This window comes from Mytilus edulis, chromosome 11, assembly GCF_963676685.1.
Source record: "Mytilus edulis chromosome 11, xbMytEdul2.2, whole genome shotgun sequence".
Classification (NCBI taxonomy): Eukaryota; Metazoa; Mollusca; class Bivalvia; order Mytilida; family Mytilidae; genus Mytilus; species Mytilus edulis.
Window position 1 is genome coordinate 37190039 of NC_092354.1, and position 72089 is coordinate 37262127.

At 32.5% G+C, this 72089-nt stretch overlaps 2 protein-coding genes and 1 long non-coding RNA gene across 3 annotated transcripts; 2 read left to right on the forward strand and 1 right to left on the reverse strand.

Moving 5' to 3' along the window:
• The first annotated feature begins 13000 nt into the window (after window positions 1–13000).
• On the forward strand, window positions 13001–13390 carry LOC139494227 (heterogeneous nuclear ribonucleoprotein A3-like). Its single transcript, XM_071282397.1, has one exon. It carries the CDS (start codon window positions 13001–13003, stop codon window positions 13388–13390), a length of 390 nt encoding a protein of 129 aa, XP_071138498.1.
• Window positions 13391–35858: 22468 nt separating this feature from the next.
• LOC139494228 (uncharacterized) lies at window positions 35859–45677 on the reverse strand. The gene is made up of 8 exons (XM_071282398.1): window positions 45603–45677; window positions 45257–45467; window positions 44340–44417; window positions 42958–43200; window positions 41417–41626; window positions 40053–40160; window positions 38738–38909; window positions 35859–37844 (listed from the first exon to the last, which is right to left on the reverse strand). The coding sequence occupies exons 1-8, from the start codon at window positions 45675–45677 to the stop codon at window positions 37373–37375; spliced, it is 1569 nt and encodes a 522-aa protein (XP_071138499.1). The 3' UTR covers window positions 35859–37372.
• A 5549-nt stretch (window positions 45678–51226) lies between these two features.
• On the forward strand, window positions 51227–51993 carry LOC139494826 (uncharacterized). Its single transcript, XR_011657173.1, has 2 exons — window positions 51227–51330; window positions 51906–51993. It is a non-coding gene; the product is annotated as an uncharacterized lncRNA (long non-coding RNA).
• Window positions 51994–72089: the final 20096 nt, after the last annotated feature.

The following is a 72089-nucleotide window of genomic DNA, read 5'->3' on the forward strand; positions in this document are numbered from 1 at the left end:
CGCCTTCAGATATTGGCCTGATTTTATGTTTCGTTCCACTCCACTAATTTTTGCCAAAATTACGGGCTTTGAACTTTGATAAATTGTTGAAAATTACAGTTATACATTGTTTTTTTCTAAACGCCTTCAGATATTGGGCTGATTTTTGGTAAGTAAGTTAACCATGATGATTTACAGATCAAGTTTAAGTTTCGATCTGTTAACCAAACTTTGCCGAAATTACAGGATTTGATCTTTGAGAAATTGTGGAAAATCACGTTATGTAGACTTTTTTCTAATATTTTTTTTATTATATATACTTTATTGAAAAGCACTTTACGCCCATATGGACCAATGGCTTAAAACATTATACATAATATACAGTTTACATAAAACAATGAAAATAAACAATGGACACACTTTGAACTATAATTTGTCTTTTTTTTTTAAATCAATATATATATATATATATATAAGAGATTCAAATTATATCAAGGACTCCCTGCCCTCAGTCTTAGTGACTTTTTTAAAAAGGAGCCTAATTTGCAAGTGTCCTGTTTTGTTTCAGGATTGAGAATATGTTTTAATTTATCTATATCATTTAAGTTATTATATTTATTTTCATTTAAAAATTCTTTTCTTAATTGTTCATTTATTTTACATTTAAAAAAGAAATGAAACTCATCATCTAGTACATCACAATGTGTACATAGTCTTAAATCTCTGGGAATTTTCCTGTATCTTCCAGTTTCTATTAATAAGCAGTGGTCACTTATTCGAAATTTAGAAATTAGTTGTCTATATTCAAAGTTTTGAGAAAGTAGGTATGGTTCAAAGTTATAGCTTTTCTTTATTTTTTTAAAAAGTTGGAGTTTGCTATTCTCTTGTAAATTTAATATTTTATCATTATATAAATTTTCATAGGAGTTTTCTAGATTTTGTTTGTATATTAGCCTATTATTTTTATCCTTATTTTGGTTAACAATTTCTTGTATACATTTTCATGAATGACAGAATTATTGATAATATTGAACTTTGTGTTTTCCAATGATTTCATTTTTACAATTTATTGGTCAATCTTAATGTTTCCTTATTTTGTTTGTTTCTCAGATACTTTATGGTACTACTAAACAATATATGCATGTAATCATCATTGATCATCACTTATAGTATTTCCTGGTTTAGATTGTTTCTAAAACATGCAATAGGTTATCTATATAAAAAGCAATTTTACTGCATCAATTTCAATGATTGAAAGATGAACTCATATTTCCAATTTGGTTATTTGACCTTGACCTCAGTTTCTTTAATCATGTTAAGGATGTACTAAGATGAGGTTTTAAAATTTGTGTCAAATGTTTGCACCTTAGTTTTTTTCATACAATACAATGTAAAATATTTTGATCCATAACACCCATTTATTTGTTTTCATATAAGACTTAATAGCTTATGAAATGTTTTTAATCCAAATTTTAGAAGAATCTTGATTTTCTTTCTTTTCTTTTGAGACCCAAATAATATCAATCAGGTAAAAGTCAGAGTTAGCCTTTTCCCACCATATTTCAAATCTTAAATATCTCGAAAAGGAGATCCCTGATCTGTCAATATTTTTAACTAAACTTAATCCTTTAATTGATGCTCTACAAGTTTATAGAATAAATTTTAATTTTGTAATCGGTTAACTTTTACCTATCCTCACCTAAGTAAATCACTGAATAGGTGTGATAGTTGTACTTAAACTTTATATTTAAAACTATTAACATGATATTAAAACATAATATCATTGGTAAGTAAAAAACCTGATGATATTTAAGCATTTACACTCTTCTTTCTTTAAGTACCATTGGTAGATAAATATCATGATGTAACCTAATTAATCACATTATTATTTTTATTTTAAATCTCATTTTAGATTACAATAGTGTGCCATTCACTTAGTTTGATAGCTGCTGTAAGATACAGTACCATCTCCAGTAAGTATTAAACTAGTTTTCAATAAATATTCACTTTATTTTTATTTTTTTTAATCAGAAATGTGAGACGATTGCAAATGAGAATTATATAATATACATATATATTAATAATAGGACACCTAATACATATAATAATGTTTAACAACGAGCAAATCAATACTTCTAGTCAACTATAAGAGACCCCTAAATAACAAGAAATGAGAATAAAAAAACTGTTGTATTCCTGACACAAAGCATTTACTTATGTATGAGATAGTGGAGTAAACTTGGTTTTGCAGCTACTAAAACGAACTAAAAAAAACCACACAGAACTAAAAAGGCTTTATATAAAAGAAAAATATAAAGATCAAAGAATGGAAAACAATTGTGATATTCACACAATATATAACAAAAATTAATGTATGAAAAGATAGTGGACTAGACTTCAATTTACAGCTACCAAAATCTCTCATCAATATGAACTTCACATTAATTCCATTATGATAACAAATTCGTAAAGGTTCCACGGAACACAGTGTTTTGCTTACTTTTGCTGTTAATTTGAGGCTTAATAAAAATGAGGAAAATAAATGATCGCTAAGTCTCTTCGACTAAAGTCGAAGGTTCGGCAAAAATGAATGCTGTTTTTCAATTTTTGACGCTTTTACATATTATGTTTGCTTTTTTACACACTTGTCATGAGTGAAGAAAATATTTGTTAATGAATTTAAACAATGAAAGTTAGTACTTTCCAGTACAATAAAATTTTAACCAGAAGTGCAAAATGCTTGTTAATTTTTGTTTTTCTATTTACAGATTAATATAAATATAAATGCCAATATTTGTTCATCAAATACTATTCAGCACCAAGGTAATAACTATAATATAACTCCAAAATGTCTTATTTATCATGTCTTAATGATGCTACAACCCGATACACAAAATTGAGAATGAAAATGGGGAATGTGTCAAAGAGACAATAATCTCACCGTAGAAAAAAACAGCAGAAGGTTAGAAACAGGTCTTCAACGTAGAGACAAATTCCCGCACCAGGAGGCGTCCTTCATCTGGCTAGTTCAGTGATAATGAACGCCATACTAATTTCAAAATTGTACACAAGAAATTGAAATTAAAATAATACAAGACTAACAAAGGCCAGAGGCTCCTGACTTGGGACAGGCGCAAAAATGCGGCTGGGTTAAACATGTTTGTGAGATCTTAACCCTCCCCCTACACCTCAAGCCAATGTAGAAAAGTAAACCCATAAAAATATGCACATTAAAATTCAGTTCAAGCGAAGTCCGAGTCTGATGTCAGAAGATGTAACCAAAGAAAATAAACAAAATGACAATAATACATAAATAACAACAGACTACTAGCAGTTAATTGACATGCAAGCTCCAGACTTCAATTACACTGACTGAAAGATTACGATTTCATCATATGAACATCAGGCACAATCCTTTCCGTTAGGACTATAATAACATATATAAGAAGAATATAACCCGTGTCATGCCAACAACTGGTTTTTGAATAAATGTGTTTAGTTCCGACGCAAAGACCCTATAACTGAATCATTATTAATTCCAAAATATGCAATTTTTAATGACCTGATAACAGTATCGTAACTATATCCCTTCTTAATAAATCTATTCAACGGTTTTGTTAATTTCTGAGGTGAATAATGACATCTTTGTGCTTTCTAAAGAATATTTCCATAAAAAATTGGATGTGAAATACATGTCTATTTATTTGTCAAAAAAGGCCAATATTTATTTTACAAAAGTATTCTTTTTTCAATTGATAGATACAATTTTACATTATAATAAAATTAAGAATAGAATTGGGGAATGTCTCAAAGAGAGAACAACCCGACTAAATAGCAAAAAACAGCAGAAGGCCAAAAATGGGTTTTCAATACAGCGAGAACATTTGACACCCGGAGACGTACATCAGCAGCTGACCCCTAAAAATCTAGTTCATTGATAATGCAGTCATACTAGCACCTTATTATAAACAATAATTAACAAAGTTGCTTCATTTTGTATGATTAAAATTATTCTCATACATGTTCTTTCAATTTCAGAGTGTGGAAAAGCTGATAAAGAAAAAGAAAAAAAAGAAAAAAATATTAAAAATTGATAAAATAGTTTAGTATGTTTGTGTGTTAATGTTTTTAATTGTGATTTTTATAAAGTGTGTAAACGATAAGACTTTGCTGCATACATACAGCGAGTAAATTGTTCCTCTGGACGAGCTCAACATTTTATGCAATAAGCCTAAACATGTCCGACCGTCTGTTAAAAGTTACAACGGGATGATTCTTAAAAGTATAGTATTGTGTGTATATCTTTTTAAAGGTAACAGATACCAACCTACTATAAACTGCAAAGATGATCAGTAATTCAAGACCTTCAAGGTCAATGTCAGGTCATGATGAAATTTCACCATGACCTTCACATTATACTATGACCTTGACCTTGTGATATTTGAAAGGTCAGGTGGTCCTGAGTTGAATGGTGATAGTCCCATGTCTCTATGACTTCCGGTTCTCAAGTTTGGCATTGGATCATATATTTGATGATTAATTGTGACCTTGGTGAACTTTGAAATTGTACCAATTCTTTTTCTATAATGTTGTCCTTTAACTGTAAATCATTTATCATTTAACAGATTTGAGATATCTATTGTCGTTTAAGACATAATGCAGTTTGAAATTTTGCCAGCGGCGGCATGTATTTCTGAATCAACAACAGCTGACCACTTAAAATGTTTGAGAAATTGAAGAGGTTAATATAGTTATATGTTTGACTAAAATACCAAAAACATTCCATTTAAAAAAAAACAAAAAATTATTTTGAAATTTTCATATTTTGCATTGACTTTGTAAGTTTCATAACTTCTATTTATATCGTTGATATTGCATCATTTTTGGCACTTTGTCAAATGGGGTCATCTGATATATCAAATTGAAGGTCTCAATAAACTCTACTTAAAAATGAAAATTTTAAACCTCTTTTTCATCCCAGGAGGACGGGTGGGGTCATTTAGTGCAAACATTCAAATTTCTCAGATGGTAAGGTTGTCGCATATCAAATGAAAGAACATAAAGCGTACATTTCAAATTTAAAATTGACGTCTCCCAAAAATGGGTTGGATGGGGTCATTGAGTGCAAAATATAAATTTTCTTTTAAGATAGGTTTGTTGTATATTAAATGAAAGGTCATGATGTGTACATTGGAAATATCAAATCCTGACCTCCAAAAATTAGTTGGATAGGGTTATTAAGTGCAAAAATCAAACTTTCTAGAACATAGAGTTGTTGCATATCAAATGAAAGCTCATCTTCTCTATGTTATTTATATCATAATTCCGATCTCAAAAATGTAGGCGGATGAGGTCATTAAGTGTTAAAAGTGGAAAGTTTCAGAAGGTATGCTTGTCGTATATCAAACAAAAGGTCGTACAAGGTACATTACGAAAACATCACTTTTACAGGAAAGACCTTTCAATTGTTTTACAAACAATCGAGATACTAGTTTTTCTTTAATTTCTTGTATGTTTTTATTAAATAGTATTCTTTTAAAGAGTCATTGCATTTAAAGTGATATGCATTGCTCAGAGGTTTGCTTGGTATGAAATATTGTTATTTTCTGAACTTCATTTTTTGCTGATATATGATGTTGGGCTACTGCCACAAACTTGTTCATGTTCTTTACTGTCCTGAAATAATCTAATAATTATTCAACAGTGATTACTTATATGTAATAGAAATTACTTACTAGGTATATCAAAAGGGCAATATGCCAATTATTTATTGCAATATGACCGAAAAGAGCAGATTCCTCCAGGGAAGAAAAGGCGCCAAAGGGGGAGATAATGCCCTTAAAAAAATCTGCCGTACCGATGACAAAAAATAATGTCATTTTTTTTTACCAGGCAATAAGTATGCTTCAAATTGGTGTACACAAATAATCATCTTCTGTTAGATTAGCAAAAGCTGCAGAGTCACTACCATCGGTATATTAATAATTTTTCACATTATACTTTAAATTTGACAACTGTTATAATAATTGTATTTCATGTTACCTTAAATCGGTTATTTGAACAAGATAATTTTCTTATACGTATTGACAATTGTATTATAAGTAAAATTAAACCAACTACGTTTATTGAAAATTTGCAACATTTTTCAACAAATTTTACTACTTTTTGGATAATTCAATCAGAATTTGTGGACGCTGACGAAACAGAATGTAGGATCACTATGTCTCGCTTTTTTGTATTCACTCAAAGGCTCAACAAAAATAATTTTTAAATGTATTTTAGTAAATAGTTTGTTATATTTTTTTTTTAGCAAAAGCAGTGGGAAAAAACGATCTTTCCCATACAGGAAAATTAGATATGGAAAAATAGTAGTGAATGGTCTCCCCCTTGATGTTCTCCCCCTAACACCTATGTCAGATTATGGGGAGAAAAAAAATCAAAATGATTTTACAAATAAAGGAAATTTAGGTAGAAATGCAAGTACAATTAAGACATTTTAACTTTTATATCCATCCTGCATCACCGTCAATGGATGCCCTACCTCATGTAGTTGCTCGGGTAAGATTGCAGATACAGATCTCTTACGACAGTTCCATCTAATATACCGAGCTCAACAACTAGATTGTAAGTATTTATTTTCACAAGTGTTTCTTAAACTAAAAACAACATACGATACGTATTTTAGTGCTCATGAACAATCTTTATTTCGATGTCCACAACAAACGTCAGAAAGTCTTTTCAATCAAATATTGTTGTGAGTCAAATCTGTTGATACAATCTAGAATATCCGTTGCAGTATAACTGAAGGATGTATATTCCCTCACTTTGCAATTATTAGTAACATTTTGGACATTTTAATGTCAATATTTGCAGTATTAACGTTAACAACAAAGAAAAGAAAAGAACGACTGTATTTTGACGCTTTGTTGCCTTTATTTGAAATGAAACAAAAGACATTGGTCAGACTTTTAAACTAGAACAGATACCTGACAACGATGTTAACGACAATGTAGACTTGCATACATTCTGATAAAGAAAGACTTACTTACATCAAGATTCACAAATATGACGATTGTTCGGAAAACTACGTATCTTGGAAGACACATTTAAATGTCAAGTAAATGAAATTAGTGCAACCGCCGATAACAATTCAAACACCAAAGGAAACATCAGTCACGAAGATTGTGTAAAAGTCATCTTGAATTATAATCCTGGTACCTTTGATAACTATTTACACCACTGGGTCGATGCCACTGCTGGTGGACGTTTCGTTCCCGAGGGTATCACCAGCCCAGTAGTCAACACTTCGGTAATTTTGTCATTTTTTTATTAAATTTCCTGTTTACAAAACTTTGATTTTTTGAAAAACTAAGGATTTTCTTCTCCAAGGCATAGATTACCTTAGCCGCATTTGGCACAACTTTTTGGAAATTTGGATCCTCAATGCTCTTCAACTTTTTACTTGTTTGGCTTTATAAAGATTTTGATATGAGCGTCACTGATGAGTCTTATGTAGACGAAACGCGCGTCTGGCGTACTAAATTATAATCCTGGTACCTTTGATAACTATTTACTTGCATATGGATATTACAATGACATTTACCAAACCCTATATTATCGTATTTGCCCCATCAAAGAACACTTCAGGCATGAAGCTGGTATATTTTGAGAGGATAACAATGTATAGAAAAATGTGAAATCACACAAATACTGAACTTAGAGGAAAATCAATACGGGAAGTCCATAATCACATGGCAAAATCAAATAATAAAACGCATCAAAAACGAATGGACAAGAACTGTCATATTCCGGACTTGGTACAGGCATTTTCAAATGTAGAAAATGGTGGATTAAACCTGGTTTTATAGCGCTTGCCACTCTCACTTTGATGACAGTTTCATCATATTCCGTTATAATTACATTGTTGCGTTAACTAAAAAGACACAATAGAAGAGCAACAAATATCGAAACTATTCCTTTGAATGTCCACATGCTAGATAACGTCATTATGCGATTTCACAAGAACAATTGGTGGAAGTAAAAAAAAAATCGCACAAGATATAACTGCTTGCATAGATATCACAGTAGAAACATCCTCCTCTAAAGCTCGAAACTTATGTTAAGACAACATTCAACAAATTACATGTAATTTATTTTGTATTAACAATAGCCAATATCTAGAAGAATTCAATTAAAGTAGTGGCAGTGTTGGTAACGGAAACAGAAATGGAAGTCCCACATCAAAATGGTCTTCGATTATATGTGCCTGCTACCAAACAGAAGACCTTAAGTAGAAGACAGAAAAAAACACCTTCACCAAAAGAAAAGTAAGTGCCCAGTATAATTTCGTTTGATTAATGATAAGTTTTAAAAGGCCAAATCAAGTACGAAGTTGAAGAGCATAGAACCATTTTCACAAAATGGTCCATCTCTTTTCAACCATACTCTTTGCTGCGTCAATACTTTTACAAAATGAACATTTCGTAATACACTAGACTACAGTAGGAGTCATAATCATTACGCTTGTTAAAGAGATTTTACACTAACACTACATACATTTTCGACATAATATGATTTAGAATCAAATTCGGTAACTTTTGAATCGGCACATGCCATACACGATTTTTAACTTGTGGACAACACGCGGAGGTGACACTCCTTTAAGTATTTGCGATAATCGTGTCAATAAACCTTGCATGACAATTACATTTTGTACGTCACACAGGTAAAATAATAAACTTGTCGTTCATGGTATGGAGAGGTGCATTAACACTGTTTTAATGTAAAACGAGACGCTCGGTGTCGCTCAGCTGACTCTACTTAGGTTTTTGAAATCTTAAAAAAAAATATGAATCATATCAGATACTTGAATAATGATTAAGGTCAAATTTGGTTTAATATTGCATTGCATTCTGTGGTTCTCTAAAAGAATATATTTGTATGAATTTCTCATAGGGTCCTATTTTAAACCAAGTGCAATTCTGGCTGCCAGCTTGGGTGGTGGATCTGCAACTAAGTAACAACACTTGGTCAGCACCTCATAAGGAACATTCATTCCATGTTCGATTCCATTCTCTGATTCTCTAATAGAATACATTTGTCAGTCATTCCCAAATTATTAGTTGTTAATTAAAAAACTAGTATGTAAAATTAAAGTTTGGCATTATGTTATTAGTGACATTGAAGCGATTTCTGTAATTTATTTCTTTTTTTTTTTGTTTCGATATTACCGCTTTTCTCCTATTAGTTCAACAGAAAAAAAGGACATTTACAAAAATGTATGCTTCTTTCGAAGGCAAATTGTGGGCGTAAAGGAATGGTGACCCCATTTTTTTATTTCATTTTTCTATTAAGTATAAGATAAAGTTCATTTAAAGAAAAATATAGCGAAATCCTATATTAAATAAAAAAATTGATTTAGACCCGCGAGCCCCCTAACAGGTATTTTATCATAAAGTTGTGCTTTATTATATATTATCTGCAACTGTTTACCCTCAACTATTGTATTTGTATTTATATTGTAATAGTACTTTCTCTGTTGACATGTATTTAGTTTTTGGAGAATAAAATATCCATCTATCTAATAAGAATTAAACTGAATGATACCTCCTGTGTTTTCACTCAAGGACTGCATCCTTGATCTATTAACAATTTTGTTGTATCAATCCGTTCACAACCGAGTAGCAAGATGTAAAGCTGTTTGTCCATTCTATAACAATATAAACATGTTAATGGTGTGTGATAACAAAATCATGAGAGGGGTCAAACAATTTGCCAAAGTGTAACCCTTCTTGGTTGAAAAGCTTGTTCTGGATCATTAATGGGGTATTCGCCCTCTGATGTCGTGCAACAACGCATTTGAACTCGGAACCTTGGTCAATCAGTAGTTTTCAAATCCGCTGCTTACCAGCAACTTTTTCCGAGCTCTTATCGATAATGGTCTCAACTACACAAATCTTGGGTAAAAGTGGTGCTTTATTGAAAAACAATGGTCTGTTTTAACGGTCTCAACCACACACATCTTTGGTATATAAGTGGTGCTTTATTGAAAAACAATGATTTTGTTTTAGCTCACCTGGCCCAAAGAGCCAACTGAGCTTTTCCCATCACTTGGCGTCCGGCGTCCGTCGTCGTTAACTTTTACAAAAATCTTCTCCTCTGAAACTACTGGGCCAAATTAAACCAAACTTTCTGTGAATTATTTGTTCCCAAGTTTTTTAAGTCTGTTTTATTTCAGTAAAATGTCTGAAATATACAATTGCAATTTGGGCTGACTTTTTATATGGAGGAAAAAAAGAGATACAATTTGGCACATTATATTAAACCATGTACAGGGAGACCAGGCACCATTTTATGGTAACGTTTGTCACTACCGATAAAATACACTAAGAACCATGAGCAGACACATGTACGAGGTGACGCGGTTAGGGACAACTTTTTAGGAATTTAGTTTCACATTCATATTAAATATCTGAACTAAAGCTAGGCATAATTATTTAACTAAAATTGATCTTCCGATAAAACTGATACTAAAACTCCGGCTGAAAATTCATTAGAATCGGATGGAAGATGAAATCCTGGATTTTGAGGAGAATGAGATTTTAGATGTATCAAACAACAAAATTTCCATTCGAAAGATATTGAAATCAAATACAAGGAAGACTTAACAGAAGAAAAAAGAAATCAGAGACTACAACTCCTACCATGCCTACTTTTCCAAGCTGTTTGTGCATATTGTGTCTCATTTAAGGAAAATTATTAAATAAAAAAGAAAACAGGCGAAAGTAATTTGACGGCCCTTGCAGATGACAAACATAACAACATTGTTTTAGGTCTTGTCATAATAGACACCATTCAGGATGATAGTCGGGGAAATTTGGACTACCACTTGAAAATGAGGGAATATTGCGGAAAGGATTATTATTCTAGCAAATATAAACGACACACACAAAATGCCCATGCTCCTGGAAATAATACAGAAACTAAACATTTTACAATGTTCTTATGTGATCTATGTGGCAGGGTTTTTAAAACAGCTGGTGGACTTAATATACATTATATGGGCAACATACTCAAGAGTTTAGATATAAGTGCAAATATACATTATATGGGCAACATACTCAAGAGTTTAGATTAAGTGCAAATATACATTATATGGGCAACATACTCAAGAGTTTGGGTTTAAGTGCAAAGTGTGTGACAGAGGCTTTAACACACTCTGGAACTATAGAGGGCATATTACAACACATGAACCAGTTATTAGACACCGATGTGATGTGTGTGACAAGACTTTTGCTTACAAAGAAACATTAAAACAACACATCACATCAGTTAATACTAGTGAGACAAGTAGCAAATAACAATTGTGCAATAAAAACAGCGAAACTCTGTCATTAGGTTACTAGTATCCTGAAAAAGCAGTATATCATCTTTCGTTTACTTGAATGCATTACAGCATTTATATTAAAAAAAAAAGTTGACCAGGGAAATCCACCAATTTTACACGATGAAGTTAACAAAACACATCCAACAACGGTACAATCCAAAATCATTTCATGAAAATTTTAGACAGAAAATAACATAGAATTCAAAGAAAAAACTGATGCACAAACATGTAAAGAGGTTAAAAAATAAAAATATAGATTAAAACCGGCGTCATACATCAGCGCATAGCTCCGACGTACGCCGGGCGTGGTAAAAATCACGAACACGTCAAAAACGCGAGTAATTTTGGATGCATTAACCAGTCAATCACATCTGTATCGTGTGCATAACGAGCTTTAAGGGTGGTTTGGGATTACGAAAAGTGTACTTGATGTCTGTGTCATTTTGGTCTTTTGTGGATAGTTGTCTCATTGGCCAATCATATCACATCTTCTTTTTTATATTAACCGTTTATCGGGCGTTCAAGTAACGTATGCCTGGCGTTTGTCTAACGGAGATGGAATGCACGCTATGGAGAAACAATTCCCGGTCGTATCTTGGACGTACTATGGAACCCGCATACGTTTCAGTTTAAGTCGAACGATCTTGAAGCGAATATAACGTGCCCTAAACGTGTTTCAAACATATCTGTAGCGTTTTCAACGCGCTTGTAAATATGTAGTACGTGCGTGTAGCGTACAGGTATACGCTAGATACACGTTTGAGCTTAATTTACAAATCTTCTCCTTTGAAAAGTGGCCAAATACCTTCAATGGCTGCCATGGTCAAAAATAGATCTTATGAATTTATAGTGGTTTTTTTTATCAAAAAGTCATTCTCTTTTTTTTTTATTTGTGCTTTATAAATTGTCACTTGATCTAATGCGGTATTCTTACATAATTATATAGTTAAAGATATCAGCATACTCATGTTCCGCCATTACTGTGTACAGTAGTAATGCAACTATAATTCTTTGAGAAATGACTGGTGCTGCTGCAGTTACAGTAGAAACAGCTGTTTCAGTTTTATTAGCACCAAGATCCCTAATCAACTTTTTCTGATTTCTTACAGAATGTTCCTGTACTAAGTCAGCCTCAATATCATTGCCTTGTCCTCCTCTCAAATTAACCAAACTGCCTTCTAACACTCTAAAATTGTCAAATGGAGAAAATTTTTTTCATTTTTGGAAGATTTTTTTCCTTTAGATTTTTTCTTTTTCTCTGTTCACTGCCATGTTATACATATAAGGCACAAAATGTGCACCTGAATATAGGTATCTTGTTTTGTAACCCCCATTGACATAATGGTTACATTGGTTACATTGGTTACACTCATACAAACTATCATAAATCATTCATAATTTCCCCAGTCTATTTGTAACTTTCCTTCACCTAATGGTTACACTGGTTACACCCATGCAATCCCCGTTACCATGACAACCCTTTGCATGGAGAAACAGGGGTCAATCTGATTATAATGGTTACATACATGGGAAATCAGGTTACAATGGTTACATACATGGAAAATCAGGTTACAATGGTTACATACCTGGGAAATCAGGTTACAATTGTTACATGCATGGAAAAATCAGGTTACAATGGTTACATGCATGGGGAATCCTGGTTTCAATGGTTACATATACGGGGTATCTGGTTACAATGGTTACATGCATGGGGAATCTGGTTACAATGGTTACATACATGGGAAATCAGGTTACAATGGTTACATGCATGGGAAATCTGGTTACAATGGTTACATACCTGGGAAATCAGGTTACAATGGTTACATGCATGGGGAATCTGGTTTCAATGGTTACATATACGGGGTATCTGGTTACAATGGTTACATGCATGGGGAATCTGTTTACAATGGTTACATACATGGGAAATCAGGTTACAATGGTTACATGCATGGGAAATCTGGTTACAATGGTTACATACATGGGGAATCTGGTTACATGCACGGAGAATCTGGTTTACAATGGTAACATGCATGTGGAATCTGGTTACATTGGGTTACATGTACGGAGAAACTGGTTACAATGGTTACACGCATGGGGAATCTGGTTACAATGGTTACATATACGGGGTATCAGGTTACAATAGAAACATGCATGGGGAAGCTAGTTACAATGGTGAAGGGTAGGAAACCCTAACATATTTTGGGAAGTAGGAACGGCATTTACTTGCAAATGCATCGGAAGTGTGTGTACGGGGATTTCGACAACAGCTAGTTGCAGTCGGAAGATTTTTGACATACAAACGAAGACAGAACGTACCAAGGACCTACAATTTGTTTTTAATCGATTAAAAATGGATGGTAAACGACGAATCTGTTGAATGTTTTTATTTGTTTAAGTAACCTCTCCATTTGACTAATTAACCTTGAACAGAGCATGCGCAATGTACGCCGTTTCAATCTGAATGCGTGCGCAGGTTTCTAAATAGAAATCGGTTACGTGGTAAATCGGTAAAAGTTCCGTAGAAACTCAAATTTCGATAGTAAGTATCCGATCGAGTCTTCAATAATTATTATGACGGCATGAGAGTAACAGCGGATGAATTGTAAATGAAACAACTACATTATTTTGGCAGCTCATTAAAATGTTTTACTGATTCTAACATAGATTAAAATCATTTTGACCATTACAACACAAGATGTTGATAACTATTCTGGGTAGTAGACTTAAAATAACAGATTCCAATGTCGATTCTTCTCATTATGTTACATGTATTATTATTATATGAGATTGACTTTAAACAATTGGTAGAATAATATATGCATGTATAGTGTATTATAACTGCAGATCAAGAATGATTAAATCATAGATCTATACAATAGGCATTATTTATGAATATTTAGGTATTAAAAGTGCTTAAACTTGATACACAAAATTAACAAATATTTTTTTTTATCAATAATGCCGTTAGTTATCTCTTTTGAATTGTTTTTCATTGTCATATTGGGTCCTTTAGGGAACATATATTTATTCTAGTGAGCTCCCCCCAAGCATGCTCGGGGGATGCCTGGAGCCTTTTAGAGAAGCTTCTTCCATTAAGAAGCAATCAAAATCCAATAAATGTCAATCAAAAAGCAAATCAACTGTGAGTTTACTATTAAGAGCTTTTATAAGAGCTTTTATAAGCTCATAAAAAAGCTTGTTATTTATAGTATTAAGTAAACATAAGCTGCATATGAATTGTTTTGAAATTGCAAATGTTCATTTTTACAAAGAATATTTTATGATTCGTACACTCCAAAATGTAATGCTAGTGCACAATCAAGTTATATTTATTACAAAAACAAAGATTTGATAACTAATTCAATAAGTTTAAAATGCGCTTTTATTGTTACATGCAAGTAGAATTTTTTTATAATAGTTTTTATATTCTTTAATCATTTCATGTATATATATACCATTTAATAATGTTTTGATTAGTTATGAAGTAGCAGCTGATTTTACATTTAACACATCTAAACCACATAAGCAATAAAAGTAATTCATCAACTAGCTGCGATGCATACAGGATTGAACTTTGCTTGACCGCAGTAAATGATAGAGATACAATTTAAGTAAACTGTTTACCTAGACATGTATTAATTCATGTCAAAAATTAGCAGACGATGATTTGATCAAAGATCACAACAGGATAAATTTGTAAAAGTTACTTGCAATTAAAAATAGTGTGCAAACGATCTCTACTCTATTTAATACTAATTAAAAGATTGTTATAGTTCTAACAATTTAACTTAACATATGGCCTTCTCGACAATCATACATATAAATAAATAATCATATTAGAATGGAATTAAATTAGGGAAAATGCTAGAAAAAAAATTGTTTGATAACGAAATATTTTAAACATTTCTTATAAGTAGATAATGAAGAAGAAGCAAATACAAATGTAAACTGCAGTATGTGAATTTGATAGAGAGTAGACGTCACCCATAAAAAACAAAATAAACAGCTGCGCCAAGAGCGCATGATACGCCCGTAGTCTTGTGAAAAACCGTAATAAATGTTTTTGGCATAACACGGGGTTGTACAAGATGTCATGCTTAATATATCCAGACTCATTCCTTATTCCAGCTCAATAGGAAGTTTTAAAATATAAGATGTATATGGAAACCAGTCGCAACATAAACGTGTTAAGTTTTAAGCAATAGAGATACGGCACGAAATTTGAAAAAAAACACCCCCTTTTTTACCAAAAAAAATTATGACATACATTAATCCTTTAAATTTGTAGCCAGGACTCATTAAACAGGTATACCCCGGGGTCAATGTGATTATGATATTGTGTATATAACAAGAGTCTTATGATAACATGCCACTTTGTTAATTAGCTTAATTTATACAAAGTTTGAAGGAAATCGATATTGAACAAAGATTGTACAGTAAGTTCACAAATTTTTGGTCAAAACATTTTTACGATTTCCAAGCGGGGGGGTTTTCCCGAACCCCCCCCCCCCCCCCCCCCCCTAAACCCCCCTAAATCCGCTAGTGATACATGTGCCTGTCCCAAGTCAGGAGCCTGTAATTCAGTGGTTGTCGTTTGATGCTGTGTTACATATCATTTGTTTTTCGTTCATATTTTTGTACATTAATTAAGCCGTTAGTTTTCTCATTTGAATTGTTTTACATTTGTCATTTCAGGCCTTTTATAGCTGACTATATATGCGGTATGGGCTTGGCTCATTGTTGAAGGCCGTTCGGTGACCTATAGTTGTTAATTTCTGTGTCATTTGGTCTCTAGTGAAGAGTTGTCTCATTGGCAATTACACCAAATCTTCTTTTTTATACAAACTGCTTTTTATTTTTTTTTTTTTCAATGGTTAATAAAAAACTGATATTCATGTTCATATTCATTGTTTATTTCCAAGATACAATCATAGCATATACATGTTCATTTTTTAACTTCAGCTTTTTCATATCACATGCAGTTCTATAATAATACATGTTGTACAGCTTACCTATATTCTTCACAATTAACTTTTAAACTCCATGTACAAACCATTAGATTAATCAATATATTTCTTGTAAATTTGTATTTGGGTAGCAGGTTGCAAAAACCATTTTTACAACATTTCACCATCAAAATTACTTTTTAATATTCTGTACTCTATAGAGAAGATACAATCTAACCAGTTGTCATTTTAATACATACTGATTATAATTAGTAACACCAAGATATTATGGTTGATGCAAAGTTATATATTTCTAATAATTAAGGGGGTCTTTCAGGAATCTGACCTTATCATATGGTGAAGCATGATAAATGAAGGATATCTGATTACATTTAATGGCTTCTTGGTGTTAAAGATAAAAACATGTGGACAGTGCTTTACATTTTATTAATGGGATAATTTGCCAGTTTTATGACTACTGACCTCAACTGACCTCAACTGATGTTAATGATATTAGTGATAAGAAATGTTTTTTAAATAGGGACATTGAAAAGTTTTACATTATAAACATTTGACAATTTATAAAAAACAATACTGCAAAATCAGAAATTAATGCAATGTTTTTATCATTGTGAAAATTGCAACATCACAAAAAAATAGCAGCATTATTGAAAATTAACATTTTCTGAAATCACTATTTGCTTCAATGTTTGTTGTCAGTAAGAAATTTTCACAAAATTTTATAAATTTATGTTAGTATTTATTTGATATTTATACCCTTGAATCATTTCAAGAGCAGTTCCATCAAATACAATGTATAATGGCATAATAATGCAGACATATAGCAGAGATTTTCACATTCAAACATCAAAAACTACTCTTTTGTGAATTAAAAAAAAAATGACAATTTCACTTTCCTATTTAAAAATGCATTTCATAAAAATGAACATATTTAGTTTATAACATATATTATTGAATAATTACATTACATGTATATTTCAATATAATCCGCTAATTTGATTGGCTAACAGCAATCTAGCGTCATTCTTCATAGCACAATGATGTAACATTCATGATAGCACGTGCGTACACAAAAAAGTGCACAGGCAAATATTAGAAATATTAAATAAAATCGTTTTTTCTCATGATTCTAGCAAAAAATGTAATTATAAGAATTGAATGCTTCTTTTAGTAATTTTATAGGGGTGTAAAAGCCTTGATCGAAGTACATTTTTAGAATGAAGCGCTTCCGCGCTTCATACAAAAGGTACTTCGGTCAACGCTTTTACACCCCAATAAATTTACAAAAAGAAGCATTCAATTCTTAAATAAACAACAAAATCAATTACATATATCTAATAATCTTCTAATAATACCCAACACCTGTAACAATGTACATCTACCACTAAAATCTATCTCCTTCAAATGTACTTGCAAAACTATGAATATTTTAATTTTAAAAAATCTCAAGAATGAATTCAGAATATATATATATATTCAAAGTACTCCAAATGAGTAAAGTGAAACATGCAAATGAAAATAGCACACTACATATATCTTTCTATCTATTAAATGTGGATTTTACTTTTTCAACCAGTTGATGGCTGGTACTGTCACACTGGAAAAGTTCCCTTTTTGAGTATAATTTGTTACTTCATAAAACAATGAAGTAATTCACTTCATAAAACAATGAAGTAATTCAATAACTATTTGATTTGAATTAATTTAGGAAATATGAAAAAAAGAACTCTTTTGAAATGTCTGCAAAAATATTCCTAAACACAAGTTGTTGCACAATGATAAACACCTGAGCAAAAATGTAAACAAAAAATAAAGAATTTTGTTGATATAAACTTCAAAACTACTGAACAATTATGCTACTTTATATTTCTCTAAAAATATCCACATATTCTGAACATGCCTTTATTTTGAACAATATCAAAGGATATTCCATAAATCTTCAGAAAAGACATGCATAAAATAATGAAAGCTAAACAAACAAAAAGTCTACTCAACATTTTATGTACAAAAGAAAAAGCAAAGAAATAATTCACCATCTTCAAAGATGTATGATGAGCTATATTTGATAACTGGCATTTCTTTTACTGTTAACACAGAAATATGTCTCGCCTTTCTGTAATTCTAATAATGCAAATTTTGAAATCAAAATAGCAATACTTTAACATGTAAGTTATTCAAATATTCAAAGTCAATGTACCATTACTGAAGGTACATGGCTTAACAATCCCCATGGAAATGAGATGTATAAAAGATGTGCCAATTCTAATTCAATTGCATACCAAATACCATTGACTTATCATAAGTCCATGCCTTTAAACAAACCTAAACACTTAATAAACTTGTAAACTATGTAAAAGTGTCTAAGTCGATAAACCATGATTATAATCACCATGGAAAAGAGACTTGCAAATGCCAATAAATTTGCATACCTAATATCATTGACTAAACATTAGCGATTCATCTTAAACTGATCTAATCACAAACAAATACATGTGAACTAAGCAAAAGTTTCAAAGTTAATAGACCATGACTGAGCGGGTGAAGCCAAATATTCTCCATGGAAGTGATATGTTCTAATGCTTATACAACTGAATACCAATAAACATTGGCCTACCACTAATGGTTCATCATAAACTGACATAATAACAAACTAATACATGTATCTTAAGCAAACGTTTCAGAGTCAATAGACCATAACTGAGAGGGCAGGGCCAAATAATCTCCATGTAAATGAGATGTGCCAAAGCTAAGACAACTGCGTACCAAATATCATTGACCTATCACTAGTGAATCACCATAAACTAGACCTAATCCCAAACTAATACATTGTTGACACCGCTGCCATAAACAGCATGTGACCTATAGTTGTTAATTTCTATGTCATTTGGTCACTTGTGAAGAGTTGTCTCATTGGCAATTACACCAAATCTTCTTTTTTATATACCTATGTCTTGCTTTTTGACTCCTTCAAGGTGATACAAAAATAAAATATTTTACCTTATGTTCCAACATTTTTACCTTTAAAATCACTATTACATGTACAAGTATCATTAAAAATATCAAAATATTAATGAATCATCCCATCGTTACATGCTTCTTAAATTAAAGAAAGAAGTATATTGGTATATTGGGTTCTTATGCATCAGGTCAAATAAAATACAATGTACCTTTGAACTCATAGGATCAAGAATCTGCCATTACAGATTATTGTGTCTACTAATATTTTGAATAAAATAAAAATCTATAGCTCACTGTTTAAAGTCCTATGGTTACCCAAGTTGATCAAATCCATGCAATGTGTCTCTACTCTAGTTGATAGTTAAGTTGTCTCATTGGAAATCATACCATATATATATATATATCTCATCTCCTTATTTGTTATATATATATATGTGAAAAAAGGAATTTAGAACTGTGAGTCAACTAACTAAAGGATACCCCCCCCCCCCCCCCCCATAGTTAATAAAATAAGTAAGTTCAATTGTCTCTGTTGAAATATTTCAGACCAGAATTATTTTCCTTCATGCACATTCTCAGGTTGTGTCCTTCAACTGTGTAAAGTTTCATTAATATCTATCAAGCTGTTAAGGACGAGTTGTGCTTAAATACAAGGGAACCAATCAGGGAATTTAATAATAATTTTAGTTCAAATTGCTCCAAGTGTTTCAGATCAGATATCAGAAGAGGGGCAGCCAATAAGAGGTTTCAGAAACCTATAAAAATAAGCCAGAACTTTTTCAATATTAATTCTTAAGATTCTTTAAAATACAGACATTGACAATTTTGTTTAAACTTGACCATAAGAATTCAGAGATAAAGCTCATGTTGGAAATTGAAACAAAATGATTACAATAGATCATATGAAACTCTGCCAAGAGGTTAAACAAGCATGAACTAATTAAGAAAAATATTGAACTTTAGATTGGATCTGAAAACACAGTCTTGTTAAGTTTAGCAGTTGTTTTTCTGCATTTCCCATTTATTGCAATCCATATTTTGTCATTGTTCTCCTTAGAATCCATAAATTGTGGAAACTGTAAACGAAGTTGGTTTTCAATAGCATCTAACTTTATGGGGTTAAGTTTTGACCTCTGGACATTATCGTGTATGACCCTTCCTGTGACATTTCTCTCAAATAGTTCGTTATCAGTGAACAAAACAGAAAGTAATTTTACTGCAAATGTAGTTGGAAGGTTACTGTTTCTTTGTAAAATTTTGCAGTACTTATCATAGCTCATCTCAAAATTTGAGTTGCCTATCCTGATATTCTCTGGGTTTATTGTTGATCTTACGACGACTGGTATCTGACAGTTGATATCTAATGTCTTCTCTAGGTGAACTCTATCTCCTCTTGGTGTCACAGGTGTTTGTTTATTACTGCTTTTAACCGTGCTCCTACATTTGATCAGGTTTATTAAATATTGTAAATTTGATTGTACAGTGTCCATAGATATTGAAATATTTGATATTTGTTCAAACGCAATGTTCTGTGCCTCTAGTATGGTTCCATTTTGCTTTTCAATGAAATCAAGCTGTTCAGATAATGTCTGATGTTTTGAAAATTCCTGATCAGGTGGTTGCAATGTTTGACAGGTCAGGTTGGGCATAGGATCTTGAATTATTTCTTGCTCTTTGCTGGTATATGTACATGAATCCATGGATGATTGAAAGAAATTCATATTCTCATATGGTTCTGCTACCACTTGAACATGGTAATCATGGTCAAGTGCAGATTGTGCATGATCTTGTAATCCATAGAAAGATGGATCTTCATCAAAATTTGGAAACAGAGAAATCAAAGGTTTTAGTGGTGTCTTCAAAGTTGTATCACTGCTGTTGCTGACTGATTTGGAGACATTTGTAAAATCCTTCAGTGTGGTGTAAACTTTATCTGTGTCAGTTGTTAGACACGAATTTAGAACAAGTTCTTCTCCTTTATTATTTACATTTTGTTCCTGTGCTGAAATTATCTGTTCAGCAACAACAGTTGTAATTGTATTTTCATCAGTTGTATTACTGCTGTTAATGGCTGATATGGAGACATTTGTAGAATCCTTCAGTGTGGTTTTATTATCCGTGTAAGATGATAGACATGAATTTAGAACAAGTTTTCCACCTTCATTATTCACATTTTGTTCCTGTGCTGAAATTATCTGTTCAGCAAACACAGATGTATTTGTATTTTCTTGAGTTGGACTTAATTGACCGATTTGTCTTTGCTGTTGAGGTATAAAATTTTCACATCCACCGGTTTCACCATTGTTACTTATTTTTAATTTTGACAAAGGTTCATCATCACTATCCGAAGCATTCCCTTCAAGTTCTGCATAATGTTTGTCATGTTTTGACTTTTTTGCAATTGGTTCATTATCAACTTCACCTTCATCATTTGATATCTTTTTCTTAGTTCCTGAAATACAATAAAAAAATAAGTCATTCAATTATTCTTGCAGGAAAAATTAATATCTCCCCCTTGTACTGAGTAGAGTCCCTTGTATATATATACTGAGTTTTTGCAAATAATTTCAAATGTGAAGTAAGTTTTTCCTTCACTATATAAAACATTTAAAATTCAATAGAGCAAGAGACTACTAACAGTATGAAATGCTCTTCTAACAAAATGTTATGTTGATATTCATGTTCACCTTTTTTGCAGTCATGATCAGTTATATTTGCTCATTTGTAGCATATATCTAGGTGAAATGTGTTGCTGTTTTCTCTATTGTAGTGTTTAAGATAATACAATAATGTCAGGATTGACCCCATTTACACATTCAAGACACACAAATAAAAAAGTATTTCAAGATATCAGGGGTATAATTTTACACACCCAACAAGCGTTTTGTCTACAAACATCAATGACATAACATACTTGTTATGGTCCAATATACATGGTATGTATCAGCATATAATTTATAAAAAAAACACAAAGAATTCAATTGTTGATGAAATCAAACAAAGTTTAATTTTGGACCCTTTGGACCTCAATGTGGACCAATTTGAAAATGGGGCCCAAAATTAAAAATCCAAATACACGTTAAGATTCAGCATATCAAAGAACCACAAAAATACAATTTTTTTGTTGAAATCAACAAAATTTAATTTGGACCCAGATTTGGACCAACTTGAAAACTGGGCAAAAATATCAATAAACAGCTGGGCTTAGAGCGCATGATACACCCTTATTGGGCATAGAGAAATTGGAAAAGAAGGCATTAATAATTTCCTTAAATACAAATTGTGAAAAATTGCCTTAATTCAAATGGTTAAAGTACTACTACCCTGAAACAACATGGCCATTTTTTTTTCTAAATTGAAAGGGAGCTTTCTTCTGTCAATCCTAATGATGTGTTATTAAAATGTGGGGAAAGGTTAAAAGGAATTTGAGCTATCCGAAAACTGAAAAATCCCCCCCCCCCTTTTTTAATAAAGTCCCATAAATCCTAAACGCATAAAATGAAATAATAAAAAAAACGAAAGAGAGTTTACATCAATAGACATAAACAATTCACCAAAGTTTCATGGACATTGGTAAAGCGTTTTTGAGTTATTGTCCAAAGTGTTGAAAATCCCCCCCTTTTTCTAATAAAGTCCCATAAATCCCAAACGCATAAAATGAAATTAAAAAAAATACATAATTGTAACAGGATGCTGTTACAAAGTCTCCCAAACAAAGCCCCTGTGATAATAAACCCTGTGGTACTACCCCTATAATTTTCCCCATTATAACTGTCCGATCTCACTTGCTTATAAAGAATTTGATGACAATGAAAATTTGAAATGATTGTGTTTTCTAATGAGTTTTGTTGGGATCTTGACTTCAAAAAAAAAAGGGGGGAGGGTGTGACCCCAGAGACTCCTTATATTTCATTTGATTTGTTTTATTGTCCTATACAAGAATATATATATATGGTTTAGGGGTGGGAATTTCTACCGTTTAAAAGTTCTCAAACAGGAGGGGGTAAGGGTGACCCCCGGGGACTCCCCATATATTTCATTTGATTTGTTTTATTGACCCATACGATAATATATATGGTTTAGGGGTGGGGATCTCAACCGTTTACAAGTTATCAAACAGGAAGGGGTGGGGGTGACCCCGGGGACTCCCCCTATATTTCATTTGATTTGTTTTATTGTCCCCTACAAGAATATATATGGTTTAGGGGTGGGGATCTCAACCGTTTACAAGTTATCAAACAGGAAGGGGTGGGGGTGACCCCCCCTATATTTCATTTGATTTGTTTTATTGTCCCCTACAATAATATATATGGTTTAGGGGTGGGGATCTCAACCGTTTACAATTTATCAAACAGGAAGGGGGTGGGGGGGGGGAATTTATCTCAACCTTCCTTTTGTGGTATGGAACCTTGTGATACAATTTCATGTTATCTTGCTGGTCTACATGTATGTGTTAGATATTCATTGATCTGATGAGTTAAGCGGGTTCTTATATCATGCTGTACTGTTACATCACTGTCCCAGGTTAGGATTTGACTTGCAATCTGCCACATAATATATGTGCCAGTTTCTAGTTATTTATCAGTTTGGTTTTTTTTGTTTTAATTATCTTAAATTGGTTATCATGATTATTTTATGGCCCTTTATAGCTCACTTTGTGGAGTTGGCTTTTGCTTTGGGATGAAGGCTATATGGTTACCTTTAATTGCTTTACATTTGTACATCCTGAGTGGAGAGTTGTTATTTTATCTTTATATAACAAAATTAGCAGGGAATGTAACTTAGCACAGCTGTGTAATCACTGGAAAAGATTTATAGGTCAATATAACATTTGTTTAGGTATTTACCAAAAATGAGTCTATTAATCAGCATAAAATTTGAGCTAAATGAATCTTTTGGGGATTTAAGCTCTGAAATAATGTTAACCTCAGATTCGTTTGATTTTTTAGTAGCTACATAGACAGATCTTTATTCCAAATGGTCAACTTTAATTTCAAGTCATTAATAATCTGATAACATCTTCAAGCCATAATTTTTAAGTGGTGATATTCTAACGGGAAGGATTGTGCCTGATGTTCATATGATGAAATCATAATCTTTCAGTCAGTTTAATAGAAGTCTGGAGCTGGCATGTCAGTTAACTGCTAGTAGTCTGTTGTTATTTATGTATTATTGTCATTTTGTTTATTTTCTTTGGTTACATCTTCTGACAGCAGACTCAGACTTCTCTTGAACTGAATTTTAATTTGCGACAAGGTCTAAAAAATTTTAATATAAGATTTCATATATATTTGGAGCACCAAGATGTCATAAATAATTATTCATTAATTCAAATAAAAGGGTTAGTACAAAATGAAATTCATATATATATATATAAATATATGTTCCCTTTAAATAATATCTCTACAAAACATTAGCTCATACCTCCCCTGCAAATACTTAGAAATTAAACTCTTGAAAAAATATGTAAAGATTCACACTCTTTTAATTTTCAATGTTATACTGGGACAGGACATAATGATAACTTCGTTTAAATAAAAAAGTATTAAATTATAGAACAAATCAAAATCACCATTATGATAATGGTATCATTAATGTTGGACACAATTAGGAACAGGCCAGGTTATAGTTTTGGATAAAATTGATTTAAATGTTGCTATGTGGACATTTTTATCATCTATAAACCTATGTTTGTATTAAATAGAACATTTAATACTAGAACAGAGAGATTCAGGAAAAAATATCCTAAAGAGTAATTAATTATGCAGCAAAGATTCACAATTTTTAATTTGAAAGTTGACAGACACGCATACATATATATATTGGAATTTGTATAAATGCATGTTTAATTGTTTTTAAGAAAAAAGTCGATATGTATTCTTTCTTTTGTTTAAAGGCATTCCCCATAATGCCCATGAAATAATTTGATCTTATAAATCAAGTATTAAAACTAAATATATCTCATTTTTGTATCTCTTAATTTTCATACTTTTTTTTTTAATATTTATTATTTTATATTGTATACTAAATCATAATGCTCTTGTTGTACACATTGTGTGCCTGAGTGTATTTAATAGTAATAAACTACTATTTGTATAATTAAATTGCTGTACAGTTAATCAACAACATATTCTAGGTTACATAATTAGCTAAATAGCCAGAACATTATCCAATTTACAACTTACTGATATATTATTTATTCAAACACTTGTTGATTTTATGCAAATAATGTAATTTATATGATAAGGATAAGTGCTTCTCTCACTGTGTGTTACAGTCTCACACACCACTGATAAAATCAGCAACATACACATTAAGATTACCCAACAAGATAATTTATATTCTAGATTAATTATCAAGATTTAACATAGTAAACTATGTTTTGATCTACAATACTGTTCTGATATTTGAAATTCTGCACAAATGACACTAATTTCTTTCATATTTAATATACAACTATTTATAAATGAATAAACTCATATTGAAAAAGTAATTTTTAAATTTTATCTTCAGCAATTTTAACATAAATTTACTATTTTTAAAGTGTATAATTTTCAAACTTTTTTTGTAAAATAAAATCATATGCATATACTGTGTGAGGATTGCTTTTTGTTTAACAAATTGACAACAGTATTATTATTCATGTCACAAGGTGACAAACCACTAATTAAATCTCTCTTACTCTCTATGTTAAATTAGTCAACTTTAGGCTTTTGTGGCTCTTTCACCTTAAGTTCAAATAAAGTGACAGTCTGTTTTTGTCAAAGCAGTATCTTTTTGTGACTGGTGCTTAAAAAACCAGTATACCTTTAATGACATATAAGAGCGAACTGGTTCCCAGAACATCGGAAGTACCAAAACAGGTACTTCAGAACTGAGAAAAGGGCAAAATGACCCCTCTTAATTAAAATTTACATATCTTTTTTAATATTCATAATAATCAGTCTGAAATGGTTCAGTAGAGATCCCAGGTCTTTAAGCTTCATTTGATACAAAGAAATTACCAAATATTCTTCAGATTAACAAAGTTACAGCTATGCGTAGGAACTTTTTTTTCTCAATTTATATGAACTACTTTTGGGTAGGTTCTTTTTTACGGGGCCCTAATTAGTGGTTCAACACCTATAACAGAACAAAACTCACCATATTGACTTTTGCTTTAGTGCATTTTATTCTATGATATTTTCCTAGCATAAAAAACCATGTGAACCCTTAGTCCAAACATATTTTTACTAAATTGAAGCTGAAATTGAACTTGTAGTAATATATGATTGGTACAATAAAATCTGTGCAGGGTATTTCTAGTGAAGAAAATGAGACTTTTTCTTGTGTGACCACTCCCCATTTGTTAATTTATACTTAAAAAGTGTTGTTCCCACCTGCTTGTTATATTTATACCAAGAAATAATTATTCTATAAATATAAGGAAGTTCATATATCAAATAAATCAAAAATTTGCCATCCCCTTTTTTTCCTTATGTTAGAAAAGAGAATTTTGGTAAAAAAAATACTTTTATTGTATCACACAGGAACACACGAGCGGTTTGTACAGATTGCACCTAGGCAAGTTGCTTTTTTTGGTTAGAATTTGCATTAAAAGTAAGATATTCAAATTCTTATACAAGTACATACCAAAGTCCAAAATGGTTAACAAAGAAAACAAGTAAAAGTAAACAAATCACAAAATAATTTGATCAAAGGCCATTTTTTTAACTATAGACAAGTCATAATATAATTGTTAAACTGATTTCAGTAACAAAAACTGCAAAAACTGAAACTTCAGAATGAGTCTTAAATGAATGCATGCTGTATGACCAAAAAAGCACTATTAAAATTCATATTTTAGCAATTTGAGGTTGTTATTTGACACCAATAGAATTTTCAGCCTAAAAAGTTGATTCAACATGATAATGTACATATTTAATAAGACCAATTTTCTTTGGTAAGACTGTTACTTTTGATTTTTTAATTTTCCATGTTTCTTTGGTAAAGGTGACAAACCACTAATTAAATCCCCCTTGCTCTCTATGTTAAATGAGTCAACTTTAGGCTTTTGTGGCTCATTCATCTTAAGTTCAAATAAAGTGACAGTCTGTTTTTGTCAAAGCAGTATATTTTTGTGACTGGTGCTTAAAAAACCAGTATATAAGAGCGAACTGGTTCCCAGAACATTGGAAGTACCAAAACAGGTACTTCAGATCTGAGAAAAGGGCAAAATGACCCCTCTTAATTAAAATTTACATATCTTTTTTTTTAATATTCATAATAATCAGTCTAAAATGGTTCAGTAGTGATCCCAGGTTTTTAAGCTTCATTTGATACAAAGAAATTACCAAATATTCTACAGATTAACAAAGTTACAGCTATGCATAGGAACTTTTTTTTCTCAAATATGTACTACTTTTGGGTAGGTTCTTTTTTACCGGGCCCTAATTAGTGGTTCTACACCACAAGACAACTAGATTTTTGTATGAACTATTTTTATGAACCACCTCCAATAGTACAGGGGCATTATGTTTACTGGGCAGCCCTTCTGTCCAGGATCAGGTTTAAGTTTTTAGTCAAGGAAGATGCCACAAATTCTCCAAGCTTTGTAATTTTCCAAGTTTTAAAGGGGAACAGTAAAGGACTCACTGTCTAAATTCAAACTATATGTGTTATGTATATTTATTTAAAGTCCCCAACTAGTGAGTTTAACAAAGTATACATGAAATACTGTTTAAATAGGTTACTGATAATAATTTAACATTTTTAAAAACAAATTTAAACTTTTTTACCCTAATAGTTACATGTATGATGCTTCAATAATTAGTACAGGTATATGGAATTACTTCTTTTCTGCGTTATGGCATTTTCACCTCATACCATGCATACCCCCTACCACTTTTTAAGATGTCTGAATATCAATCTATAGTAAGCTTTTAAATAATATATAATTTTCCAGTAAGAATATAGAATGAAAAAATACAATGTCAGTTTATCACAAGGTTTATTTTTCCATTGGGCAGGGGGTTTAATTTACCATAGGGGTATTTTGAGCCTGAGGGTCAATTTTCTATGGAGTTCAAAATATAAAAGGACGCATGGCAATTCCTATGGGAGACAAGTCAGATGCAGATAGTAACTTTACATGTAGTATTTTACTAGACATCTTCTTTTCTTTTTTTTTATTTTTTCAAGAGAACATACAGTTAGCCTTAGTTATATAATTACAACAAATATTGCTATTTTTAGTTTTATTATTATATATATACATGTAGGTAATTGCCTTTTTATGTTTTTTTGTATCTCTCCATTTACTTGCAAAATATTGCTTTTCAAGATTGATTTATGCTGTCTAATATGCACACATTTTATAATTTGTACATGGTGAATAATTTGTTTTTCTTTGATTTTTTTTCATGTTTTTGCATTATTGTCATTTTCTGCTTTTTAAGTTTTTTTTTATCTTAAATTATAGCAAGTTATTTAAATTTTCAATGTTTACATTTTTCTTTTTTTCTCTCTTAGAAATATAATTAATATGAAGACTATCAGCAGGTATAAATGATGCCATGTCATCTATTATCATTTTATCAATGACTCACATCTGGGGGTCAGTCAGACTAATGATCTACTTTATTCAAACTGTGGAACTAATCAATGTAGTAATATGAGATCCCCCTGTCATCTGCTTTCTTAGACTGTACTGTACAACAGTATATAATATAAAAATGTTAAAGGGGAAAAAACTAGTATAATGGTCACTGCACTAATATGCAATTTGTAAATATTAAATAATTATAATATAATTATTTAATTGTTTAGATGATTTGGGAACACACCTGTGTTTGTTGGTAGTTTTGTCAGCAGTCTTACACTATAAGAAGGGCACATTTTATCATCATTTAATTATTTGTTTTTCACTATGATCCCATTAAATGTAATTTATAGACTACATGTACATGTATCATGCATTAAGGTTATATTGCATAGCTAAAGACATCCTACTAAATTATCAAGATTGAACCATTAATTTTTGTATAATGGAGTAAAATTAGTTACACCTAATCAGGCTTTAATAGCCCAACTGAGTGTAACTAATGCAAAACAATCAATGACATGGTTCAAAGGCTGTAGCTGTTTGTAAGGCAAAATCAGTGCTTAATTAAAGTTCTCCAAAGAAATAAGTCAACATTGAACATGTTGAAATTGCATTCTTTAAAATTCTACTGACTTGCCTACAAGTAATGTAAACAAATCATTCAAATTTAAAATACATGGAACTGTTAAAAAATAATCAGTATGGGTAAGGAAGTAAAGTTGGTATTATAAAGGGGGATGGTTATTCCCTAAAAAGTTTTTAGTGGGTTCACATTTCATGTTCTTCTCCCAAGTCAGGAACCTCATCAAAGTCTTCATTTGTTTTTAAATTGTGTTTAAGATGCAAACATTTGACTCCTTCTGTTTAATTTACTTGTTGGATCTGCATGCTAATTATATAAAAAAATATATAGACTACATGTAGTTTTAATATTTTGAAACACAAAATCAGGGACCTATGTATAACTCAAAGTTATAACTTATATAGGTCCCTGAAAAAATGCAGGAAATTTATAAATGTATACATGCGAAATGTTTGTGTGAAAAACAATTGTGTAGTCTACTTGTTCCAAAATAAAAATCAACAATGATGTTGCAACTCTTTCTCTGCAATGGTCGAAAACCACCCTCCGAACTGGGCGATTTGGGTACCCTGATGTTACATGTACCTATGGCTATGATGGTTATCAGTCATCAGGTTGCCAGTACTTATTCTGAATTTCACTGTACATACCGTTTTAACTGTAGATACTATGTATTCCTGCTTTTATTTGTATCCCACAAAAATGTAATAAACACGTTTAGTTAATCTTCTCTTACAAAGTTACAAAAGTCTTGTTCGCAGGAATGTACTAAAATTGTAATCACAGACCCGACACCGACCAAACAATAATTTTTTTATGGGTAATATTTTTTTCACCCGTCAGTTTAAAGCCAAACAATGATATTTGAGTTGTTGTGCATAAAAAGTTGTATTTAGGGAACGACCATTAAACTTCAAAAAGGGGGGGGGGGGGGGGGTGCTATGTTTTTTTTTTTCTAAAAAAATATTCTGATTCCCAATTTGTTGAAAAAAATATTCTGTTCAAGCAGATGACAAATAAAAATATTTTGATACCAGATTTTTTCTATATCTTATAGTGTTAAATTTTGATAAAAATAATTTGATTGATAGCGTTGAAAAAATAAATAAAATTTGTACTCTGACTAAGAAAAAAATAACCATAGCCTCCCTTAAATGTAAAATTTAACTCAAACCTGTGTAAATAATATATCTAAATTAAATTATTATTTAAGTTATTTTTTATTCGAGAAAACTCACAAAGAGCATAAAGTTTAGGAAAATGTTTCAAAGCTGAAAATGATACTCAACAGTAATATGGGTCTAATATGTTATATCAAAATCACTTACCATCTGTTGAAACAATCCTTGCATTATAATACTTGGTCCTGAATAGAACTTTAACAAAAGCATCCTTTTCTATTGTACTACCGGATAGAACTCTTTCTCTAGCAACAGTGTCAATGATTTTTTTCTTAACATAAAGATCACTTTTTGGTTCTAACCAAATAATTTGTAACTTTTTACCCATTTCTAAGTGAAGCACATAATGCAGTACATCAACTCTTAATAACAACAAGTCTTATTCTAAAGCATGGGTTTAAGGGTCACGATATAAATTTATACATAATAATACAATTTCAAGCGTCCAGTTTCATTCCTGATGGTACTAAAGTTTTGGGATAAACAAAACAAACATTAAGAGATTTAAGATAAGTTAGAATGGCTGACATATTTATAGTTTTGTTTCTGTGAAGAAAGTCGTCAAAACGAGGTGCACGATGACAGACATTATGTATAGTGGGAACTATTATGATTCTTCAAAGTTGTAATCTCATTGATGCTTATACTAGAAAAGATTTATCTTATTTGATACAAGTTTTAGTCATCATTTAATTACCTTAACCAAAATACACAAAAATACCTTTGACAGTCTTAGCGGTGATCTTTCAATGTTGTTTTAACAGATTTTTTGAATATTTAAATGAAGTTCAAATTAATACACTACATGACACGCTTCATACCAAGGTTTAATACTACATGACACGCTTCATACCAAGGTTTAAAATATGGAGTGTTTGCATTTTTTTCTTTCTAGGAACAAACAATACATTTCAATATTTTTTTCGATAAATGATTTTTTTACTAAAAGGAGTAATAATTTGTTATTTACACTTAACTTGATATTAAATATGATATCTCCCTATTAAATTAACAGGAGAACAAAAAATCTCTTTCTCACTTATCTTAGGAAGCAAAATATTTTTTCAAGAAATTAAGAATCAAACAATTTGTTTACCCCCCCCCCCCCCCCAAAAAAAAAAAAAAAACACACACAACATATGAATAAATTGTACCATACATTAATGTTTGATATTTGTACTTACCTATTGATGGAATAACTTTCTGTGCTTCTGTTTTTCTGTCTGACTTGTAAAACAATACAGAGGACAGTCAGGACATTTTCCAAGCTCTGCTTGTTGGTACTTCGGCATGTGTATATCCTCATATTCGGTAACATCTGAGTCACATATATCAATAAAAGTTAAAAAATGTCCCTCATGCTTAGTATCTGGTCTTGGAGAAGGTAATCCCTTAAATCTTCTTAATAAGCTACAAGCTTCCTGTTTAATCACTGGGTTCCCTGTACAATGTATACAATTTAATTTTGTGCACTTAATAATTGTGATGCTATGGATGCGTCTATAGATATGTCCAATACATTGCTGTAATTCTTCAAATAATTCCGGATTTTTCTTAATAGCTGTAGGAGATTTTGACAGTAGTTCATGTATATGAGAGTGATCTCGAGTTGGACCCCCTTCTTCCAAACAAGGCTGATATAAAGATTTTACATCAAAACCGTCAAATTTAAGATTATTCCAATATTCATTTAGGCGTCTCATTGCAGTGTCAAAAACAACTGCTTCTTTTTGAGTCTTCTCCTCTTTAGAAAGCTTTTGTTGACATGGAGCCTTTTTTTTCACCATGTATGTTTGGTGGGAGAATCACACCAGCAAGAGCATCAGAAAGTGGTGACCATGCATGTTCTATTGGATTGTAAGCAGATTGACCAGGACAGTAACTGTTCAATACTAGTGCATCTAATTTACTAAGTTTCCAAAGTCTATACATAAAATAAATATTAGTTAAAGAGTGCATTGTCCAGTCTGGGCCATTATCACTTATGATAATGCATATAGATTTACCCAAAGAAAACTGTTCTTTTAAAATCGGAATAAGATCATTTGTATGACTTTCAACAGTTGACTTGTGAAACTGAGAAACCCTATTCACTACAGTTAGTGGTCCGGTGCGGTAAATGGGATAGTGCTCCCTGTTCAGTTCATCTTGGCATTTATTTTGTATGTTTTGTTCAGAAGATTTTGAACATAATAACATATATCCACATGGTGTTATTAAATATCCTGGAAAAGGAAAATCATGGTCAGGAAAATCTGGCCTGTCACCAGAAGGATAAAACCGACGTAGCTGATGATATCTACTTACTGCAAGTGTTCCTATATGAATTTTATTTTTATTGTCACAAGATAATAAAACACAGTCATTTGAGTACTTTGAAGCAAATTCCATCGAGTATTTCACACGGGTTGAATAAAAGTGAGAATTCGCATCTTCCTTTCTAATATTGTTTTGTTTACTACACAGCTTAGCATCTATCTCTTGTTTATAAACTGTCGATGATGATTTTAATCTTTTATCTGGGGGAGCTAACATATGATGAACTGTGGTTTTGTGGATTCCTCTTTCCTTTAAACCTGGAATCTTATCCACAAGTTTATTTTTTATCTGATCTAATGTAACACCGGAAGATCGGGCTGTATCACAACGTCTACGCGAATCTGCCTGGTAACCATGTTCTTCAATGAAATCTTTTGCAGTTGGTACGATATTTGGAAACATTGAAGTTAGCGATTTTCTCCCACGTTTTCCAGGTTCAGTTCGCTGATCTTTGAGCGATGATACAGTGTTTGATTTAAGATTATATGGTGTGTCTGGTGTATTACCAGACCTAGATAAAATCCAAGCAGATGGGGTTGATTTTTCTGTAGAAGTAGCTTCCTCCAACTGCTTGACTGGCGTTTGGTTAGATTTATCGAACATCCAGTCAATTTCATCGTCACTTGATACACTATCCATTATTTACCCAAGTGTATTCGGATCTATAAGAACTTTGACATTCTGTATTTTATTTTCTATATAGTTTTTTCCATTGGAAGTAACAAGTGTGTAACACAAAATAATAATTCTAATGTTTGTCAATTTTGCCAGTGTCTTGTAAGAATTAATAAGGACATCATCAGAAATAACAGAGTATGATGCATCAAAGTATTCAAGATTCAACAGGTATGAAAGAATTGCTATGAAGTCCTCACCAGAAATAATAATTCCATTTGATATGTCTAACATACTTAAAAATCTACACCCATTTGCTATTTGCAAAATTCCTACATTTGTTATCAAGTTGTTTATGGATCCAATAACCAGTTTGCGCAAATATTTCAAGGATGATATTTGTAAACAAGACCTATTAGTGATATTCAAGCAATCATTTATGTACAATGATTGTAAATTTATTGCAGAATCCAGAAGTTTTATTAGAATAGTGTCAGTAACTGAAGTATGGCCTATATTAAGACTTACTAGTTTCTTGAATTTTTCACAAAATCCTGTTTCATTAGCAAAGGATCCATTTATAGATGTACAATGAAATATATCAAAGTCCAAAAATCTGTAAACAGATTCTGTAATATTAATCAAATCAATGTCCGTAATGTGAATGTTACTCAAATGAAAAGATCCCAGTGTATGTTGATTTAATGTTACACTTTTAAAAAAAAATACAAACTTGACGAAGTCGCACTAAATCTTCTACTTCCAAATACCGAAATACAATTAACCACAATTCCGGTGGTAAGAGTTCACTCATAGTACACTTTAATACATTCAAGAAAAAGTGCTAAATGCTATATCATAGAACATGCATGGCGATATATTCTAATTAAGATTTACAAATGCTCTCTAAAAAGCTCATAAGACCAGTTTATTTGCCCTATATATATTAAAGCTCAATATAAATGCACATCATTCCATGGGACATTAAATGTTGTAGAATTGAAAACAGAATAATTATGTTAACTGTTATTCGGTTTAAATAAAGTTAATATATAGATTTAATTTTCTTAATTTCATATACATATCGAAAGTTTTCTTTTATATCCCCCCCCCCCCCCCCCCCCCCCCAAATGTATTGCACAGTTTGATAGCGTGCAGTGTAAATTAATCCAGAAAGTTGAAAAAGGCATTTTACCAAGACATTGAAATGTCTGCAAAATATTAATAACTACACAGAATAAAGACGTATTGCCAATATATTTTTAAACATCACATTTATAAACAAGCATCTTTTACAGGCTCATATGAGCTTTTTACTGATTGAACTCAGCGTGGATTCTCAATCTGATTGACATTTATGGGGTTTTAATGGTGTTTTAATGAAATAAGCTTTTCTAAAAGGCTCCAAGCATCCCCCAAGCATGCCTGGGGGATGCTCGAAAGAATAAATATATGTTCCCTTACAGCTGATGATGTGGTATGTGATTTGCTTATTGTTGAAAGACTGTACAGTGACCTATATTTGTTAATGTCTGCAGTGTCATTTCGGTCTCTTGTGGACAGTTGTCTCATTGGCAATCGTAACACATCTTCATTTTATAAGAACCAAAAATGAAAAAAGTTAAAACACAATATCACTGCTTTTTTAAATATAGAAATGGGGTGATATTTAAGAATTTAACTTACAATTCCAAGATAGCAACTCTCTTTGAAAATTTGCACCGAAGTAAAGAAACTAATCAACATTTTTGTCAAGCCTTCCAGCCAGTTTTAAACAGTGTTGTGTCCAGAAATTTTCATGAGTAGGGAGGGACCAACTGACTGCCTAAAAGGGGGCTGCTGCGGTCAAGTTTCAGTGATTCCCTATATAATGAAGGAAATGTTTTCCTCTATGTTGTGATTTTATACTATTGCTTTAGAAAAGGTTTGGTTCCCTTAAATTTTAAAATCTTATTGGTATTTTCATATGACCTGAAAAGTGAAAAGGTCATTTTAATTAAATCAATTCGACTAAACCGGTGGAACAACTGATAACCTTAAACCAAGCTGTCTGTCCTTAAGGATTACCAAAACAATTGATTATGAGATGTAAATTGGATCTCAATTCTCAATCTAATACCAAACATAAAAACAATAATCTTATGAGAAGATGGTAAGCTGCAAACTTGAGGAGCAAAAACTGTGCACACCAGTAAGATTTGATTTGGACTCTAAATGTCTCTTGAAAGACATTAGATTTTCGTGTAGGCCATAAATATATAGAAATAAAATAAAAACTATAACACAATTTTCCATAATGATCTTCTTCATTGTAATAAATTACATATATATATACATACATACATAAAAATTACATGCATTCAGCAAAATACATAAGGAGAATAAATTATAACAATAATAAAACATACAGTGGATATCTACATTGAAGAAGAATGTTAATTTTATTTACAGATTAAAGCTATTTAAGGTGGTTGCCTAACACTACAGGGAGATGATTCTGTAAAGTCAGCTAAACGTTTTAAATATATGTCGTGTTGTAAAAGGAATATTAAGCTTCTCAATGATCAAATTGGTGTTTTTTAATTTTCTGCATAACCAGTGTAATGGTTGGTTCAAAACTTTTTTAAATTTAAATTTTTCTGTTAAATTATTTACTTTGAATTTACTTCACCAAATTTTATGAAAATTAACAAGCCAAATCAATTTCAGTGAAAGTGTTGGATACCACCTTAACTAAAAACAAGACACATATTGTTATAATTTTGACACAAATCTGCATATTAGAATTGCTTCTTATATATGGTAATTAAATAATAAAATATTTAAAAAACATTCAATAGTTTAGATAGAATATTGTACATTCCTTCATCAAAACTTATCTTCAGTTAATCAAAACTTTCATGTTAGCACCTACACTTCATCTTGGAAACTACCAGTAGCTCCTTCAAAAATTTACAGCAACAAAACAAAATGTATGCAACTTCCTTCTATATCAGTGTGATTATATCAATTTCAGATCTCATATATATGAGTATCATATTTTGAATGAACCTGCAGATAGGAATAGCCTTGTCTAAAAATTTTAATGCATTAAGGAATACGATTGAGATGTACTGGGATTTAGTCATATCTTCAATACCTATCAAAATAACTATGTAGAGCACCCAACTGCAAAGACAAACACTTTCCTTCAATTAAAGCAAGGCTTACAAGTAAATTCAAGAATGAATACAATGACTAGAATATAATATATTAAAATACAAGGACAATAACTTTTTCTATAACTGCACAAGGGACATTGATGTACCACTTGTATAATTCTTTTGCATAGTATATGAGATATACAAATATATATATATATATATATACATCTTTTAAATTAGTGGCACACAGTTCTTAACAATAAATGGATAACAACAATTGCCATTGTATATTTAGACCTTCATATATGCAAGAGGAGACAGTCTTTGATTAGTAACCTAAGTGAATTAGTAGTCAAGTTACCATAACATGCTGAATTAATAAGGGACAAAATCAAAAGTTCAATGCAGGAAAAAAACTTATTTTTTTTTTGCTGACCCTCCCCTACCCCCATTCTTAACTTAATTTGGGATAAATAGATTTACCTATATGGATATATGTAAAATTGATCTTCAATTAATAAAACTTGCAGCAATGTGGACCCCCTCCCTCACCCCAAAACTATTCGAATTAAGTTTTTTAGCCTACGTCGACCTTTTATGTTGTCCGTAAAGTGTTCAACTAACTGATACTATCTACACAATAATTTTATAACATAGTTCAGTCTTTAACCGCTTTCTTCTGTAATGTTATATTGATACCAGGCAAGAGTGGTGATTTCCCACGTAGACGACATGAACCCGAGTACTTATTCCGCCTTTGTATTTGTCTGTGGATATAAAACAGATGGTGCGTTTGTGTCATTGAATTTGCAATTTTCTTAAACCTTGAAAACCAGGAAAAGGTCTGCTCTGCGATCATGGTGTTATAACTTTCTGGTATTGTTGACGGATCATAAGTGACTTTACATCGGGCATCCTTGTGGTTTTGCAGATGTAATCTGTCAACAATCTTTTTAATCGTCTTCCACAGTTTGTTTAGAGGTGCTTTAATACAATCAAGGTGGCACATGTTGTCATAGGCTAAAATCAATGATTTCATCCTTGCCTCAAGCTGGTCTTCTGGCACTTTACTCAGCTCCAGTAACAAACTGCGAATGGTTATCATGAATATCTGGCAAGGTCCTTCTGACCTAGAAATAAGTTAAATAAATTACATAACATAATGTACATATTGTAAACATTATTGTGTAATACAAATGTTCATGCCTTGTTCAAATAAAACAAAAGGAATCAAAATATTATATACGTCTCCAGAAAACCAAATGATAGTGCTTAGTCCAAGACATTTAAATTCATATTTTTTAACAAATTGCACTTACGTTTTGCTATCCAATACCAATCTAACAATTTTTAATACTGTAAATCAATAAACTATGTCATGCGTTTCTCTTAAATGACCAGACCAAAGTGCAAATTTTAATTTTTGACTATTTCCTTCCAAATGATGTTTAAATTATATTATAAATTTCAAAATGTAAGTTTTTTTAAATGTGTAAATTTTCCAATAAAATAAAAATCATTCTTATTTTTACATTTACAGTACAACAATTTACATGATTTATATTGAATTCAAGGTTCAGGGCAAACATGTGAAATGTTAAATATGTTCTTACATACCATAGAATTTCCACTCATAGGTATATTTAATAGTTGGGAGTTATAATTCATACATTTCTTTTACTTTAATAGTTAGTCCTGGGAACTGCCTTGCCAATGTCGACCATAAACAATTACTTTCTTAAATATATTGGTTGAGAAGAACTGTCTTACTAGCATTTATAAATTTTATAAATTATTTATAATTGCAACATGTTACAATGCCAAATGTTTCTATTGTGTAAAAAAAATCGCTCCTGAAATAAGTCAGTGGCTGGAAATTGCATTCTCATCCTCCGGTTTCTCTTAAGGCTCAATATATCATTGAGGTCTATCTTCACCATAAAAAATGGAATTGTGTGCAATGTTATAGTTTTTGAATTTCTGTACTGATTACAATAATTAACTTTTAATGTTGTTAACTTACTTGAATAAAGGTTCAAAATATTGAATGTGCCCTCCACCAGTGACACATACAAAATGGCCACGGCTCCTTTGTCTTAGTCGTGCCTTCTCACCAGTGTCTTTGTTGCATATGGTGTATGTGGAGGTTGATTGCCAGTCGGAAGGGCTCACTTGGCTAACAATTTGTTCCGTGTCTAAAAGAAATACAATAGGTATAACTTATAAAATTAAAATAATACAATACTAACATAGGCCAGAGGCTTCTGACAGGTGCAATTGCCGCAGGGTTAAACATGTTTGTAAGATCTCAACCCTCCTCCTATACCTCTAGCCAATGTATAAAATTCTTAAATGTTCATGGTGAATAATATTCCATTAAATGTTCATGGTGAAATTATAATCCGGGTACCTTTGATAAATATTTACATTTCAAATTAATATACATTTAACCCAGGCCAATTGTTATTACTTGTATAATATAGAAATGTTCAAATCACAATATACTGCATATACGTTACAGACCATATGAGTATTTGGACCGTACGCGTACGGTCCAGCTGTCCATACCCGTTATTGAATCAAAGGGGTTAAATTGAAAGAAACATTTATCGACATTTTTTATTTTGGTTTTACAAACTGTTATTATTACAATTAGATGGATAAATTGAACAAGCATACCAATGAAATTAAATATTTGTTGAACTGTACATCTGAATCCTATTTTTGTACTCTCGCACTAGCTTACCACAGGTAACGTAACAATTTTTTTACATTTACATGTTTGCAGTTCATGCATGAGCCTAAGCTTTGCATTTTTTTGTGTAATATTCTAAAACAATTTTCCTCCAACATTATGCTTAATTCCGATATCTTCAATTTCAGTGAGCATAATTTAATACATAAAAAAATGTAATGTATTACATCAAAATGCTAATTATAACGTACAGACATGCACACATAAAAATGTCCAGAAATAGAAGAATGCTAGCCATTATTTTTCTTTTGTATGATTGACAAACCTTATATATTTAAATTGTTTTAATATTGTATGTATATTGTCAACTGATGCTTTTGAAAAATGTTTACCTAATTTTAGTGACAGCAGAAAATACATGTTAGGGTTATATTAGACAACAAATTGATTCCCTACACAACATTGGATCTCAGTTACAAAGAATTTCAACATCCCCATTTCAACTACAACCCCATCCTTACATTCGTCTGTTTAACACCAATTAATGATTCAGGTATTAAGTCTGAAGTTGGCAGTGAGTTCGAAATTATTGGTTATAATTCAGATGATATGTCTTATTCACAAAACTGCACATTCAACTTACTCTGGTAATTCAGTGATGACACCCCTGCTGTTGTTGATGCTAACTGCTTTGAAAATTCTTTTATCTTATCATCAACAGCCTTAATGTCTTCACTTGAACTTGGATTCTCTGGAAAACAAAATTAAAATCATAGTTACAAGGTCTGGTTGGGGTCTAAAAGCATAAAGTCAACTTGCCTCCAAAGGTATAATAATTTTAAATGCCAAAGGGGAATAATTCACCAGGAACATTTAAGAATTAACTATTAATATTCATAGACATTCCTTAAGCAGACTTGAGGGTATATCAATTTTAGAAACCAAAATGGCCTTTTTTCAATTCTAATTTCAATTATTACTTTATTAGTTGTAAATCTATCATATGGTACAAAAAATCATTCAAATAAATCAATTTGTATTGGACCCATATCACTTTTAAGATGTAGGTATCATTGAAACAGCTCCAAATTATTTCCTTTGCGTGCAAAAATGCCATATCTTGAAATTATAATTTTAATAACTCTTTCAAATCTACAGTTCATCTGAATTCCTGTGTTCAAATCAGCTGTACTTAAATTAAACTATTGTAAAATGATTTATTTTGATATTACCTCTTTTTCTCTTATTTACAGTACCCCAAGGGTGACTGGGGTATAGAAATATGGTCACTTGGTCTTCTCCCGACCGGCAGTAAAACGCTTGCTGAAGTGGGGCGTCCGTTTGGCTGTGCGGGATGTATCAACTTCGCAGTCACGTCCGTCAGAAGGGGACGTTAAATCCGATGCCTCGTGTAAAGAGAGTGCCATGCTCTTTGCACGTTAAGAACCCTTGCAACAACTCTTTGAGGGGTCCGTAGGTGGCCTGTTGCAAGGCAAAATTTCTGTCCCTATCCAATATACCCTCATTTTCCAGTGGCAGTCCAAATTTCCCCGACCATCATCCTAGATGGCCTCTATTACAACAACCTACCTATTGTATTTATTGTGAACTTGTTCTCGTCCTGAATATGCATGAAATATTTGCCACTGGACGTTAAGCAACCAACAATCAATCAATCTTATTTACAGAACAAAGAGTACTTTTACAAAAATGTATGCTTCTTTTGAAGACAGAATTATATCGTAAATGTAAGGTTACCCCATTTCCTTTCATTTTCTATTAAGTTAGGATAAAGTTCATTTACAGAAAAATATAGCAAAACCTACATAAAGAAGAAAAACCTCCTCATACACACGAGCCCCCTTTCAGGTAAAATATAAGTAACATATAAATGAGTGTTTCATTGCAAAAATATCAACACTTCAACAGTCAACACCTGCCAAGCTGACCAACAACAAGAAAAGCAACTGTTTAAAAATACATGTACTTTAAGCGAAAATTACTTACTCTTACAGCCAATGAATTGAAGAAATTCTTCTTTCTGTTTGGGGATGTTCTTCTCTTCCAGTATCTTATAGTGGTCTGCACAAAACACAGATCCAGGATTTGGCTCAGAGGTGCATACATTTTGGAAATTCAGAAGGGGAAATCCCTGAACTTCCATCTCCATGGCAAACATACAATGGGGCATGCACACTTTCCAGCACCCATCAATCACTCAAGTTTTCACAACCTGAAAAACAAAAAAACAAAATTAATATGCTGATAGAAGTGGTCATCAACAATTATTAATCATTCATATGAATTATATGTCAACATCACTTCAAAAAAAATGTGAGTGGAAATGGGCAATAGGTCAAAGACACACCCCTACCCCCCTCGCACTAGAAAAAAAAACCCAGCTAAAGGTCACCAACAGGTTCTAAATGTAGAGAGAAATTCCAGCACCCCGAGCGTCAGGCAACACTTCAGGGAACCCCAAAACAATATTTCAGTACATTAAATGCTTTTAGCAGCCTAATTGAAGTCCTTTCATTTAACTTGGGAAAAGTTTTGGAACTTTCAATAGATGTTCAGATTAATCAGTTACTTCCCTTATGATACATGTACTTTAATGTGTAAATATTATGTTACAGTTTAGGTCAGTCCATAACAGCCACTTTTAACAAATGATTCACCAAGGAAAGTAGCTCAAAACTGGCCCAGATTTTCAGTTCATCATTGAATTAAACAGGGGAACTACCTACCAAATATATAAAAAACTTAAGTAAGTTTTTTTTTTATGTTCATTCAATAATGAAAGGGACAAAGTCAAATAATGTATCACTTTAGCAGCCAAAATGGTTCAATTTCGTCAAATTAAGCTAATTATTACTGATTCATTGGCAAGTGAATTAGTCGACCTCATTTAATCCGTATTCATGTTAACTTCAATCTAACCCCTAGCTACAGATTGACAACACATACATTATATGTGTACAGGTTATTTAAGGATAAAGAATGTCAACAATGGAAGCGAAACTATGGTAAATCATTTGATTACTGATTCGATCTATATAAAGTCATTCTTATATGGTTAAAAACAATGATAAAAATTAATATTAAAATCAAATAGACCTATAAAAATCCAATTCCAGATGTTGGTTTATCTATTCAGATCGTTACTTATGTTTACACCTCTTATATGGTCATCCGATGTCAAACCAATAGTTAATTAGATGGTATCTGGACTAAGATACACACGAATCAAACCTACATACTAGTATCTACACCATGCTCTGTATACTGTTCATTTTACACTTTTGGTAGTTTGGATAAATTTTTTACATTGTTATAAATCAAGTATCAGAATTTGAGTCAAATCGGGGACCATGAATTTCACAGGTAGTGCCCCTTTAAAATATATATATATATCAACTTTCAGTTATTAATTTCATAATTTCAACAAATTGCATCCTTCATAAGACAAAAGTTGTTCACTTCAGTTGTTTTAACTTCTCCAGAAATTTTCTTCCCCAAAACCAAAAACAAAATAACGACAGGTATACCAATTGCAGACATACCTTTTTTCTTGCATTCAGCAGTACAATGGCTAGGGTCATGTGGATAATGTTTTTGTCTTCGCATCTTGTCAATCTCCTGCATAACCAGTTCTCTTGACATCTTAGTGGTCATACCCATTGTTGAAGACATACATCTTTGTCGTAGCTCATTGGCAAGTTCCCCATTTAGATAGGCACTCATGGCTTGCTTCCTCGACAAAGACTTTTGGTAGGTAGTTTTACTGTTCTCTGAAAAAATAAACAAAAAAATTAAATTCATTTATAGGGAAAATTTACTTATCTAAACAGATAGTAAAGGTGGCATTTGTGTCTTATACCATCTTGGAATTTAAAGAAACGGAAAAGTTTGGTCTACATATTTGAAGAAACGTGAAATTTTGAGAGTTGTTTGTAATTAATGCAAAAGACTTTCAACATAAATAAAGAAAATTATGAGAACAGTTAGATACAGTAGATACAGAAAGTCTTATCACTTAACCAATTTGGATATGTAGCAACAAAACAAGTTTGGTTACCCCATTTTTCATTTTTCTTGGCTGAAAGCATGTAATTAGAGCAATCTTCCAACATTTATTATTCAAGTTCAGGTTTTATTTCCTTACCACACAAAATTGATTATTCATGCATACACAATATATTATTATATATGTATAAAATTATCACATTTCATATTTGAAAAAAAAGCACAAAAAAACTATCATTTTGACAAATTCAATCAATTTCATTTAAACTATCCTAGCCACTTACATATAATGCATATGTTGTCTGTCCAGAAATATGGTTCAGTTACACTGGGAGTGAAAAACTGATTACTATTGTATACATCAACTCTTAAAAACATTTCAATTTTTACAGTTTTTTAAAAGAAAATATTATAATTCTAGTGACAAGAGGACAGTTCAATAGCTAATGTGTTTGGCATGAGATACCAATATTACTCAAGACCAAGCAGAGGGCAATATTAGATTTTGTAGGGAACACTGTCGACTGGCAAATAGACTGTGAAATAAACTAACTTTTCATATAGAAAATAACTTACCGAGTTATAATATTTTTCATGCACAGCTGTGACTAACATTAAAACATCAGGTAAATCAGTACAACTCATTAACAAGAGGGGAGGCATGAGGGGTCCTGATCCTGTAATCCTGGGCTGTAAAACATGCACCACCAATTCAAAGAAATTTAAATCTCGAAATCACAGAATTCAAAAAAGAATTCGTGCATTCCAAAACCAAGGGTCAATCATGAACTCTGCAGCTAAAATACATTTATCACTTTATCCCTTTATAAGGCTAAACCCTATCAATCTCATTAACCAATAAATTGTCAAAAATACAACAAAATACACAGGATTTTAAATTTACCTCCACTATCGTTACAAGGGGCGTCATCATCTTTCAAGTCTTCCTGTGTGGAGTCTTCTGAGGAATCAACATCAGAAGCTGAAAATGTTATATTATATATGAAAGCTTAAAAGAATAGTTACAAGTTGTATACCTCATAGAGTAATTCTTGTGTGCCAAGCTGAAGCCTACTTATGAAACATGCTTAATATAGAACAAAAGAATTTAAGCGTTCTGTTAGACAAGGTGATAATTGCTTACTGTAATGTGCACTATAGTAACACAATTTTCACAAGTTAATAGAAACAAATAAAATGGGAATTTCCTTCTCACTTACAAAGTGTTTAACTTTAAAAACACCATTTGCATAAGTTTTCAATTACCTATGACATAGTTAAGCAGAACAACTAGGTGTCAAGTTGAGGACATGAGTATGTATTAAGTTGAATGAAGAAAATGACACCCTCAGAAAATGTACACACCAAGAATATTTGATACATTGTATTGCTTCAGATTCTATCCTTTACATATATCTAAACCTCTTTATAACATAAAACAATCACTGTACTAAAAGATGAAATATATCTGTGGCAGGTGAAATACCTATCTAATGAGTAAGTGTGTTTGAAGAGCTATTTCTTTACTAAAGTACTTGACGACAGTGTTTTGAGTTGGATGATGAAAATGCAGATCAAATGCAGAACTTTGAACAAAACTTTTTGATTGTGATAACTATGGTTTATTCAACCACAAAAAAAAAATCTAGTCTGCCCTTCCATGATTTATTTCATTTGATTTTTTTTTTAATGTTTAGGAATTACCAAAAATTACACTTGAATTACTATCAGACAACAGTTTTCAGTTACTTGATGCTCATTAGCTAGTATCCTAATACTTCGATTTTATTTATGTTCAGTTATCTAAATTTACTGTCTTACCTTGATCTTCAAACTCCTTGATCCATTCCATGTACTTTATACCATTGGCAGTCTCATTGAACACTGAGGCATATATCTTACTGAATGCATGATGAGAAACAAATGCATGGTTTCTGAAACATGGGGAAACAAAATGGTTTTTAATTAGAATTCTGTACAACTGACAATAAAGTTGTATTAAAATACATACAAATAATGTCTTCTTAAATTTCTAAGGTACATCACCAAATGATTCAAACTGTGTTTCAACATTTCTCATGTTCATTTGTAATACAGCACAAACTGATATTCCCATTGCATATATATAAAATAATTTTATCAATTAATCCAACACTTCAACTATTACTTTCAATAGTTCCTCAAATCCGATTGCAAATATTTGCACCTGTCCTAGGTCAGGTATGTCATGTACTGCAGTCATCTTTTTTTAGGTAATTTATATGTGGTCTGGTTTATAGTTTTTTATATAGATTAGACTGTTGCTTATCCCATTCTGAATTGTTAAATATGAGAGATTTTTAGGCCCTTTACAGCTTGTTGTTTGGTGTGAGCAATTGCTCTGTGTGGAAGGCAGTACATTGACCTATAATCGTTTACTTTTATAAAATGTTATCTGGACAGTTGTCTAATTGGCGCTCACAACACATCTTCCCATATGTATTGCACAGATTTTTGGACATTATCAATTAATAAGTTAACAAATACAAGGTAGACTACTAATGTCATATTCCATGTCTCAAATGTTATGCTAATATTTTTTTATCAATTATCATTTAATCCTGTACTATATACATAAATATATATATATAATTAAGTCCTTCCCTAGAATGATGTGCACATTTTTTGTCAATTAATACAATTCAAATATGTTATAAATCAAGTATCAGAATTTGAGTCAAATCGGCTTTTTGTGCTCTTATATCCCAGAAACCTGCCTTTTAATACTAAACACCTAATTGGGTTAAGGAGAAGCAGATATGTCTGTATTATCTAAGCACTATGAATCTGCTTTAGTTGAAACATACAAAAAAGACTCCAAACAACGGCAACTCCAATTCTTGATGGACCAAAAAATTGTCGCAGAATTTCATAGTGCATGTTTTGAAGGAAATGAGGGAATCGAACACTAAAAAAATGGAAGTAGCAAGGGACGTTCTGAAACATTTTGAAAAAGAACTAGTTCTGAGTGATATCTATGAAAACTTGTACCCGGTGTACATGCTTTCACAAGTGAAATCATTAATACAGCTTGTGTAGATGAAATGCGTCAGCCAGTTGAAACTGGTAAATCAACAGTCTAATCTATATATTAAAAAAAACCATATGAACCCCCATAGACAAATTACATACAATCCTCCCTTAACCAAGGTGTTTTTAAAATGAAGCAGGTTTAACATGTATTTTATTCATCAGTGAAGTTATGATTGCTTTTCGTGTTAATGTCATAATTATTTTTCTTTATCTTCTAAATTTCAGTTTCCGAAACAGTGAAACAGATTGAGAAGCCTCTGTCTGAAAAAAAGTGTACATAGTCGTAAGAAACGGTCGGGAGAAGACCAAAAGTGACCATATTTCTATACCCCAGTCACCTTTGGGGGTCGATACGGTTGTAAAAGAGGGACGAAAGATACCAAAGGGACAGTCAAACTCATAAATCTAAAACAAACTGACAACGCCATGGCTAAAAATAAAAAAGACAAACAGAAAAACAATAGTACACACGACACAACATAGAAAACTAAAGAATAAACAACACGAACCCCACCAAAAACTAGGGGTGATCTCAGGTGCTCCGGAAGGGTAAGCAGATCCTGCTCCACATGTGGCACCCGTCGTGTTGCTTAAGTGATTACAAATCCGGTAAATAGTCTAATTCGGTAGGTCATATTCATGAAAGGGAAGGGGATTGTAAGGAACATATCCGATATCATTTGTGAAACGGTTATTCCATAACGGTCAACCAACTCGTGATGGCGTCTGTAAGATACGTTTGTAAATGGTGTATTTTTTTAAAAACAAATATTTTGTCTCAAAGGAAAGCCAAGTGTAATGAAAAAAATATCAGATACTATTTAGTGAACATAGGGCGGCCAGTTTATTAAATTCATGTATGATGTAACCCAACAATTGCCGGTTAATTTTGAAATGGCATAATAATTTTGTGATGGGTTGGTTAGAAGCTTTCTAAACCTGTGATGATATCATGGGTATCAGGATAGGTAAAAATATTATGTAATGTTGTATTGCTACTTTTTTCATTATCAGATGATAGATGTTGGTTGAGGAAGACGGGACAGAGATAGATGCGGAGTTCTTTGAATTATTACCTAGTTATACACTTTTAATGGTTATAAAGGCAGGAGAAGACTGGAATCCGGTACCTCAGCCAAATACATCCCAATCAGCAAACCTTCTCTGAATAATGGTTTGTATAATATTAATTCGGAAATAAATGTTGCCATTTTTATAAATTTCCTGTTTATTAAACTTTAAAATTTTTGAAAAACTAAGGATTTTCTTATTCCAGGCATAGATTACCTTAGCCGTATTTGGCACAATCTTTTGGAATTTAGGATCATCAATGCTCTTCAACTTTGTACTTGTGTAGCTTTATAAATATTTTGATATGAGCGTCACTGATGAGTCTTATGTCGAAGAAACGCGCGTCTGTCGTTCTAAATTATAATCCTGGTACCTTTGATTACTATAAGGTAGATCGGAGCATTTTGAAAATTTGAAATGTTTTCCAGGTTCCATGGCATGGCGGTGATATACCCAAAACAAAAAACTGCACATGCTGGTTAACATCATGGTTTAGTTCAATAATGATAACTTCATACAATTTCAACATATGAGCTGGGAAAAAAGGGAAAGAAAATTAAATACTAGAAAAAAATTGATTGATTGATTGTTGGTTGCTTAAAAAAAAGGGTAGTAGTCATTGCTAGTACAAGTTTTTTTTAAGTAAGTTCAACCTGAAAAATTTCTTTAGTATACATACTGAAGTCGTCATTATTGAGAGCCAAAATATCAGCCAAATATCTAAAAGTATTATTAAATTTGTCTACCAGATGTTGTTTCGATGGGTCTTTGCTTATTCTCGTCATAAATACACTTATTTACCTTATATTAATATTTGAAATTTTTATGCCCCAACGACGATAGTAGAAGGGGCATTATGTTTTCTGGTCTGTGGCTCCGTTCGTTCGACCGTCCGTCCGCATGTTAAAGTTTTTGGTCAAGGTAGTTGTTGATGAAGCTGAGGTCCAATCAACTAGAAACTTAGTACACAAAAACAGCCCTTGTCTTACCTTGTCCTTTAAAAAAAGAAAAAAAAATTGGTGTAGTTCTCTCCTGCAAAGGGGAATATCAAACAAAAATGTGCGCCAAGTCAAAATAACTTAGACAGCAACCACTTGGTGTCTAGCGGGGTATGGATTTCAATTTAAGCATTAAATATAGTGGCAGTGAATTTTGTAAATCAGCAAGGTTTTTATCCTTAAGCTGTGTATACATATCCTTGCATATGAAAATGTACCTGTGATGCTCACAATTTTACATCTAGCAACTAGATGAAAACAACACAAGTTCAAAATCTAGCATATTAGTTTTTGATTAGCTGGTTAATTTGACCATAGGAAACACATAATTTGATTAGCTGAACACAATTGTCTGTCTTCCCCTCGGAACAGTTCTTAATATGGAACAATGATATTTTTCGTGATGGTTTTCACAATTGACCTTAATTTTAATATTTCAATGCAAAGACGTTTTATTAAACCTTCTAGATAAGAGTAAAGAGAATTACCCCTGGCGAACGCACCGTACTATATGGGTTAAACTCAGGACAAATAGACAAGGGCGAACATGTAAACAGGGCGAGTCGACCCGATACCATATTCACTTTTGCGACTACAAATATCTTCATTAAACACATACGGTTACAAGTAAACAAATAACGTTTATATAGATGAAAAGAAATCTAATAATTTACATGAATAAAACGGTATATATCTACGATAGTGATTGTTTTTCAATCTTAATTTAAACTGAATGATTCAAATGCTTACTCGCGAGTTAAAAATCTGAGTCAAGAAACGGAAGATATTATGAAATTTTAGTACAAAGAAAGGGATGCAACAAACAACCTGGTAACGGTTCAATATTTTTAAGCCGGCCCCATACGCCGTCAAAAGACTTGAAGTCTTTTCCCACCAAAAGTGTGATGTAATTTACTGCTTTTTTGTAAAATTCATAATGCTGTTGTTGGTCAAAGGTTACATCTACTCCAATTATATATTAACCTTAAAATACTTCTTATACAATTGTCAATACATATCAGAAGATTATCTTGATCAACTGACGTATTTAAGGTAACATCAAATACAATTATAAAAAAGTTGTCAATTTAACAGTAAAATGTGCAAAAAAGCAATACACTTATGGTAGGTAACGCTTTACAATTTGAATTAGAATATGGTCGATTTAAGGTAAATTCCAAATGAATTACCAATAAATAGTTATCAAAGGTACCAGGATTACAATTTAGTACGCCAGACGCGCGTTTCGTTTACATTAGACTCATCAGTGACGCTCATATCAAAATATTTATAAAGCCAAAACAAGTACAAAGTTGAATAGCATTGAGGATCCAAAATTCCAAAAAGTTGTGCCAAATACGGCTAAGTTAATCTATGCCTGGGATAAGAAAATCCTTAGTTTTTCAAAAATTCAAAGAAATATATAAAAATGACCACATTATTGATATTCATGTCGTTGACTACTGGGCTGGTGATACCCTCGGGTGATTGACCCAGTGGTGTAAATAGTTCTCAAAGGTACCAGAATTACAATCCAGTACGCCAGACGTGGTTGCATTTAATGAAACTGTGGCAATTTCTTATTAAAGGGAAATCAAACTATTCATACTACTAATAATAATTCATTGAAATTTTGCATGTGGACAGATCTTACTTATTACAATATTTTAGGCGAAAAAAAGTTTGGGGTCACTTATGTTGTTTTTGAGAAATGACGTCATCAAAAAATAAAGAATTGCGTTATACCGTAACATAGAAATAGCTCTATAAAATGCTAATAGAAGGCAAAATTATTAAAAACCGATGTTAAACTGGTTTAACTAACACAGTTATTTTTAACTTTTACCTTATACACATTTATTAGGGCCCCGCCTTTAGGCGGATAGCCCTATAGTGATCAGTCTGTCCGTCCGTCCGTCCGTAACACTTTCGTGTCCGCTCCATATCTAGAGAACCATTATGATTTCATACTTAATACTTAACATGATTATAAACCAACACCAGAGGGTGTGTCATGTTGTATGTACAACTTCCTAGGTCAAAGGTCAAGGTTTAAAACTTTGGTTTCAGTTGACAACCCCGTGTCCTGTGGTGAAGATCGTGTCCGCTCCATATCTAGATAACCATTATGATTTCAAAGTTTATACTTGACATCCATTTTAACAACCATCAGAGGGCGTGTCATGATGTATGTACAACTTCCTAGGTCAAAGGTCAAGGTCAAAAACTTTGGTTTCCAGTTGACAACCCGGTGTCCTGTGGTGAAGATCGTGTCCGCTCCATATCTAGATAACCGTTATGATTTCAAAGTTTATACTTGACATCCATTTTAACAACCATCAGAGGGCGTGTCATGATGTATGTACAACTTCCTAGGTCAAAGGTCAACGTCAAAAAAACTTTGGTTTCAGTTGACAACCCTATGTCCTGTGGTGAAGATTGTGTCCGCTCTATATCTTGAGAACCGTTATGATTTCAAATATTATACTTGACATCCATTTTAACCAACACCAGAGGGTGTGTCATGATGTACGTACCACTTCCTAGGTCAAAGGTATGTCTGTCTATATATATATACAACTCGTCTAAACATCAACCCAACAATGTTAGATATATATACAGATTTTATCAATGTCAATTCTTGTAGAGTCTTACATGAAGAACTACCCTTCAGCAAGGACGGCCGACATTGAAGAACTGATTGGGGAAACCCTAAAGCATGCTCCCTCAAAACCAGGACGAACACGCTATAAGGTAAGAATGCTCTTATTTCCCCCGTATAGTGCGATCTATCTTGGATTATTTCCCAAAATTATTATTGTTTATATTCTATTTTGGTTCTTTTTTTTTTTTAACTCAGTACGAAATTGTAATTATAGATATATAAATAAATTTGATGTATTTACTGTCTTCTGATTGAAAATAAAGATAATTATTTTAACCAATGTTATCAATTTTTATGGCGATACGTTGTATATTCATACGCAAACATCTGTATACGTTGTTATTCGTATTAATATATATATCTTTGAGCCTTATTTTTGATAGACATTTATTTATAATGAATGGCAATAATTTATTTTGAATTTATTGAACCATAAAATTAATTTTGTTGACTCTTCAAATTTAACATAATCCGCTTCGCATGATCATGATAGTCTTTTTGGACAATAAAGGGTATAAACATTAAGTTAAACTGAATATATAATCATGTGTTTTTCGAGGAGATTTGGAAAGCCACGTCTTACACACAGCTACATCTAGTATTTATTTGCAATAATGTTAGACCTAGAACAATAATAATTTAAGTGTTCGTATTGTCATTGCAGGAACCAATTGCTAAGAGGGCAGCAGATCAAGAAATACAACTACCAGGGACCCAGGACAACATTGAGAATAAACAAAGTTAACAATCAATTCTTCACTTTTTGATATACAGGCATTATTTACTTTTCATAAAACTTTTTTTTATAAAACTTTCATGGGTTGGTATTTAGCAAAGCAGATATTATAATCAGAACGTTAACATGCTAAATGAGAAATGTATACTAATACATGTATACACTAGATGAAATAAATTAAATATAAAAAAGAAGATGTGGTATGATTGCCAATGAGACTCCCCACTAGAGACCAAACGACACAGAAATTAACTATAGAGACCCCTGTACGGCCCTCAACAATGGGAAAATTCCAGATCATATAGGCAGCAATTAAAGATGGGTTAATATAAAATCATAATAGATAACAGGACTAAATTTAGTATATACGCCAGACGCGCGTTTCAAAGAGACAGGAGCAACATCCCCCTATAGAGTGACATAAATGATAAATGAATTTTATTTTTACAAACACTTTCAACAAATGCATTCGAATAGGCAGCGACCAAGCTATGGATGGCTGTAGGATTCCTTTCTGTTAAATCACAATTACTGAAACAGTGATTCGATTGAAACTACAAAAAAAGGTGATGATGATGTCGAATATACGAGTTCCTTCACAGAATAACACCAACATGTATCATCTAGAGGTCACCTCATGGTCTCAAGCACAGTTGATACTATGTATGTATATATATATATATATATATGATCATTTTTGGGCCAATTATATAGCATAATATAAAAGTGCAAGTATATTACGTCGACATAATGTGTCGTGATATTACCGTTGTTGTAATGTCAGGGATAACGTTGTAGAAACGTAATTTTATGTCACCACAACGTTAATGTATGATGTTGTAATAACGTGATATAAACGTTGTAATGTCAGGGATAACGTTGTAGAAACGTTATTTTACGTCACCAAAACGTTAATGTATGACGTTGTGACAACGTCGACATAACGTGATATAAACGTTGTTGTAATGTTAGGAATAACGTTGTAGAAACGTAATTTTACGTCAGCACAACGTTAATGTACGACGTTGTTACAACGTCAAGAAAACCATACACTTTTACGTAAAAACAACGTAATAACCTGACGTCAATGCGACGAAAACATGACATTGTCACGACGTAATTATGACGTTACATTGTTAGCTGAGGTATTATCATCTGTAATTAAAGAGATATCTATGTTATTATTGAAATATTGATAATAATACAAATCTATAATTAAAGCCGTGACGTGATCGTAAACATATATTACAGTGATAACAAATTTTTGGCAGAGGAAGGGTTATAAAATATCATTGACTACCGAGATCAGTATCCCTGTCTGCGGCATTAGGAGTATTGTCTGCAATTAGAGATATATTTGTGTTATTATTGAAATACTGATGATTTGTACAAATACAAAGGACAAGCGGTGACATGTTGTCAATAGCGACGACAGACTACTGTCAACAATCGAGACTTGTATTGAAATGTGTTGGTCTATAGTTGAAAGAAGGATGTTGGAACATGTGATCGCATACATATAATACATTGATAACACCTTCTGTGGAGGATTGCCTTCAGAGGTCCTACGCCAAATTGGGAAGCTCTTTTATAAAGGACTCTTCCCAGTTACTCGATCCCCGACTGAAGATTTATGAACATCAAAATGGTGCGCCGTTTTTCTTACAGACATTTCCCCCCATTTTACATTTTCTAAAGATAAATATCTTCGTACTGGAGATTTTGATCAATATTTTCTCACCTCTTGAATGTTTTATCATGATTATCGTCCAATTGAAACGTAAATCCTTTTTTCAGTAAATTCCTCTATACTGCTGTGTTTGATGAAACATTTGGTACGTATTTGGCTTTATACGTCAAGCCTTAACAAATATGTATTTCCGGTAATCCTAGATTGTGCCCCCGGCCCTAACATTTTTAAGGCATCGGCAAAACAAAATCCGGAATTTCCGCAGTTTCCGTCACCTTAGCATTTTAATGTATTTAAAACCGGCGTGGAGGCCAACGCCGATGCGAGTTCAGTATTTGCAATAAAAATTGCGAAATGTCCGCACTAAAAACCTACTGAAATGTTGGAGCATCGATGGACTTTGATGGAAGTTTTAGAGGAATAACACGGAGAGTCTATAAAAATTGAGTGCATTTTGAACGGTACCAGTGAGAAAGTTTACCAAGTAACACCAAATAAGAGAGTCGGCGACATTAAATACATTACAATGCATTTAGATTTCCAATGCACTTAAAGTGAAATCGACCAGGCCATCAATTTATTGAACCAGGCAGCTATCGTCGCTACAATTGATTGATTGTTGGTTGCTTAACGTCCAGTTCCAAATATTTCATGCATATTCAGGATGAGAACAAGTTCACAATCAATACAATAGGAATGTCTCGTCATAATAGAGGCCATTTGGGATAATGGTCTTTGAAATTTGGACAGCCACTGGAAAATAAGTGTAAATTGGATAGGGACAGACATCTTGCCTTGCAACTGGCCAGCTACGGGCCATCAAAGAGTTGTAGCAAGGGTTTTTAAAGTGCAAAGAGCATGGCACTCTCTTTACACGAGACATTGGATTTAACGTCCCCATCCTGAAAGCTTAATACATCCCGCACAGCAACACGGACGCCCCACTTCGGCAAGCGTTTTATTTCCGTTCGGGAGAAGACCAAGTGACCATATTTTACCCCCAGTAATGACGAGGCACTTGCGGGAGCATGCATTTGGGGATCATGTGTCCCCAATATTCGAGTCGAGTTTTGGAAGAGAGGTAATGCACAACCAGGGTTTCCATCAGTTCAGGGGCCATATGGTTATCCTGTTGGCCAGGTGGCTCACTGGCCAAGAAAACATAACCTACACAGAGTTTGTCTCCTGGTTGCAACAGAGAGCAGCCATTCCCAGATGTTGCAAGATCCAGGGCGTGGACATGCCTCCCATGAGAGCAGTTTGTATGGATATGAACTGGCAGAACATTGTCTACTGTCTTCATCCCATCACCAGCCCAGTAGTCGTCTTATATTGGAGGGTACCTTAGCCCAGCACACCGAGCTTGCGTCGCTCTAGACGAATACCAAGGTAACAATGGTCCCGCTTATGACCTTTTATGTCAGGCGAATTCCAGATTCTGCCAGATGGCAGAGCCCGTCGTGGCTCAGTCCACAACCAGGATGCCAGTGACGGAGACAAGCTCTAGCTCTGTGGATGTCACACCAGTGACACAGTCATTGCCCAAGAGGGAAGAGGAAGAGAGGGTCACTCCACCAGTGGAGGAGCCAGTAGCCGTGGCAACCAAGCCAGATGAATCCTTGGTGGTTCTAGTGTTTCACAACACTAGAAAGTTGGTTGCGGTAACATCTGTCGCTAGTGCTGTGGCCCAGGCTAGGGATGTGTTCGACCTGGAAGACCAGGAGGTCGTGCTCACCTACCTGGGAGTTGAGCTGACCAGATAAGTAAGGATGGAGTTGCTGCGAGCCATGGCAGAACTCAGCGTCACACGTAAATGAGCCATAAAGGAATGACGTGGATGAAATTCTGGACTCTAACTTTTGGTTGTACTCCCCAGGATTTGAAAACCAGGCCAGTGTATAAATTGTAAAATAGTAGATTAGTGTTGGACATTTTTAAATATCGCCATATTGAAGAACGGTATTGGTGTAAACATTGTTTTTATGGCCATGGTTTTCACATTTTGTTCCATGCTGGAACTGGTGCTTAATTTTTAAGGGGGATTTAGTAGAAAAGCAGGTAGTTCAGATTAATTGGAAATTCAAGGGGAGCTGAATGAACTGACAGAAATAGAGAGATCTTTGTAATTTTTTTATTATTTGTAGTAGATTAGTTTTTGTGTTTTTAAGAAATATGACAATTCTGAGTTGTAGCTCCGAGTAACGGACATGGAGAATTTTTTTTTTATTGTCTTAGGCAAATAGTTCAGTGATTTATTTTTAAAAAAATAAAATTTAAATAGAGACCCAATAGCCAGGGAACAGGGGGGTGGATTTTAGAAATAACCCATTCGTTGGTTAGGTAAATTAACTTAGTATTTTGAATTTAAGGCATAAGGGGCGTCTTCAGTTGTCAGGCCTTTGTCGGAACTTATAGTTCCTCCTTTTTAAGTGGAGGGGGTGTTGTATCTTTACCCTAAGCCCCGGGTTCTCCCTATTAGGAGTAGACAACTGATACCATTCTCCCTGCCAGGAGTAGACGATGGACACCAATGAGCCTCTGGTTGGATACAGCGGATGTCAGAGCCTGTGCACGCCTGCAGCGCCCTCTTGATCTTATGGTCAACTATACGTTAGACGTAATAACGAAGACACAGTAAACAACGCCCGAGTTATAGGTAATTACATAATACTTAAGCCTAAGTCCTTCTTATATGTATTAAGTCCATTATAGGTAATTACATAATACTTAAGCCTAAGTCCTTCTTATATGTATTAAGTCCATTATAGGTAATTACATAATACTTAAGCCTAAGTCCTTCTTATATGTATTAAGTCCATTATAGGTAATTACATAATACTTAAGCCCAAGTCCTTCTTATATGTATTAAGTCCATTATAGGTAATTACATAATACTTAAGCCTAAGTCCTTCTTATATGTATTAAGTCCATTATAGGTAATTACATGATACTTAAGCCTAAGTCCTTCTTATATGTATTAAGTCCAGGTCGGGTCCTTTCAAGGGAAATAGTCTTTCCCCAAGACGAACAGCACATTATTAATCCCGACATTCAAAAATTCGAAATAACAATTCCTGTAACCAGAAATGGTCATACCAGAAATCCCAGGGTCTCATTAAAGGTCCTATCCCCCCTCTACACATAGCCAGCAAACTTAAGAAATGCATTGCAATTCATATAATTTTTCAGATTCTTGAAACAACAGAAGAATTAAAGGAATATAGTGTTGACTTAGTCAAAGGTTTTAAAGAGCCAGAAGTAAGAACAATTGGTGAGGGAAAACTGTTGGAAATAGGTACTAGGCTAACTATTTCTAATGTACAGATCAAAAAGGTATGTTTAATCTTGAAATATCAAATATTCAATTAAAATGTTTGTGGGAGGGTAGCAAGGAACTTTCAAATATCCTTACAACCAAGAACCATTTCGTAGATTATTTCGAATAATGGTAATGCATCCATACTGAAACTAGAGGCTCTAAAGAGCATGTGTCACTCATCTTGGTATATGTGCTGTTAATAATTTGCTGCCCCTGAATTGAAATTTCAAGGAAATTTTGCTGGTTTGGTTATTATCATGAATATTATTATATATACAGATAAATTGTATACAGCAATAATGTTCAGCAAAGTAAGATTTACAAATAAGTCAACATGACCAAAATGGCCCACAATCATCATCTAGTGAAAAAAAATGTGTCTGTTGACTCGGCCAACCAACCGAAATGTCTGCCATGGCTAAAAATAAAACAGGGGTAAAATGCAGCTTTTGTCTTAAAAAAACAAAGCATTTACAGCAAGTCAGTCAAGAGGTGAAATTGCTTATCAGGTAAAGATCTATCTGACCTGGAATTTTCAGATGAATCCGATAACCGGTTGTTAGGTTTTTAGGAGGAAATTTTGCCGTTTTTTCGTTATTATCTTGATTATTATTATGGATATCCATCTTAGTTGGCCAGGTCACCGGACACATTTTTTTAAACAAAATGCCCAATTGGTAAAATTTGACCCAGTAGTTTCAGAGGAGATTTTTGTAAGAACGGACGCTAGACGAAGATGGACACCATGTGATGAGAGAAGCTAAACTAAAAACAAATACACCTATTATTATTGAGAATTACCCACTGGGGTCGGTGTTTACATTTGAGTCTAGAAGTAAAATTGGTTATATGTTTTATGCAGAATACCTAGTAGTTCAGTAAACGAAAATATATAAAGTCAAGAAAATGTAGGAATATTTATTTCATCTTATCTCCCCTTTTCTCAATTGTTGCACATTCCATTAAATATGTAGTAAAATTTACAAAATAATTAATTGATATAAGAACTGCCGCAAATATTGTTAACCATTTATATTAAAGTTTCTGCTCTCTAAATTAAATTACAAAAACATGGTTTAATATGAATTTTGACGCCCACGAAACTTTTTATAACGCCGGAAAAGGAAAGGTACACAAATTCCGCATCCAAGTTTCTTTTTCATCATCTGAATGTTTTATTGGAATTATTTGAAAAGATAAACAAAATGATTGTACAAAAATTGAAAAGTGCAGGTGCTTATCCTCATAGAAGCTAATATTTTTAAATATGTAACGATTCAAAAAAGCCTCAACTATTAGAAAAGTGCTGCCACTGTTAAAGATTGACAATGCATATAAAAATACTTCAGATGAAGCCTATTAGGTACTGTTAGATACAATTTTCAATTACGAAAAACAAGGCAAGTGGCAGCATTTTCCTTTAAATATAGTTCAGATCATTTGCATTGGTTGTTCATATAGTATCGAAAGATATCATCTTGCACCTGCACTTTGCATTGGTTGTTCATACATTTTTAATATTGATGGAAGATATGTTAAGAACTTGGTGTCACGTGACTACTTTCACTTTAAGAAATTTTAAAATTGGTTTCAATTGATTTGATTATTATTGTACATTGATAAACAGAAAGATTGATTGATTGTTGGTTGCTTAACGTCCAGTGGCAAATATTTCATGCATATTCAGGACGAGAACAAGTTCACAATAAATACAATAGGTAGGTCTGGTCATAAAAGAGGCAATTCGGGATGATGGTCGGGGAAATTTGAACTGCCACTGGAAAATGAGGGTATATTGGATAGGGACCGATATTTTGCATTGTAACAGGCCACCTACGGACCCCTCAAAGAGTTGTTGCAAGGGTTCTTAACGTGCAAAAAGCGTGGCACTCTCTTTACACGAGACATCGGATTTAACGCCAAACGGACGCCCCACTTCGGCAAGCGTTTTACTGCCAGTCGGGAGAAGACGAAGTGATAATATTTCTATACACCAGTCACCCTTGGGGGATTAACAGAAAGAAAAATAACCGTCTAAATTGTTGAAACGGTTAATATTAAATTCACATGTTTATGGATGCAATATTATAGTTGTTTTTTTACCAAAAAGTGCCTTAGTACCGCGGAGAATGAAAAATGAAGCTCCTGATTTGGCATAGAGGGGTTTTTGTTAACATTCGAGTCTTTGATAAGAATGTTTTGAAGATAACAAAATTATTGGGAATAATACTATTGTACAAAAAAGATTGTTATCGTTTATCTATCTTTTGGCGTCTTTAAGCATTTCAACAATCATGGCTGTTTCCACAGATTTTGCTGAGCAACACGTATTTTTACGACAGTTGTGTTTTGTTGGTAACCGTTTTTTTTCGATTTTGCAACATCCTATTTTCTACATCTTTATATCTAGCACTGTAGCTAACCTTTTTTTCCAATCTTTCTCCCAATCACTGAAGCTGTTCCTACAAACAGTTTTCAATTAAATATTCTTTTTATGTTACTGGATTTGATAAATCACATGTCACAACACTATCATGCCAAAAAAAATCGAGCCCCTCAAATATTATTGCTATTTACACATGATTGTACCTTTTTTCATAAAAATAATTGATCGCAAGAGTAATTATGTATTTTGTAACCCTATTCATTTTTATACGCCCGTTTATTATTTTTTGCTGGTAGGAAATATGCATTCAAAATATTCTTTCGAACCATTTTTTTACAACAAACATCAACATATCTGGCGTATATACAACATTTAGTTATCTATGATAAGTTTATTTTCATACACTTTTACAATTAGGCTATGGCCTATTAAAAAACTAAACCTGGGACTTTTAGCAAATACCATACTGAGGACAGATAAATAAAAAAAAAAAACAGAGAGAATGAAGAAGACTAGACTGATAAAAGAGTTCACCAGAATTGGTGGAAAGTTACAAACACATGATAAAGAACATGTGGAGTGTCTTTTTATTTTTAAAAACAAAAACTTCAAACAGGTTTAAAAATGTGGGCTTTGGAGATGCGTGTGACAATTTTGAGAATGGCTTGCAATACCAAACATATTTCCAAACGCCTTAAATTTTTATTTTTAAAAACAAAAACTTCAAACAGGTTTAAAAATGTGGGCTTTGGAGATGCGTGTGACAATTTTGAGAATGGCTTGCAATACCAAACATATTTCCAAACGCCTTAAATGTACTTTTCCGGAACAGAGTTACTTTCCAAACACAAATGAAGTAGACAAAGAAATTGAACAGCTGACACCAAATAAGTATTCATTTGGGTTTATTGCCACACAACATCTAGCAGTAGCAACACGAATTTCTGTGACTTGCAGAAGAAAAGAATCAATGCAATGGAAATAAATGATTCAGAAACAGTAAACATTAAAAGATCAGACCTTTCACAAGTATTGGAAGAGTAAATTAGTACAAAGTAAATAATATGTAGCAGCATTGAACGGAAGCTTGAATTTCATTAAGATTCTATAATTTTTATAACCAGTGTGTACATTTTTGATATTATCTTTCTTTGTATAAAGTATGATATGCTAATGTTATTTTGTAATATTTACAGAAAAAGTGAATTGTTTAGCCAGAAGGCCAGAGGAAGAGGAGCGAGGGAGACAACAATTCAAAGAGCAAGTTTATGGGACCTCTTTATCATAAAGAAAATTGATAATATAAATTATAAAAAAGAAGATGTGGTATGATTGCCAATGAGACAATTGTCCAACAGAGACCAAAATGACAGACATTAACAACTTCAGGTCACTGTACGGTCTTCAACAATGAGCAAAGCCTATACCACATAGTCAGCCTTTAAAGTCACTGTAATGACAATGGAAAACAATTCAAACGAGAAAACCAACAGCCCTAATTAGATTAAAATACTGAACGAAAAACATAAATGTAACACACAAAAGTACGAAGTTGAAGAGCTTTGAGGACCAAAATTCCTAAAAGTGTTGCCAAATACAGCCCAGGTAATATATGCCTGATGTAGAAGAGCCTTAGTATTTCTATAAACGTGTAAATTTATAACTATAACCATCAGTGACGCTCGAATCCAAAAAAGTACAAAGTTGAAGAGCTTATGTTGCCTATTACATAGAACGTCATCCTAAAAATAAAAATAAAAAACGAAATTGCGGCGGGGTTAAACATGTTTATTAGATCTCAAACCTCCCCCTATATGTCTAGCCAATGTAGAAGAGTAAACGCATAACAATATGTGATTCAATCTGGTTAAGGGCCAACCTGACCAGAATCGTACTTTTAAGTTATTTATCATAAATAATCTGATGTCGGATATAGATTTCAGACTGCTCCAAGAACAACGACGGATCAAACATCGTTGCAAATGTCAACCATGACCGACGAAAAAAGGGTTCAGAATTTTTAAAGTCAAATTATGGGCCGGTTACCAGGAAGATGTGGTCACCATCATGTAACGGTTTACAACGTATCCCCTCAGTTCCATGGTGGTGGAACTGTGGCAAGGGGTGGTTCAATTCAATGCCACTCTGGACACCTGCATAAATGTACATATTTAGCATGATCTATAATATACTTTTGACAAAAGTTAGGTTCCAATGGATATAGTATATAGTCAACAGGCTGGTGAAATATTAAATACGCGCTGATGTTAGTCGTATAATGTCCATCTACTCTCCGCATACTATATATTCATCACCTACTGGAAATGTATCGCCCTCTTTGCAACATTTGATTGTAAAATATTTTTAAATTCCAATTAAGATATTTTTTAAATAAAAAAAATAAACAAAAATTAAGTGTATGCATGCTCAATTTTGTACCTTACGTTTTTTTTACTTAACGAATTTTTGTTGTTAAATACCCCTTTTCGTTAGGTATAACATTCAAGTCATCTTATTCATGTTTATTAATTTTAGAAATTACAAGAAGACCCTCAAGTAGATGGGATAACAATAGAGGGAGTAGATTTTGCAGAGTAAGTAACATGTAGTATAAATATAAACTACTGTCAAGTTCATCTACAAATTGTACTTCAGGTTGTATTGATGTTCAAATAAAATGAATTGGAACTTACTTTACCAAAACTTGGCATAATGTTTTCTTAAATCCTTGAGGAATCAGTCACCAGATATCAAAAATATTAACAGAAAATTGTTTCGCCGTTATTTTTTATCAGATAAAATACAAAAAAAAAACGTGTGGAAATTCCTTCAGAAATGTCAATTACTAAAATTAGAGATCAAGCACACATACTGAATGATATTCTATGTTTTTAAAAAATATCTATTATTTTCTTATGTACAAATTTGATATTTCAGAAAACTGGTACTCACATCAGAGGGCGAATTCCCCATTAATAATGATATTCCAGAACAGGCTTTTCAAGCAAGAAGGGTTACACTGGTAGTAAAATATGGAAAAATTTCACAACCTAGAAAAGGAGTAAAGATAACAACAACACATAGGAAAGCTGTTCTTTTTCCAATCTCCTTGAATAAGGTTGATGAATATGCCATATTCCTTCTAATTACAGCTTATTTTGGAAGTCATTGAATGCTCCATTCCTTAACTAGATAAAATGAATTATATAATTTTTTTATTATTATTTACTTGGCTATTTAGATACAATGTACGAATAGTGCTTAAACATTTGGCATATATCTTCATCGGACTACTAACACAAAGGTTCCTGGTTCGATTCCCGTTTGGGATGAAAATTTCAGGAACTAAATTTTCGGCTCTCCCTTGACACCATCTGCGAGTATGGTCTTGAGGAAACGATGATAGTCCGTCGGAAGGGGACAATAAATGGCTGACCCGTGTTAAGAGAGAGCCATATCTCTTGCACGTTAAAGACACCCTTGTAGATTTCGAAAAAGAGTAGGCTAATGCCGCTACAAGGCAGCACTCGCACCCGCAAAGTGGAAAGGGATTAATATAAGTTGCAAAACTTGTTTCCCAATCCACTATAAATAAATATGTTTAAGGTGGTACCCAACACCTGAGCTAAAATTAATTTGGCTCGTTTAATTTTCTTAAAATTTTGACAAAGTATTTACTATGAGTGTCTGACAAAAATATAAAAATTTCAAAAAATTTGAACCAACCGTTTAATCAGAAAAATTACACATGTTATATAGCAGTTTGACAAAAACTTAATTTGATCATTGAGAAGCTTAATATTCCTTTAACAACACCACGTCATTAAAACGTTCTACTGATTTTACAGAGTTATCTCCCTGTAGTGTTAGGTACCACCTTAAACTATATATCGTCTCTGTGTACAACTAGAACAAGGTGTGGTCCACATCTCTGAATCTCAATCAGAATTACTCATGCTAAATTTTAGACCCGCGATGTTGATGTTGAAGTTTACAGCATTATTTTGGAAAAACCTATCATGAATGAAGCAGACATTTGAGTCAGTGCTTGGTGGAATTAGATACGGTTGTCTCTATGAGACAACTTTTGAAAATTTCGGTGTTTAATTGTTCCTGTGGTCTTTTATTTTTATTGTATGGTTTATGGTAAATGTATAGTCAAAAAAGGTTTGAGACTGATATTGCTGATCACTTTGTTCATTTTGAGACACTTTCTATTATTATCCGTTTATTCATTTACTCTATTCGTGAATAGCGTGCTTTGCAACTGAACTGACAAATACTAGGTTTGTTTTATTCATAATTTCATAAAAATAAAAGATATGGTATGATTGCCACAGAAACATGTTTTTCCACCAGACATTAAATGATGATGAAGTAAGCAAGTATAATTCATAGTACAGTCTTCAACATTTAGGAAAACCAATACCGCACAGCAGATACAGAAATAAAATTGAGAAAAGTGGGGTGGGGTCTGTGAAATAACTGGTTTAACTTTTTGATATCCTACATTGAACTTTTTATGTTGTCCCTTAAGATTACAAACATTTTGATTGTATTCAATTATTAGAATAGAAATAATTCCTGAAAGCTTTCAATTTGCTATAAATACACACATGGCCTGGCTTGAGTTGGCTTTTTTTATGCTTATGATGTATTTTTAACATGATGGCCTGGGACATGTGAAAATTAAGAACAAACCTCAACTTCTATGTGGTTCTTTAAATAAACAATAGAAGTGGTGCCAAAGAGCAGATTTTTTTGGAACTATACTTTAACTGGTTGCAATTGAATACTTACCTTTACACCTTTTTTATATTTGAAATTTCTTTCAGATTGATTATTGTATAAATCATACAAGATAAACATACATATAAAACTTGCATTGTTTATTTATTGTAAAATAGATTCCATTAGAGCTGGAACCTTCAGAGGGTGCAGAAAACCCCTACAAGGGGTTGCGGCTGACCAATACAATTATGAGGCCTTGATCCATCAAAGAAAAGTTGTGGAGGGAGAAGGCCTCCATGACCAATGGTTTCTCTGTTGGGGACAAGATTGTGGTCAAGAATTTGAAGGTCATGGAGTTTAGAGGGTCAATCTTCCTAAACTCAATGTCGGATACAAAGATAATGGTGAGCTGGATTATTTTCAAGATCTTCATTCCTATGAAATATAAAAACAACTTAAAAAGTTTTATCTTTTAAAATAACCATAACTTTCACTTTAAAATTTTACTAAAATTTGTCCGTTTATAAATTTATAAATTATTAAGAAACTAAGGTTTCAACTCCCTGAGGCAAAGTTGGCTTTAGATGAATTTGGCTATTTATTTTAGGTATTTTTGACATACAGCTCTTCAACGGTTTCGGTACTTATACATCTTCGGATTTTAAATGTTTGGCTTTGAGCGTTCCTAATAAAGGTAAATCCAGAAAAACGCTTCGGACGCAAGAAATTAATAACGTGTTGTTTTCAATATAAAACCAATTAAATATATTTAAAAAAAAAACAAATAAATATTAACTGATGTTTCATATGATAAATATGTCAAATATACTACTTGTATTGTACCACATGTTTAAAAATCCAATCTATTAAGGGACGACATCAAAAGATCAATGTAAGATAAAAAAAAACTTAATTCAAATAGTTTGGGGGTTGAACTGCTTCAAGATTTGGTTATCCGACATTGATTTTTACATATATCCATATGGGTCAATCAATTTTTCCCAAACTTAGTTAATAGGGGGATAGGGGGGTCAGTGAAAAAACTATTTGAATTAAGTTTTTTATCCTCCATTGAACTTTTGATGTCGTCCCTAATATATATACTAAAACACATTAATTTTTAGTAACAGTTGGAATTATTATACGCAATGTATACTGGATCTCTATTTTTAATTTTAAAGTAACTATTAAAAAAAAAAAGAAAAACAACCTCGAAGATCAAGACAGAAAAAATATTTTCCATTCAACTTGCAATTTTACAATTGTATAAAAGTTTATCTGCTGATACTTGTATAAACCACATACCATTGTTTTTTGTCAATCCAATTTAAATTATATTGCAGAATGACAGAGTTTGAAGAAACAATAGAGGGACTTATAATTGGTGCATCCTTCATTAGGTAATTAATACATTAAACCAAACCCTTTCATGTCTTTTAAGACTGAAACAGAAAATAAGAAATGGTGAAATGAACTTGGAAGCAAATATTTTGCAATGTACTGGACATCTAAATGAAGCTATGTACAAAAAAAAAAGAAAACATGCAAGAAGTCTTACTTTTTTTCAGTGAAGAACTGTCTATATATAAAGAGGACGTGGGGTGTTTTGCGAAACCCAAGATTTGATGAGAAACATCTTCCCAACCTTTTTGTTTGGACAATCAGATGTACCGTTAACAACGGGGAACTGACCTACAATGTGGGGCAAAATTGGTTTGCTCGTAAGTCTTACATATTAAGGTTGTACTATCCACATTTTAGTTCCTTAGAATTTTTAAAAAAGGAAGGTCTCAGATTCATACAAGAAATAAATCTGAAGTTGACAAAGTTTTGTAAGTTTTCAAAAGACACAAGTTAACATAGTGTCTGATAACACAGATAATGAGGCCCTAGTGTGGTGTCAGCAGTGTCAACATTGACCTTCAATGGGTTACTTTTATAAACTGTTACTTGGATAGAGGGTTGTTTATTGGCACTCTAAACCACATCTTTCTATATTTATTGAACATGAATGACATACTCCTATTTATGAATGAAAGTTACAATATTACAGGTGGATTTTCTATTAAATTTTCACATGTTAAGCAATGAGTCAACACAAGGGTACATAATCCTTAAGGTTAGTGATCATTTATGTGGCCTGTAAATTACGAAATTCTCATACTGCAATAATATTAAAACAGCCAAGATAATGAAAAATAGAAATAGACCATTAGGTACATTTATCACAGGAAAAATTTGTGAAAAGTATAATATTATTTTTAAATTATTGCAATATGTAGAAACAAGAATGTGTCCATAGTACACGGATGCCCCATTCGCACTATAACTTTCCATGTTCAGTGGACCGTGAAATTGGGGCCAATACTTTAATTTGGAATTAAATTCAGAAAGATCATATCATAGGGAACATGCATACAAAATTTCAAGTTGATTGAACTTTAACTTCATCAAAAACTACCTTGACCAAAAACTTGAACCTGAGCTTCGCACTATCATTTTCTATGTTCAGTGGACCATGAAATTGGGGTCAAAACTACAATTTGGCATTAAATTAGAAAGATCATATCATGGGGAACATTTGTAGTAAGTTTCAAGTTGATTGAAATTCAACTTCATCAAAAACTACCTTGACTAAAAACTTTAACCGGAGCAAACTTTAACCTGAGCAGGATGAACGGAGGCACAGACCAGAAAACATAATGCCCCTCTACTATCGTAGGTGGGGCATAAAAAAACATGGAGAAAATAAACCCAAGGTTAAAGTAGAAATTCCATACAGTTTAATACAGGGTATTCTCTCCTTCTATGTCCAGCTACCGTTTATTATTTACAAAAAGTCCAATAAAACAACATTTAAATTCCAAACACCACGTGCGAAGCCACTCAAGTCGAGCACACCTTCTTGAATAGGTCCAGATATACATTTCTTTAAACCAATAAATTTGTTTTAAGAAAATCATTGCTAACACTGTATGCAATAAGCCTATATATATCGCGCATCGCATAGCCTTACATGAGAGTACAAGGCGAAGGTTTGGGTTTTCTATTACACTACCATATCTGGCATTGAATCAACACAAGGGTACATGAGATTAAGACATTCAACTAACAAGTGATAGTTCACAATTGACATATCTATACAACTAACAAGCTGACCATGTGAAAACAACAAACGAATAACAACAGTGGTTTTCATAGAATTTAACAGACACATTTGATTAATAAACATGCTCCTATTTCAAGGTTATGTGTAAAAAGTGAAATTTTCAACCACTACAATGCTGTAGGTTTTCGAAATTAAAGAACCGGTTTTATGATTCGGAATCTTGAATAACATACAATTTTATGTGGTCACGAATTTTAATATCTTGTTAAGTTTCTGCTCTTACAACTGTTAAATGTCCATGCAAAACTCATCTCCTATTGAAAGTAAATTCATTGGTATAATTGTACTCTGAAGAGTATCTGGCTTACCGTCATAAATGACAGATCAGTTTTCAGTGAAAGGAAAATCGTAAAAATACTGAACTCAGAGGAAAATAAAATCGGAAAGTCCCTAAGGCAGCAACCATTTGATTTTCTCGTGCAAAATGGTCTAAATACAAGTTTTTAGTCATGAATGAACATGATGAAGGTTTTAGCAAAAAAAAGTAAAAGTTTGATAGATCTGAAAAAATTTAACATAATAAAGTCATCAATATCTATTTTAACTAAATATTAAACAATTTTGCAGCATCAGAAATTTTTTGGATAAAAACAAGCATTCTGTGAGTAATACATGACAATACGTAGTCCCCAACCCGTTACAAATTCATTGTAATGGAACATAATTTTAACTTGATCTATAATTTGTCATGGTGTAAACTACATAAAAATATCGAGACAAAATCTTCAAGCAAAACAAAAAAAAACTTGTTGAATTCTGACTATCTAAGCGAATTTCCTGTGTCCAAAGACCACAACTCTGCACACAAATATCAGACTGGAACAAAACTGAATCATTAAATACCAAAGAAAAGGAAAAACATTCAAAATGTCATTTTGTCTTTAAAAAAATGAGTTATTTCCGTTTGAACAGAAATCTTCTAATGAATAAGTATTTCATCAAAAATTTAATTCTAGAGAAAGGGCTTCAACTGAACAAAGAGAAAAGCTTAAAGCGTGAATAATGAATTCGACCTGTAACTTGTCATGATAAATCAATAAACCAAATATCAAATCAAAATCTACAAGCACAAAAAGTCTTGATATGCCGAAATGACAGATAGACAGACTGACAGACCGACAAACGCAGTGCAAACCTAAGTCCACTTAGACGTTGGCCGTTAGGGGACTTAAAATCAAAATCTCAAAGTATCAACAAACAGGAAAGAGATGTTCTTTGGAAAGGAACATTCAAGATAATTTTGGAAAAGCTTTCGATTTTTGAAGAAGTAGGGTCACCTCAAATGTCTTTCTTTTATCTTTATTTAATCTGAGATATAAATCAAAAACTTTTATATGGCACATTATATATGCACATATAAACTTTTTTCGTAGATGAAAAAAAATGGCCACATTTTTTACATACGCTCTAATAGACACAGATTTCGAATCTAGACACTCAATCAGTGATTGCCCCTATACTTGGTTGCATTCCAATCAAAAGTTTCAAAGAGGAAGATTTTTTGAAGTACAAGTATGTTCACAACTCTGTTTCATATAACAAGCTTTTTAATAGACTGTCATCAATTGAAAGTATGTGAAAAGCAGGTGCTCCGCAGAGCGCAGCTTTATACAACCGCAGTGGTTGAACCCTGAACAGTTGGGGCAAACTAAAGTTGATCACAATGTTCAAGCTTGATGCTGTCTGAATTTGGATTGTGATTACATTTTTGACAAAATAAAGGTTTTTGTTACAAAATAAATGTGGTCAAAGATCAACAAATATATATCACAATACTGTGCAATTGAAGATTACTTCTTGAAAATTTTCTAAATTTGAAATTTGAAAAATTTTGAATTTTTTTTTTTTTTTTATCTTAACTCCTAAATACCCAAAGATTTTGAAAATATATATAATGTTGCCCAGTTATAACTACCAATTTGGACGAAATTTGGGATTTTGCATGGTTTTATGGCAGACTGGCTCTTAAGAAATAAGGAATAAATAATAAATATTTGTTTATATTCCCCAAGTGCCTGTGGTTAATTCCTGATATTTGTGTAGTTACATGGTACCAGGATTGTCATGTGCATATACTTAATGATAGTTTATAACTATTTTTGGCATTATATACGTCAAGTGACGGGGATTCACTAATGAGCAGACATTAAATCCCAACTTTACTGCTGATTAGTCGTCCTTTTGACATTTTTATATAAACTAGAACGGTGGTTAAAAAACTACCACATCGAGAACACTGATAGCTATCAGGATCGTTGTGCACCTTCAAATGTTCCTTCAGGTAGCGTTGACATTTGAACTGTTTGGCACATGTATCACAGGACAAAGGTTTGCCTTGTTTTCCACAGTGCTTCACATGTCGGCGAAGAATGGCTTGAAATGGGTATCATTTATCGCGTTTTGAGCATTCATAGGGCTTATTATTTTCATGTTTGTGTCTATGGCCATCATAGTCATTTTTGTAGTTAAATCCGAGGTCATGTGTGTCAAAGGTAAGTGTTTTGCATGTTAAAATGTTGGCATGTTTTATAAAAGGGGGATTTTCTTTTATGTTTTTAAGGAAGGGGTGTAAAACAATATAGTGAAATATGATTGGGGATCAAGATCTTTTTTGGTGCTTCATTTCAGAATGACCAGCCCAACCCTCCCAGGTAAATACTGATAAGTCCCCAAGTCAGATACAATTCGATGCAAGTGTCATCTCCCTTCTTGCACTTAACAGAAAATAAATGGAGTAAACAAGATGTGTTTTTAAATTCATTAACAGATGAATTTAAGATGATATTTTCTTTTTCAAGAGAGACAATACGAGCAGCAAGTTTGTCATTGTAGGTTTAAGTATGGTAGTGATAGTATCTTGCAACATTTTGAAATTGTTGTTTGCTTCTATAGATTGATTGTAATAATGCTCCATCAATTGAAATTTCGATTTGAATAAATCAGATTGCTGCGTACAAATTTTGTCAAGCGTACAAATTTTGTCAAGCGCCAATGTTAAACTGGCCTCCATCCTACTAAACATCTGGTCGGGTTGAAAATGTGCAACATTCATATCGGACTGACTTATATCGTTTGTTTCATGCACCTGACCTGATTTGTCTTTGGAAACTGTCATGTTGTTATATGATGCTAAATCTTTGTTATTATTTCAATCAATGCTGATATTTGTTTAATATTTGTTTGTTCACTTAAGTTAGTTGCACTTCCATTCTGGGTTGTGTTTATTTTACATGACCCAGATTCGTTATTTCAAAGTAATATTTTTCCATGGACACAATTTCATATGAAAATATTTCCTTAGGTGTGAAAAAGTGTCCATATATTAACCTGTCCCGGGGTATTTTATCTCTGTATAGTGTGTTCACCAGGACAGTTTTTGATATGATTAAAGTAATAAATGATATATATTGCCTTGTAGACTATACGTATTGTAACCTTTTATACATTTTCACTTTGACAAAGAGTTCGTTCATTGGTACTCCTACCATCCTTATCTTCTGATTTATAGTTTTATATGTACATGTAAATATATATAATGATTTAAGTTCGAACAAGTAACAGATACCTTTTAGTAATATTTTTATAAGGACATCATATTTCATACCGGTAACTGTTAATATATAAAACAGAGAATAAATATTTATACAACCAAACTCTGGTTGACTTTATTTAACGAAACAAAATGAATGTCAGTACACAGTCCATCGTGTTTCTAAGAATTGAGTGATCCAATGTTGTTGGAACTTTAACATAATGAGGACCCCCATTTGAAGTTGTGCATCTGACTCTTGAATATTGTTAAATGGCCGCCGTTTCCATGAAAACTGCTAAAAAGTGAATTTTTTTCAAAATTCTAAATCTTTCATTATAATACCTAGCTGGATGAAACTTTATGGAAATGTTCCTTTGTATGTCTAGTTGTCAAGACAATATTAAATCATTTAATATAATAAAATAAAATGCATCTTTTTGTTGACTCTCTACTGCTAAGCTTGTATTGGTTCCTAACGGTTCTTTATGAAGTGCATTGAAAATCCTTTCAACCCAATTATAGCATTTCAGAACACAAACTTACAGAGACAAAATCGTAATTATGGTGATTTCTGTTCTTTCTATAATGAAAAAAAACCATCGCAAGTTATAGGATTGCTAACTGTTGTGTTTGTATTTCAAACCAAAATTTATCATAACTAAATAAGAAAGGTGTGATATCCATTGAACACTTAGACACTACTATCACCCTCCTGACATGAGCCGAAAACAAAAAAATCATTATCATAAACATTCGTATTCACTTCATGGAACCCGGAGCTTTCCTTGTTTTTCTCTGATCTTCCCCATTCTCTCTGAAAAGGCTATTTGTCTTGTTCGACCCCTATATGGTTTCTGATAGAATACTTATAGGCATAGATCTCATTAACCTTATTTGGAATTTCGGATTCTCAATGCACCTCAACTTTGTACTTGTTTGGCTTTATAAATATTTTGTTATGGGCGTCAATGATGAGTCTTATGTAGACGAAACGCGCGTCTAGCGTACTAAATTATAATTCTGGTACAAATGATAAATATTATAGAATTTTTATTCATTGTTACTATTCATTTTGAGAAAAAGATGCAACAACCTCCACGACCCTTGTTCATTATGAATCCTTAAGTACATGATGAAACAATACAGATGGATGCGCTCCTAACCTGTACAGCAAGTAAACTTGATAACCAGGCATTTGGACTGGTCAAAGTTAACCTGTGACCGGATTTAGGACTCCTCTGACCAGTCCTAGGACCAAAATCTAGTTAAACTATTCATACCGGAA

Excerpts from the sequence above, each read along its gene's own strand:
- LOC139494228 (XM_071282398.1), bottom strand. The coding sequence starts at position 45,677 with ATGACTGCAGTACATGACATACCTGACCTAGGACAGGTGCAAATATTT. Across the intron at positions 40,161-41,416 it reads TCAATTCATTGGCTGTAAGA|AGAATCCAAGTTCAAGTGAA; the intron begins GTAAGTAATTTT and ends TTTGTTTTCCAG. Across the intron at positions 38,910-40,052 it reads GTCATCACTGAATTACCAGA|ACACGGAACAAATTGTTAGC; the intron begins GTAAGTTGAATG and ends TATTTCTTTTAG.
- LOC139494227 (XM_071282397.1), top strand. The coding sequence starts at position 13,001 with ATGGTTACATGCATGGGGAATCCTGGTTTCAATGGTTACATATACGGG.